Below are 72,089 nucleotides of genomic sequence, written 5' to 3' on the forward strand. Positions count from 1 at the left end.
GAAAATTTTGTCATATATATGAATTTGAAATACATGAATATATACAAACCTATATAGATTTTGTGTGTGTGATCTGAACCGAAATTATGTATGTAAGACCATCTCATTTGCTTCCATTCCCTGAGGGCACTACCTTGTTTTCCCCCATTTTTTAAAGTTTTATTGCAGTATAGTTGATTTACAATGCTATGATAATTTCTGCTGTACAAACAACAAAGTGATTCAGTTATACATGTACACACATCCATTCTATTTCAGATTATCTTCCCCCATAGATTATCACATTATATTGGGTAGAGTTCCCTGTGCTCTACAGCAGGTCCCTGTTGGCCAGTCATTCCAGGCACCACTTTTTGTATTTGAGATTTTCTGAATATCCTTTACTACAGACAAAATAGAATTAAAGAAAATACTCTAGACAAAATATTTAAGTGTTTTAGATGATTAATTATAATTTGGGCAATAAAGGATATTAAATAGATAACTAGAAATAATATTTAAAGTCTAATGGTATGTAATTATTATATGTACAATATTAATGAAATTCCTCATTAGATGAGAATATAGAGAAAAATACCATGTTATAGATCATTCTACATATGCAGTACAGAATGCAGCAGTAGAGCTATCAATGAATATATGAAATAGTGAAAGTTAAATATAATTTTCATAAAATGGTTTTGCATTTACTCTCCTTGAAATTGGTAGTAGATAGATAAGGTATAGATTCTACTTAACAGAGAATAATCAGTACCTCTCTCCATGTATTACATATGTGCATGCATGCGTGCGCGTGCGCGCGCGCACACACACACACACACACACACACACACACACTCAAGTTAACTATGGATATTTAGGACCAGACTCTATTTGGAAGATTTGGGAAATTCAAATTTTAGAGAAAAATTTGGCTACTGCTGTCAAATAATAACTCCAGGAGTTCCCGTCATGGCGCAGTGGAAATGAATCCGACTAGGAACCATGAGGTTTCAGGGTTGATCCCTGGCCTTGCTCCGTGGGTTAAGGATCCAGCGTGGCCGTGAGCTGTGGTGTAAGTTGCAGACGTGGCGAGGATCTGACATGGTGTATGTAAGCCGGCAGCAGCTCCTATTAGACCCCTAGCCTGGGAACCTCTATATGCCGCGAGTGCGGCCCTTAAAAAGCAAAACAAAACAAAAAACCCAAAACAATAACTGAATGCAGAGAATGCTAACTCAGTTATCAAATACTAACTCTAGGGAATGTATATAAATAAAGTTGGTGGAATGGCTGAAATTGTGGAAGAAAGTTAATTCACCCAAGGAATTTCTTTAGTAATGATAGATTGGCAAAGAGTCCATCTTCTCTTTTACTTTTCTCTTAAAGTTACCTGTCTCCCCATCGATAAATTTGAATTGATTAGAAAAGTGAAATTGGAAGGCAGATGTCTAGAATGTCAGTTCCTTGAGGAGAAATGCTACCTGATCGCAAACTATTTCACTTGAGTGATAAATACCTTGGTTGAAATAGGAAGCATAGGTAGTGTAAGGCCATTGTAGGTACAATCATTTGTTTGAAAATACTCCAGAAATTGCAAAATACTGTAGCTTTTATGATGAAATGAGAGGCAATTAAAAACAATGTATTTATATGTATTTATAGCTATTTCTGATAATATTTTAAAGTGAAAATGATTACTTAACTTTAAATATAAAACATTTTCTTTATGGTTTTAAAAGCTTTATTATATTAAATAATCTTTTAAAATTTGAGGTATAGTTGATTTACAATAGACTCATCTATTTAGGAAAATAATTAATGAAATATAAGGTACATTTATTTTATACATTATTTTATACATTTATTTTATACATTATAATCTTTTAAAGACTAATCTACAAAGTAACCTTCACTAATAAATGCTGATGTGTGAAAGAATGCATCGCCTTCAAAATCAATACATGTAAACTATGAGTTCTCATCTATCATATACACTGAGAATGACCTAGAAGCAAAGATAGAGCAATGCTAGTTCCTTTGCATGTCAGTCTTTCCTTAACTTATCAGTAAGCTGAAGGTAGAGAGAAGGTAGAATGTGCATGTGTTAAAGGCAAAATAAAAAGAGTTGAATTTTTGTGCAGCATTTTCATCTACTTAGTAAGAACCAAATATATATTTATATATAAGCTAGGAAATGTGAATCATATAATTTCAGTGATTCTGCATATGAGTTAAACCTCATATATTTGCATCTAATCTGGTATTGCACAATATAAAGATGAATGGGGGCATTTCCTGTCGGCCTAGTGGTTAAGGATCCAGCATTGCCACTGCTGTGGCATAAGTTCTATCCCTGGCCTGGGAATGTCTACATGTCATGGGGACAGCCAAAAAAAAAAAGAATGGTAAAATTCTTTTTAATAATTAAAAACAAATTTTTCTTTACTTAGGACAACATTACATAGAAAATAAAAAAAGACATGATAAGTCAAGGAAGAGACTGCAGAAGAAGGTAAAAGCTTTACAGTTCAGTACTGAAAATGGAACTTCTTCCTGTTTTTTGAAAAAGGGCCCCACATGTGCATTTTGCATTGTGTTCTGCAAATTATGGCGCTCTCTCTGCCAGATCACTGAGGCCCTGGAGAGGATACTGCAACTGCAGAAGGTCAGAGATTCCGTCTCCCAGCTGCTGCAGCAGACACTCTGACCATCCTTCCTGGCTCCACCATTGTGACGAGCCTCTACACAAAGATTCTCTATGCCAGCTTGCTGGAGCCAACTCACTTGGACTCACACCACTGCCCCGGTCTACCCTGTTTACTTGCTACGCCAACTATGGGGCCAGCACTTCTCAAAAGTTTTATTCACAGCATTGCCAAGACAATAGAACTCTTTCCCTTGCCTAAGGCTCCTGGGCTGAGCCACAAACAGACGGAGAATGTAATTCATCCCCTCAAAAGTCTGAAATATACTGAGAACCCACAGTACTAGCTCTACACCTGGCTTCTCCACAGACCCCATGATCTCATTGAACTTGCTGGCTACTTTTCAGGCTGTCACTTTGCCAGTGACTTTGCTGATGACTCTACCTGTCCTTTTTATTTCTGATCCATGCGGAGGCTCATTATAGAAGCCGTGAACTGAGATCTCTGGTGTTTGGAGCCTGGCAAAAAAGGTTGAGAAACTGCAATAGACTCTACTTTCTTACCCAGACTTTAACACTAAGTCTAATCCATCTGTATGTTGTCTCAAATGCATACCATCCCACTTTCTTTGTTTTTTTTTTTAGTGGAGTCTTTATTTTTTGTACTGATTTGTTGGTACTCTTTTACTGTTAAGGATATTAATCCATTGTAGATGATAGACTGTACATATTTTCTCCTTATATCTGTTTCATTTTTATTTTGTGGAATTTTTCATCATGTATATATTACCTATTAAAAGCTATATTGTTAAAAGTTTTATTTTGTTCTTATTTTAATTGGAATTCCTACAGTATTCAGCTGTTAAATATATATTTTTGTTGTTGACAGAAACCCATAATTATACAAACAAAGTTTCCTTCTATTCCTAACTTACTTAAAGTTTTTGGGTTGTTACTGTTTTATTAGAAAAATGGATGTTGAATTTTTATCAAATACCTTTTGAGCACATATAGAGATAATTATATATTTTCTGTTAATATAAAATAGTAAATTAGATGAGTAGGTTTCCTAATGTTGAATTATTCTTGTATTTGAAAATATCCCCCATTTGAACTTGTGGTGTTACTGCTAAATTGCTATTGTGGTATTATTGGTGGTACTGCTAGATATACAATGTTTACATTATTAGGCCTATATAAGTATATTTAACAGCTGATCATTTTAGCATATTATTTTTATTTTCCCTCCTTTTTTTTTTGGTTGCACCCACAGCATGTAGAAGTTCCCTGGAGAGGGATCAAACCTGAGCCATAGCAGTGACCTAAGCCACAGCAGTGACAATCAGTGACAATGCTGGATCCTTAACCACTAGGCAACCAGGGAACTCCTTTTTCTGTTTTTTTTTCTTGTGTGTGTGTGTGTGTGTGTGTGTGTGTGTATGTGTGTGTATATCTATTGCTGTTGTCAGCAGTTGCCTCTAAGTACAATTTTCAACAAGATCAGTCACATCAGGTAAACTTAGACATTTCAGTTATTTTCCTGAAGACAATCCTCCTGGAGACAGTCTTTTTCCTGTCTGAGCTGGTTGTACTCTGGGCTTAAAGCACAAAGTTCATTCTAGAGGCCCATTTTCCTTCTTACCAATTTTTCACCTTTTTTTCTGGCGTGGGTGGATCTATTGTTGATGGCTCCCATCTTCCTCTTACTTGACTGACTGCAGAGGTAGGGGGAGGAGAACCCTCAACACGTGACTCTCCTCCAATCTCAGTGGATTGTACTCTGTACCAGTGCCCATTTGTCATGCTAGGATCTCCCTTCAAGGCTGTCCTGATGATTTCTATGTCTGTACTTCCTCCTTTAATTTGATTTATTCTCTTGATTTTGAGGAGGACTTTCTTTAATAGCTTGCTAAGAAAAAAGTGTGCACAGGAGATAGAATTTTTTGAAACAGTTCATACCTCAACATGTTTTTATTTCATTCTCTATTTAATTGACATTTCAACAGGGCTTATAATTCTAGGTTGGAAACATTTTCTTTCAGAATTTTGGGGGTGTTTCTCTTTTGTTAAGAACATCAAAATCATTCTATTTTCTGACCATTTCCATATCCCTTCCCTTTCTATGGAACCTATAGGATTTTCTCTTTGTTCATTGTGTTCTGAAATTTCACAGTGATGTGTATTGGTGTGGGTCTGTTTTCATTCATTTGAATAGGAACATGGTAGAACCCTTCAGCCTGCATTTCTTTCCGTTTTAATTTTTAAATTATTTCATTTTTTATTTTTTCTTCTCTGTTTTCTGTTTTATTTTTCTGATATTTGGATGTTGGGCCTCTTGCACTAATCATTTAATATTATCTTTTTTTTTCTCTTCTTACAGCTATCTTTGTCTTTCTGCTCCACTTTCTGTGAGATTTTTCTTAATTTTATTTTCCAAAACTTCTTTCACTTATTCTATTATGTTTTAAAATCTGATCTCCTTTTTCTTCCTAAATGTTCCTTTATATAATAACTTGTTCTTTTTTTTTACAGATGTAATATCATATTTTAATATGAGGGGTTTTATAATTTTCTATTGAAATTTTTTCTCTCTGTATATTTTTTACATATAAATCATGTTTCTTCTGTTTTGTTTTCTCTTTCTATATTAAATATTTTCGTCGGGTGTTCGGTAATCTTTAGGTGTTCATTCTTATTTGAAATTGTGGGGACCAGAAATTTATTTAATCCCTCTGAGCACATGTTTGGGACTTTTTAGACTTTAAACTTCACTTGGAAGATTATTTTAAATAATATGTTTTGGGGAGATCTTTGGGCTGGTCAAATACACTTGAAAATATTCTTTCAATCTTCTATCTGGAGAGCAAAGGTAATGGTCCATTAGTAAGGGGTTGTAAGCATTCAGCATTCAGTATATGTCTGGACACTGACCCTCCTATTTTCAGCAAAGTATTATGTGGCCAAATTTCTGGGGGCAAAATCAACTAGTAGTACAGTTACAGTGAGCCCTGAGAAGTGTCCCACAGTTGATTTAATTGTCTACTATGGTCACCTTTAAATAAGGTGACTACAAATAAGTAATTTTGAATAATGGGCCCAACAAACTATGCAGCCAGTCTTGAGTATCCACACCTTCAAGTCTGCAGATCCGAGGCCAAAGACCCTCGTTTTTATCCTCGCCAGTTGTCTCTGAGGATGGAAGACGGGCATTTGCTGAGGGATTTACAATCCAAGTGGGAATCTAAGGATCTGACTGTTTCTAAACTGGACTTCACAGAATTCTCTGGTATTGCCTTTCAACTTCCTTCTCTCTCCCTCCAAAGGTATCTGTGCCCAAATCTAGCTTTCCGTGAGCACCAAGATCAGAGCCTGTTGGCAGCTGACTTTTCTCTGATACTCCTCTATGGGGCTAGCCACCCAAATCCAGATCACTTGTTGGCAAGCGATCTTTTATTCGTCCACCAAAAAAGTTGCTCTTTATCAACAGTTGAGGTAGGGTCCTCCCCTGGAACGGTAATCCTACCTTGTGTGTCCAGTAGAGCACCCTGGCCTTAGAATATCTCTGTGATAAGGGGAGGTACTGGAAGACCTGCACTTTTCTTTCTGCTGATCATACACTTTACACTTCACCAGTAAAACTGTTCCTTAACCCATTAGAGTGACTTGGTAGCAGCTTCAACAAAGCACAGCTCCAAATGCATTCATTCAGCACTGTGGGGGTGAAAAATTTGCCACCCCGAAAGTGTCTCTTTGGAATGAGGATGAATTGAAGCTGGTTATTTAAAAAAAGAAGAAGAAGAAGAAGACTCACAAGTCTTCCTTTTTACTTCCCCCTTAACTGCCTAACAGAATTTATATAAAGGGCCTGTTCCCAAAATAGAGCTATTGCTAGAGATATCTGCAAAGAATATGGGCTAGGTGTGCTGGGCAGACTCAGCAAGGCCTAGAGAGCAGAGTCCACTCTGTTTCCCATTGTATCTGTTTGACCCAGCAAACTTATCTACCAAACATTTGCTTTTCCAACTTTATGTCAATTGTCTTCTTCCTCTTTGAAGTCCCAAACTACTATTCCCAACATTCCTCTTTTGTCTTTAGCTGAAAATTGTACTAAAAGTGAAGGTTTTAGCCATTCTGGGCTAGTTACTTAGTTTTTCTGGGTCTCTCTTGTGTATATGTGGAGAGAGGTATTAAAATTTTATTTCAGTTTCTGTTAATCTAGTGCCAATTTAATTCTTAAACCAGCCAGAAAAACCTAGGAGGGTAGAGAAAATTTTTTTTCCCTTCGTGACAACACAAGACTATATAAAAAAAAAAAAGTTGTGAAATATATAATAATAATAGCAACAACAACAAACATTCACGTATTTTGTTTTATCATTAGCAATACTGCCAAGACTTTAATCTCACCTTTATAACATTGGCAGATAGGTATTGTTTCCCTATTTTACAGGAAAAGAGACGGAATCTTGGTGTTGTTAAACGATATTCTCAAATTTACAAAGGGATTAAGTGGTAGTGCTCAGTCTTAGAATCAGTGCTTCCAAATATCCTCTTAACCTGTGTGAACATGCAAGGCTACCTCTTCCACAGGCTGAGTTTCCTGTTTCTTTATATGGCATCCCCATTTTTGCTAATTTTTGTCACTGAGGAAAGCTAATCCTCCTACCTTTCCTTCTTGGTCAAGAGTTCCTTAACAAGTAATACTAAATTTATTAACTAAACACTTTCCTTAGCAACCATTAATCTGCCAGAATGACTACAAAGCTGCTTTGTAGCAGAACACAAATCAGGGTTATGATTTATTTATTTATTATGCCACATCTTCAAAAATATTTATAGACTACCTAACAGGTTGTAAAAAGTGAGATAAAGTATGTTTTCTCTGCAGCAGTTTAATGAAAAGAAATGAGGATGTACAAATAGCTACATATCCAGTTGTTGAGATAAACTAGTTTTATTTAGCTTGTCAATCTTATTTCTCAAAATTTTTAACAACACAGTTAAAAAATGTCATGGGAGATGATATATTGGCTCTACTTCGAGATAAAACTCTCTGCATAAAGTCAAATAGTTGGATAAAAATTGAGACTTTAAAATCATTTATAGTGGAAAATGTCCTGCACCATCCCCCCTCCTTTACCTCTCATTCCCACTGTAAGGTTGAAATCAAATTTTATAGATCAGGCTCTGACATTTTTATCTCTAAAATGTAACATGAACTGGATCTCTTGAGAATCAGACCAGGTATGAAATCTTTACTTCCATTTGGCTAAATAATCAGATTATTGGGCATATTCAGACTATTTAATTTTCTTTTCTCATTCATGTGTTTGGTAATCCCTGTTCCCCATAGTTTTAATTAGACATTGTCAATTCCTTTAGCTAGCTTGAAATATGAGAAACAGTCAGGAATATTAAATAAATTAGAAAAGAATAAAGAATAAATTGAATATTAAATAAATAACAAATGAATAATCCATTTAAATGAGTGGATACTTTACTGCTGCAGAAGCAGACACAAACTGAAATTCTAAAATTAAAGATGATTGGATATGACAGGAAGATGAGTCATAATTATTAAGTTTATAAATACATCAAAAATTCAAACAAAAAGAGAAAGCAAAACATAGTAGAAGAAATCATAGATATTTTTATATTGTTTTTAAAACATTGAAGGATTTTCTAGGTATGACAAAGGTAGAAGCCATTTTTTTTTTTTTTTTTTTTAGAAAGACTGGTTAATCTGACTACATAATACATAGTTTTTGGTGATAATGTCACAAGGCAAAAGGCATACTGGGAAAAGTTTTCACCGAAAATGAAACAGACAGTGAGAAGTTACCCAGGTAAGTTTGGTTTATCCTGACGCCTCTTTTCCTGATCTGTAGGCAGCTGCCTTCTCTCTGTGTCCCCAACAGGGCCTTTTCTCTGTGCGCACATCCTTGGTATCTATTTCTCTTCTCATAAAAATGTCACAATGGATTATGTCTAAGATTAATCATAGTGGATTCTGAGTCCACCCATAAGATCCCATTTAACCTTCATTACCCATTTAAAGGCCAATACTGGGGGCTTAGAACTTCAACATTTGAATTCAGTCCACAATACTATGTTCTGGCAAAGGCATCCTCTTCCCTCCTTATCAACTAACCCCCAGTACCAAGTGATAACAGGGTATCAGGACTTGGTCTTTGACTCTTCATCTTTATGTTAGGATGTCCAAAGTCACCTCAGTCACAGTGCTGAGTGAGTCCCATGGCAGAAGGTCTGTATACCTTTAAGCCATTTCTAAACCAGGAGGCTAGCAATAACTTACCAAAGGAACTGTAAGATGCAAAACTGTATTACAACAAATCTCTAATAAATGTATCCTTAACTCAACTTCCTCTTAGCAGGTTCCCCAGTCAGCCTACCATCTAACACATGGGAAAGTGTGATGCAAGAGAAGTTGCAGTAGAAATAAATGGTCATACTAAGTAGTCTCAGTTAAAATAGCTCACTTTAGCAAACTTTACAAATTAAAAAAAAATGGAAAAGACCATATTACTAGCTTTGTCCCAGGCAAGACTTGCCTCTTCTGGGGTTGGATGGGGTGTCTGCATCTGATATGAGTATAAGGTATATTAAGTTGAAGGAGTATCGGCTTTTGTTTCAAAGAATAAGTATGAAGAAAGATTGCCTGTCATTAGTGGATAGGACTGGGGTGGAATATTGACATATTCAGGACTTATATTTTGAAAACCCTTCTATATTTGGGGAAATGTTCACATTATGAATCCTCCCTCCCAAGCATTGAGGCCAAAACTCAAATACTAGCTCTTTTGCAGCTAGCATTCAGGCATGTGCCCTAGCCTTTGACACAGCCAGGAGAGTGAGACTGACTGAGAGATGAGCAGGACAGCGCTCCCATTTGGCTGGTGTAGGCAGCAGCAGGAATTGCAAGAACAAGTTTCTAATGCCCAGACAGCACCAGTGATGGAGCAGAAGTGGATGTGGGGCACTAAGTCTCTGGCATTTCATGTCTGATGGGAGAGGCACCAGTGGTATCTATATCAGACCAGTATACTGCATGGTTTTTGGTGTTCCCAGAAGTTTATCCTTGAGTCCGTTTCTTCAACAATCCCAAGCAGTTCCTAATAAACTTTAAGAGATTATTCTTTCCAGTTAAACCAGTCAGACTAGATTTTGTTTGCAATATCTGTACATCACATTTTAACACATAAAAAACACACATCTGGACTTATAACAAAAGAAGTACAAATTAATTAAATTGTAAATGTATGTAGTTTTTCAACTGTTAGATTGGCAAAGATCAAAGATCTGATTTGCTGGCCTTAATATAGGGAAACAGGCCTTTTCTTTGTTGGCAAGAATGTAAACTAACATAATTTTGAAGGAAAAGAATGGTACAATATCTATCAAAGTTTAAAACACAAATACCTTTTAATAAAAAATATTATTTCCATGATTGTATTCTACATATATACCCTTGTATGAACCACTAAAAATATACAATGATATTAATTTTTTAGCTGCTTGTAAACTGAGGTATTAAAAACAATACAAATGTAGTCAAGTGAGACTTGGTAAATATATGATTGAACATGCATGGAACAGAATAATATCAAGCTGCTTAAAGGAGAAAGCTCTATAAGGAGAAATAGATATATTGCTTAGGTGGAAAAGCAATATTTGGGACAGTGGGCACAGAATGCCACCATCTATGTGAAAAGGCCTAAGCACACAGAAACATTGTGCATAGATTTAGAATATCCCTGGAGAATGTGGCACAGATAACTATCATTTCAGGGAGGGAATCTGGGTGAGGGACATGACAAGAGATGGTTACTTTTCAGAGAATACCCGTTGATTATGAGGTTTTTTTTACGGCAAAACTATTCCAAACATTAAAAAATAAAATACAAGAAAATTAATCAGATAAAGTTAGCAAGGCACATAAAATAGTCAGCTTCATGGGAAGTCTAAGTATTTCAGTATAGGTATAGTTTGGGTGGGGGGAGATGTTGAAAGATAAGTTAAAGAGTTATTTAAGGCCCTTAGATATTGGATAGTAACCTGACAGAAAAGGTAAGTAATTAAAGATAGGAGGTGGAAGTAGAATCCTGTTTGGAGACAGAATGAGAGTTCCAAGCACAGTGCAAGGCTTCTAATTTAAACCTACGAAGTCCTGGAACAGATAGGAATGCATTCAGCTGTTATGAATCCCAAATCAAAATAACAGTGCTGTAACCAACAGTTATCATTTGATACAGGTCTGGAGGGGGGCATCTCAGGGCTGGTGCAGTAGCTCAGAGATGTCACCAAGGACCCAAGTTTCTTTTTTCTTTCCTCTTTGCCATTCTTGGAAAAGTTGGCTAGTCATCACATCATTGCAAAGTGGCCACCACTGATGCTGGCATTATGGTTCTATTCAAGGGGGGTAAAGGTATGGGGCAAAAAGCCTTCTCCATTTAAGGCTTTCTCTCTTTGATGAGGGAAGCTATTCACAGCAGATGTGCTTTTGGATTTAATTAGCTAAGATCCCTTTAGACACAATATTATTAAGGGGAATGAGATTTTACTCATTGTTTTGGACCAATTATGATTTATCTCCTGGGGTGTAGTAGAGAACTTCTATCCCTGAGATCAAAGAATCTCCACATACTGCTTAAATAATTTAGCAATTTGTGTGTGTGTGTGTATACATACATGTACATATATACACATGTTTGTGTTATATATATATATATATATATACAGTGTATATATATCTGCATGTCTATATGTGTAATGCACATATGTAAATATACATACATACTAATGCATATATATATATTTATTTTTTCCCTCCAGAGGAGAGCAAATGACTGTTAGACAGTCATAGTTCCCAACTTAGAAATGATATAAACCTCTGAGTAGCTTTGGAACTTTTTCATCTATCCTTCTTAATATTCAGAGATAACTAGAGTGGTTTTCTTTCCTTCCACATCCACTCCTGAACTTTTTAAAGCATAGACTCATTTTTTATTACAGTGTAACTAGAATCATATCTGATGGGCTGCCTTGTATTAGTTTATTACAATCAAGTTAGTGACTTAACCCAAATTTATGATCTCACAATTTCCACAGGTCAGAAGAGACAGGCACAGTTAACTGTATCCTCTGTTCAGGGTCTCACCTGGCTGAAGTGCTGACTAGGGCTATGATCTCATCTGAGGCTTGGGACTTCTTCCAAGCTCACTGGTTGTTGGGAGAATTCAATTCCTTGGGGTTGCAGGACAGAGATGCTCAGCTCCTGGAGGATGCTGCTCCTCTGCCTCATGAGGAATGTCTCCCTCCAGCCTGCTAACACAGAGTCTTATCAAATGTAACCTAATCAATATAGTGAGCACCGTCATATTCACAAACCTGCCCACATCCCAGGGTCACCTCGTGTGACCAAGAGTCAAGAATCTTGGGGGTCACTGCAGAATTTTGCCTATCATACCTCATGACTTGCAATTGTACATGAGTTGTGAGACTTATCTTCTACTAATTGGCAGTAGAAAATATCCACCTTTATTTTTAGTACTTTACATTTTACTATCTGATATAATATTTTTCTCCAGTAAAATTTCTTAAATATTATTTTCAATAACAGGAACCCACTACACATTCCCACTCTCATTTTCACACTTTTCACTCAACCTTGGCTTAAGGAAAAACATATTTTTTTTGGTATTATTTTACTATATTAAAAGGGAAAACAGAGTTTTAGGGAAAACAGAAAAAATGTTTTTCCTATAGTGAGCCTTCAGTAAGAAAAAAACAGAGCACACTAAAATAACTATTTTTTTAAAGACACTGAAGGAAATACAAAGACATGTAGAACTATTTCCAGGTATTGAAAAGAGTTGTAACATAGTTGGGAAAGAAGGTATAATCATGTAACAAGTTGAATATCAATATAATTTTTAAATGGAGATTGAAATCAACAATGAAGATCAAATCACAGGGCTGTAAATTATTGTCAAATTAATCCTACAGACAGTATGAGTCCAGAAGAGAATGTTTAGATAATTTATTGGGGTGATACAAGCTACCCTTAACTTTGGTGGCTTAAAACAATAGTGTTCTTATACTTCACAATTGTGTGGGCCAGGAGTTCAGGTAGGGCTTGGCTGGGCATTTCTTCTGCTTCAAGCAGCATCATGTGTTACTCAGCTAGACTTGTCTGAGGCTCCAAGAAGGGTCACTCACAAAATCAAGCACCCTAGTACCTTTTGACCCATCTTTCTACATGGCATCTCATCCTTTCAGACCCTCTATGTAGTTTGGGCTTCTCACAGCATGGTAATCTCAAGGTAGTCATACTTCTTTCCTGGCAACTGTCTTGTAAGAACAAGGAGGAAGGAAGTGGATGCTGTTGTGGTCTGGATCCGGAAACTCACACAGTGTTACTTCAGCAATATTCAAAATGTCAACAAGAGTCACAGAGACCACCCTGCTCAAGGGGAGGAAAAAAAGGACCCTCTTTCTTCCTCCACACACCTCATAATAAGGACAGTGTCAAAGCAGATATGGCCAAATTTAATCCACCATGGAGGGAAAGTCTGAGCTGGACCAGAAAGATCAGAAAAAGCTGTACATGGAAAGTAGCATATAAACTGGTTTTAAAGGATATGGACTATTTGAAAAAATGGGGGAGTTCCCATTATGGCTCAGTAGAAATGAATCTGGTATCCATGAGGACAAAGGTTCGATCCCTGGTCTCGCTCAGTGGGTTAAGATCCGGTGTGGCCGTGAGCTGTGGTATAGGTTGCAGATGCTGCTCAGATCTAACGTTGCTATGGCTATGGTATAGGTCAGTGGCTACATCTCCGATTCAGTCCCTAGCCTGGGAACCTCCATATGCCATGGTACGGTCCTAAAAAAGACCAAAAAAAAAAAAAAGAAAGAAAAGAAAAGAAAATGGGCTAGGGATAAGGCTAAAAAATATTAAATACATAAATATAAAAAAGTAGTAATGGGTAAAAGCCTTTCCAAATGTTTAGCAAAACAGGAATTATATTTCTTCCTCAATTAATTTTTTCTAACAACAAAACCAAAATGGGAATTAGCCTCAATATGGCAAGTGATTTTTTTTTCCTGTTCATAAACATGTTGATTTACTGGAGAAGATGATTTTTCTTTAAAAGAGGTCAATTTATTTGGCGAGGTGAATTTGAGCTTAAGGACTTTGTAGGACTAATTGGGGAAGGCCAGAGTTCACCTTGTTTTGAGAAGTGCTTACTGTTAAAACTCTCCTAAGGTATAGAGAAATGTTTGTAGTTAGTCTTGAGAAGGGATGCAGGACAGCAAGAGGGGAGCGAGATTTAGCAACCAGTGATCAGGCAGTTTAGGTTTAGTGAGTCTGCTCAAGGTCCTAAGAGGGTCATGATGTAAAATGTTTAGTATTTCAGCGTCTCTCATAAGGCTTTGACCATAAAGCTTTAATCATTATTGCCATAATTATCTGACTGGGAGGTTTTCCTTAGACTTGTAGTTCATAGATAAATAGCTCTCTAGGGGGTGTGTATGCGTATGTGTGTACGTTTGTGCACATATATGTGTGCTCCTTGCAGTACTTGCATTGAACACAGTGCCTGGCACTTGGTAGATACTAAATATTGCTTAATGAATTGTATTACTCATGTTCTTTCAATACAAATTTAAATAATCTACATTTTCCCTCAAGTTTTGCCTATGTAACATTAAACTAGAAACAGGAATATTTTTATAATACATAATTAAAATTAATCATTCCTTTCTGAGGTGATCATAGCTCTTGTTTAACACTTCAGTTTTCAAAATTTGTATCTAACATTTTCTTTCAATCTTTTTGAACACTGATATATTTTGAATTTATGACTATCAAACCTGACATAGGACAAAGGAAGTGGGAACAAAGATCATGAGAAATGTTTACTCTAAAAGTAGCTATTGGAGTTCCCACCTAGCTCAGTGGTTAAAAAAATCCGACTAGGAACCATGAGGTTGCAGGTTCCATCCCTGACCTTGCTCAGTGGGTTAAGGATCTAGTGTTGCAGTGAGCTGTGGTGTAGGTGGCAGATGCGGCTGGGATCCCCTGTTGCTGTGGCTCTGGTGTAGGCCGGCGGCTATAGCTCCGATTAGACCCCTAGCCTGGGAACCTCCATATGCTGCTGGTGCGGCCCTAGATAAAAAAGATAAAAAAATAAAAATATCTTTTAATGTGTTACTACATCCTGGAGACCATCACATCTTGCCACCCCTTTATGTTGTAATGTAGATTCTTACTCCCCTCTCTGATAAGGCAAGTAACTTTCAGTTTTATTTTATTTGGTCGGGAACATTGAAAATTTCAAGTTAAAGTAAGTAAGGGATAGCATCGTCTTAAACTGTCTTGGAATCTGACTAAGGTCAACAGGCTTGTGCATTTTATATAGTACCTACTTTTCCACAGTTTTGTTTTTCAAGGTCTAGGTGGTTTCTCAAACACTGCTAGGCTAAGCAAACAAAAGAAGAAAAACAACACTGTGGGGCCCTGGGATTCTGAAATCTTAATCTAGAAAGAACCAGTTGAGCCTTCAGAGACTTGAGCGGTTGTGTGTGCGCACGCAACAAGCGTGTGGAACTGCTAGGCAGAGCAAAGACAGATTAGTGGAGGATGCTGGGCAGCTAGCTGGGTAGTACCTTCTACCAGTGCAAATATAAGCCTCCTTATTTAACTAGGAATGGGCTGGCCTAGGGAAGCTGAAAAGTGTTCTCCATTCTCCCCTCTGTCCCACCAAAGTGAATAAGTGAATCTTACTTCTAATGAACTGTAAAGTGTAGCCTGCAGATATACCCTATAAATACGTACATAGTACCAGAGGAGATGGGCTAGGCGTCACCTGTCCAGCGTCTTTAGCAATCTCCCTCCCAATCTCCTTTAGCAACCCCGGGGGGCGGAGGGGACGGAGGTGGGCGAGGACGCGGCAGGGTGCTGCCTGCTGCACATCCGGGCTTGCCTGCTGCGGGCTGCGCGCTGCATAATTGATGGAGGGCTGGGCGCAGTTCTGGGTCGGTCACCGGCGCTGCGAGTGTCTTGGGGTAGGAGGGCAAGAAGGTCGGCCCCTCCCACTCCGCCTTTTCTCAAGTGTCCTGCTCCGACTCCTGGCAGCCGGCTAGTGTGCAGAGCGACTCCAGGCACCGACGGCGGTGCGCGAGGACCGCGCAGACCCGCGGGCGCCATGCGCTCTCTCCCTGGCCTGCGAGGGCCCCAGGCACCTTCCCTGCCGCTGCTCCTCCTGGGCCTCCTGGCCGCTGTGCGTCGGAGCTTGGAGGACGGCCATCCGTCAGGTGTGATGGTTGGAGGGCCAAGGAGTGGGCGGAGAACGCTGGAGAGGGGCGCGCGGGGATCGGGAAGCCGAGGAGCCGGTTTGCTGGCGACCGCGGGTGGGGAACGGTGGCTGCCTTTGCCCATTGGCCACGCTTGGGTTATCTAAACTGGACGGGAAACTGGTGCAGCTTGGAGCTCCTCCTCTCCAGGCCGTGCCTCTGGAATGAACAGCGCCCCGAGAAAACGGGGGCGTGGGTAGTGGGGCATTGTCTGGGTCTTCCTAGGAACAGGGCGCGAGAGTGGGGGCGGGAACTAAGCAGCGACTTGGCCTCTGCTTAAGTGGCAGGATTTCTGAAGGCCCCATTTCCCAAGGCCGGCTCCCTTCGTTTGAATCGATAGTGAGGATTAAATTTCACCTCCTTTCCTGGCAAGCTTTGAGGATGTTTTTTAGAGCTGACTTGAAATAACAAGACAATAACCAAACAAACAAAGCCCTGAGACTCCAGGCTAATGTGTATATATGTATCTTCCTTTAACCATGGTCTCTGAAAACAAAGAACATGTTTTGTTTTGGTTTCGATGGTAGTTTTGTTTAAGACGCTCTGAACTAAGAGGGATTTATGGGCAAAACATTACCAAACCAACATCAGAATTGCCATTTTAGGTCCACTTCCTTATAATTACTTTTTATGATGAAAGTATTCTGTCTAATCTACTTACTAATTCAAGTTCCTGTGTTATAAATGTCCTAGTATCAGTGGCCAATTAGGATGATAGACTACCTCCCAAGGTGACAGATATTGCCCATCAGTAACTAAGAATGTTATCCTACACAAATTTTTAACTTTTCATAAGGATTAATTTTTAACCTTTCATAAGGATTAATTTTTATGAGTTTATACCATATAGATTCTTTTTTTTTGTCTTTTGTCTTTTTTGTTGTTGTTGTTGTTGTTGTTGTTGCTATTTCTTGGGCCGCTCCCACGGCATATGGAGGTTCCCAGGCTAGGGGTTGAATCGGAGCTGTAGCCACCGGCCTACGCCAGAGCCACAGCAACGCGGGATCCGAGCCGCGTCTGCAACCTACACCACAGCTCACGGCAATGCCGGATTGTTAACTCACTGAGCAAGGGCAGGGATCGAACCCGCAACCTCATGGTTCCTAGTCGGACTCGTCAACCACTGCGCCACAACGGGAACTCCATATAGCATATAGATTCTTATAAGATACTTTAAAGATGGAAAGATAGTCAAATAATAAGAATATTCATTTTTTAAACAAATGTTCTTTTAAAGGCTTAGCTGTTAACAACCTGAACAAAACATTTTGGTTCGCCTCAGTTTCTAAATTTCCTTTTCTCACCTTCTAGGCACCTTTCTCTTTTTCATTCATATCAATTATAAAGAATGGTCAAGGGCATTTTCTTCACCCTGAGGGTATCCCTGATTCAACTATGTTTCACATGACGATAGTGAAATTCTGATAACAGTGCATTCTAGGTGTGTCCTAGAACTCTGGTTCCCCACCTGGCTGTTGGAATTACTAGTGAGCATTAAAATTACTGATACCTGGATACTCTAGTCAAAAACTGATTCACTTGGCCTGGGATTCAGCCTGGACATGAGGAGTTTTATTAAAAGCTCCCATGTAATTTTAATCATGTGATCCTAAGTAGGTTGAAAATCACTGCTTTAAAATGATACAGCCTAGAGAGTGCACTGTTGGGTAGGTATTTATTCTGTTGGTATCACAGAGTCAGATTTAAATTGACACTTAGAGCGGGCTTCTCAAGGGGAAAAAAACGTAGGAAACAAATGAAAGTGGAATGAATTAACAAAGTTGTACTTAAATAGAATGATGTATGTATGGAGTGTAAGTCCTGTCCTTTTAGCTCCACGTAAGCTAAATTTATGGAATAATGTGACATATTAAAAGCATGACGTTAGCATCTCATTTTACTGCAGGATTAAAACTTGTGAGGCAATCTCATCTCATTTTATAGATGCTGTATTGATCTATGAATGTTCTTTTTTTTTTTTTGTCTTTTTAGTGCCACACCTGTGGCATATGGAGGTTCCCAGGCTAGAGATTGAATCCAAGCTACAGCCACAGCAACTCCAGATCTGAGCCGTGTCTGCAACCTACACTACAGCTCACGGCAATGCTGGATCCTTAACCCACTGAGTGAGGCCAGGGAACGAGCCTGCATCCTCATGGCTACTAGTCGGATTTGTTTCTGCTGGGCCACCACGGGAACTCCATGATCTATGAAGATTCATTTTCCTCTTTGCTAAAGACCATTGTGAAGTGTACTGGCTATTTTTTCACTTGGTGCTTTTCAACTACTTGGAGATATGTGTTCTATAAGTATTTGGGCCAAATTTTAATAATAAAAATGGTTATCCTATTTTATTGTAAATTTATCATATTTACCGTGTAAAAACTGTGTGCCAGGCATTGCACTATGTAGTTTATAGCCCTACGGTTAACTTTTATTATTCCTGACTTTCATATGAGGAAATTGGAATTTAGGGAGGCTAAATAATCTGTCAAGTACACATGATTAATTAAGCAGTGGAGCAGGAAATTTAGCATTTTTCAGTCTGGCCCCAGATCTGACCCAATACTCATTTGTCTCTCAGAGATACTTGGGAATGTGTATGAAAGTTTGGAATCATGACAGAGAACAGAGTGAGTGGATACAAATGCTTAATTTGGGCTAAAGTGCACACTGGCTCAGTCTCAGTTCTGGAATGAAGTTAGGCACAAGGACTCACCTTAACTCTTTTAGGCTGTTTTAATTAAATAAGATATGTAAAATATCTTTATGAATGAGAAATATTACATAAATAGGAATAAACACCATTATTATTACTCTGAAGGGGGAACAAATTGAAGGAATGGGTCATGCTTATCACTTGAAAAATGTCCACAGTGGAGCCATTTGAATGATCATTTTTAACTTTTAGAGGATATTGCTTATATGTTCCCTTCATCAATCCCCTATTTTTTTAAAGACTCCCCCCAACCCACATAGTAACTGCCCACTAATAAATATTTGTTGGAACAAATATTATTGGAGTACCCACATGTGTCTGACATTGCTAATCTCTAAGTAGAAAACTTCAGCAGTTTTTAAAGAAACAGATTAAATATAAGCCTATCTTTAATAGGGTTGTATCTGATGCATCAAAATTTTGACCCTAAATTATAACATTTAAAATTACATTATATACACATTTGTTAAGAATTGTCTCTTCCTGGTCTTCATCCCTACCTCTAACCCGTCTCCCCCTTCCTTCTGGGAATGGGTTCTATAGCATTAGGTGGGGAAATGCAGAGGCATCCCCCAGCCCCACCCCAATGAAGGGACCCAAAGGGCTCAGATCAGGAATTAGAAAGTGAGCCCAGTCAGGATGGCATCCAGGTAGGAGGGCAGCCCTGTGTAGAGTGTTACAGCCTAAGCATAAGAGGTGGGCCTTCTCGCAGAAGGGTGCCTTGGCACCAGGCCTCAGAGCTTCCCAGGGGGCTAAGAGCTTCTCTGCAGCAGTGACATGCAGTGTCTGATCCTGAGCACAGGATGAAGGTAAAGCATGCAGGAGACAGTGCAGGATGTTAGAACCTGAGTAGGTCAGGAAGACATCTCTTTGGGGCCAAGAGTGGCAGCTGCATTGGGAGATGAGTAATATGAGGGGGGATTGATCAAATAAACTAGTAAGGATAATAGAACCTAGGTTTTTCTCTAGAGAAGGGAACAGAGGAACAGGGCAAACTAAAATGAACCTAATGGTGTTGGACTGAAATTGGTAGTATTAATGTAAATTCATGACTTTAAATATTTGCCTATCTATCTTATGTCTGTATATATATCTATATAAGTAGATACATAGATATAAACATGTATATGTGTGAATATCTGTTATATATATATGTCATATATATTTATAAGTGCCCCTTGAACAACACAAGAGTTAATTTATGTATAATTTATAGTCAGCCCTCTTAGTGTGGTCCCTTTGTAGCCAAGGATTTAACCCACTCTGTACTGTGTAATAATGTAGTATTTACTATTGAAAAAAATCCACAAACAAGTGGACCTTTGAAGTTCAAACTCCCATTTTTCAAGAGCCTACTGTATATATGTATGTATATTATACCCATATATATGTATATGTTGCATATGTGTGTATGAATATGCATGCATATATTCTTAGATCTGTCCACTGAGATGGAGCAATCATTTCCCAATAGTGATGGGCATACTTAGAACCCAAATCTTGATTCTAAATATATTTTTTACTAATAATTAAGACTTGTAGAAATGGCTGATTTCAGGACTGGAGCAGCAAAAGGATAAGATAAGCCTGGAACACCTTGTACCAGAAAACAATGAAGTAGTCAAAGAATGTTGGGTGATGTCAAAGGGATATAGAAGCCAGAGTGAAGGGGCTCCCACTGGAAAAATACGGGATAAATTGGGTATCAAAGTGAATAATAATATGAATGGACTAGTATCCATATCCACTGCATACTGTCCATTGAATTATATAGGTATTCATGAATACGTACTGAACTAAATTAATTAAATGAATTTAAAGTTTGATGAGGCACAAAATATCATGTACTTTCAAAGTAACTTCCCACATAATTGGCACTGATGAAAAGGGAAAAAAGAGTAAGTTTAAGTGGAGAAGCCTAGCAAGCACCACTTTAATCAAAAGATCAAAGTGAAAATCATCAGTAAAGAGAGAAATAAAAATTGTGTGTTATCTGACAGGATGCAGTGAGAAGAATACAACATCATTTCTGTAATACTCCTGCCAAAGATGTCTACTCTGAATCTAATCGTTATACAACATATATCCTGAAACTGTCATAAATGTCAAGGACAAAAGCAGTTCAGAGTGAAGGAGAGTAGAGGGACATGGCAGCTCCTGGAAGCATGTGATCCTGAGCTGAAACCTCTGGATAAAAAGTACACTATACAGACTTTTGTTGAACTTAGATAAAGTGTAGGATGGTAGTGCATAAATGCTAATTTCCTGATTTTAACAGCAGTTGTGGGGGTGATGTGGGGTATGTCCTTTGTAGGAAATATACTGTAATGTTTCCAAGGTTGAACAGTCATTAAGTCAGCAGCTTATTTTCCAGTGGTTCAGGGAAAATACTCTTTATTTTGTACTTGAGACTTTTCTGTTAGTTTGAGATTGCTTGAAAAGCAAAAAAGAATTTCAACTGTGAGAAAGCTTGCGTTAACACAGACAAACCACAGGGATAGTTGAGAAATGATCATCAGTTTGTTAGGTACTATTTTCCAAAGGGTATTTGTCTTCAAACAGAGACAGGTTATAAGTGTCGAAGCTGTTTGTCCTAGATTATAATCTTTGCAAGTTACTTTTAAAGAGCTGGCCTCACATATTTCACAATATTAGGTGAGCCTTAGAAATAATCAACTTAGGACACACACATTGACGTAGAAGAAAAAAACCTCACAATGTTTTATTAAAAATAGACTTGCTACTCCTAGTAAAACATAATCACTATTCATGAATAAACATCCCAAATAATATATTGTTAGTATAGAAATAATAGATGTTATTTTTAAAAAGTGTTTCCTTTTTAATTGAAAATAACACTTTTCTGACATTTAAAAAGTTGTGGTTATATCATTACTAATGTATCCCTACTCCTAAGGTAGAATCCTTTTTACCATAGCCATATAACTACATAGTTCTGAGATCCTGAAAGGGAATTTAAATGTTTCATCTGATTGATTTTGAAGCCCAGAGTGCTTCTGTGATTTAGCCAAGAGCCTGGGGCTAGCTAATAGCTGTAACTGGTTTCCTGGTTTGCATTTTAAAACTCCGCCCACCCTACTTGATGCCTCTTCCAAAAAGATCCTCAAAATAGGCCCCAGGCAGGAGGGTGTGGCTGACAAAGAAGGGCTGCAAGAAACGTTCATGCTCTTAAATATCTGCACTTAAGCTATACGAAACAGGACCTCAGGGCCGCAGGGACATTTGAAGATTTTTGAAAAACATCCTGTACAGGGTTGAAGATGTACCTGTTTTGAAATCAGGGTTTCTCAACCTTGGCATTACTGACATTTGGGGCTGGATAACTCTCTGTTATGGGGGGATATCCTGTAGAATGATTAGCAGCATTGCTGGCCTCTACCTTTGTAGTGGGTGAGTTGTGTCCCCCCCAAAAATATGTTCAAGTCCTGACCCTTTGTACCTTTGAAATTGACCATATTTGAGAGTTGGGTCTTTGCAGAGGTACTCAAGGTAAAACGAGGTCATACTAGATTAGGTCAGACCCTTAATCCAGTGATTGTGGTCTTTATGAGAGAAGGAAGAGGGAGGTTTGGATATAGAGACCCAGATACACAGAGGGAAGATGGCCACTTAAAGATGGAGCCAGAGGTTAGAGTGATAAAGCTGCAAGCCAGGGCATGCCAAGGATTGCTGGCAACCTCCAGAAGCTAGGAAGAGGCAAGGAAGAATTCTTACCTAGCATCTTTAGCGGGAGCAAGGCCCTCCAGCTTGATTTCAGGCTTCCAGCCTCTAGAACTATGAGAGAATAAACTTCACTTGTTTTAAACCAGTATATTTGTGGTAATTTGATAGAGCAACCCTTGGAAACTAATATACTCTACTAGACAGAAGTAGTAACCTCCAAGATGTGACAACCTGAATGTCTCCAGACATTGCTAAATGTCCCCTGGTGGTGGTGATGGCGTGGGGGTAAAACTACCCCTAGTTAAGAGCCACTGAACAAAATACAAGTCTTATCAAAGAGTAATACAGTGGATGAAACATTTAAAAAAAAAAAAAATCCAGTCTCTAGAAAGAGCAGAAATCCTAGTCAAACCTTTGGGTTTTTATATTTTTAAGAGTTTTATTTGGTATAAGTTTCAATGTTAAAATATTTTAATGACCCATGTAGAGGTAGTCTGAAACACGTGTTTCCCCAATGTCCCTCAAAATATATTTTCTTGTGAAAATCATATTTTGAAGGAAAGTTCAATTTGTATCTCTATATGACTAAGTTTTAAAAATAGTTTTACAAGGCTGTGTACAAATGCACGTTGTTTTTGTCATTAGGTTTTTTAATTGTTCTTTTCTTTTTTTTTTTTTAACTAGTCTAAAAATGGCCTTTTTGTCCAGCAGTTCCCATACTATGTAAAAAAAAAAAAAAATACATATATATATGTGAGTTCTCTATCTGGACTGCTGCCTGTCCCTGACATAGAAAGTCTGACTTATAAATGTTCCCATCAGGAACTTATTTTCTTGCCAAAACTCCTCTCCTCTTTTCTTTTCTTGACAAATTCTCTCTGGGGTTTAGGAATCAAGGTGGCCTTATTCCCCAGCTCTTTGTTTTACTCCTGCAGTTATGAACAGGGGATAGGACTACTATATTTCTAGAACCCAGAAGTAGAACTCTAAATGGACCAAGCAGAACCCTGCAGGCAACTATAATGGTCAGCAAGGAGATGCTACAGACCCATGTTGACATCTTCTACTTTAAGAAGATGATGTCCTGTGTCAGTGTGGGGAAGTTACAGAAGACTAACCTTTTCCATAGTTCCATAGAAATGGAATGATGTTCTGACAAGGAGGGATTTGTTAGCAGCTTTTGGCTACAAAGAGCTCTTTGAAAGAAAGAGATCTCTGCAGGAGGCACCCTTTTGTCTGCCATTAACCTCAAACCAGGTACCCTCATGCTCATCTCGGCCCTAGCACACCTTTCAAATCTTTTGATGTCTGGCCCTAGCACACCTTTCAAATCTTTTGATCGCAAAATACCTTGCCTAACCTGTTGGTTCTTTCCATAGATCAAAGAAGTAGAAATGAAGAATAAGTAATTAGCAGATGACCAGATCTTTTCCCTAACTTCCCCTTCAGTAATTTCGCAAACTGTGTGAACGAGATAGCATCTCAAGAAAGGTCATGAGGAGTTGACAAGCCTGCATATGAGCCTGCACACAGTGAGGGATGGCCACAACTCTGACCACCCCCCACCTCAATGATTAACTAAGATGATGTCCCTCTTTCCCTTTAAAACACTTTCATGGCTCAGCAGAATCTTTGGGACGCTGTTTTTGGGGAACACTAAATCCACCAAATCCCCAGACTGCCAAAATTCTGATTAAAAGCAACTTTCTACCAACTTTTATTTTTTATTTTATTTTATTATTTTTTTTGTCTTTTTGCCATTTTCTTGGGCCGCTCTCGCAGCATATGGAGGTTCCCAGGCTAGGAGTCAAATCGGAGCTATAGCCACCAGCCTACGCCAGAGCCACAGCACGCTGGATCCGAGCCGCGTCTGCAACCTACACCACAGCTCACGGCAACGCCGGATCATTAACCCACTGATCAAGGCCAGGGATCGAACCCGCAACCTCCTGGTTCCTAGTTGGGTTCGTTAACCACTGCGCCACGACGGGAACTCCCCCCCTTTTTTTTTTTGTCTTTCTGCCAACTTTTATGAGTAGAGATTTTCAAGGAGTGATTTGGTAACATAAATGCATTATTTATAAGCAATATTGGTAATCAGATATTTTAATGCTGTAGTTCAACTATATCATGGCTTAAGTGGCTTTCGCAATTTGGCATGGGATCTCATGATTATATATAGTACCGCTTCCATGGGGAAATGTATTTTGACTTCCAGAACTCTATTTTATAAATAATATACATTATCCATTCTCAGGTTATTGTGTTTCTGTAACTGGGTTACACATAATGCTACATATCAGAACACTAAAATTAAGACATTAAAATAATTTTAATTATACAAGTTGATAGCAATCAATACATTGGATGAGAGAGAAAGACAGGGAATGGTATTCACCCTATTAATAGCTTTTTCTTACACCTTTCTCTAAATGATGTCCATATCCTTCCAAGAATTTAAAATATAATAAGAGATTTTTGGGGAGGTTTAGAGAAAATGCTTATTCTTAAACAGAGGTAGAGTTGAACTTATTTTCTGACATAAGTAAAAGCAAATCTTAAAACCCAGTGCAGTTTTCTCATGTTGCTTATCCTCTTTTTTTCTTCCCATTTACTTCAGTTAAATAGGGTCCTACCTTAATATTAAGTTGAGGAGTTCCCCTTGTGGCTCAGTGACTAGTATCCATGAGGATGCAGGTTCAATCCCTGGCCTCGCTCAGTGGCTTAAGGACCCACTTGCAAGGGTTGCCATGAGCTGTGGTGTAGGTCTCAGACATGGCTTGGATCCTGTGTTGCTATGGCCGTGGCATAGGTCGGCAGTTGCCGTTCTGATTCAACCCCTAGCCTGGGAACTTCCATATGCTGCAGGTATAGCCCTAAAAAACTAACAAACAAATAAACAAAAAATTGAGGCAAAATTTTAGCATGTTTATTTCATTTAAAATGTTAATAACATAAATTATAAACCTTTCTAGCAATGTCTACTTGAAAATGTAATTGGTGAAAGATACCTAAATAGAGACCATTTTGATATTTCACGTGAAAAAATAATAGGTGAAAATCAGAATGTTACTCAGTTATTTGATGCAGCACCCTCATGCCCAATCTCCCAGTGAAGGGAGAAAAATCTTTGAATCTCTGGCACAAGTATTAGAAGCTACAGTTTTATGTTGGCGTTGTGGCCACTGTCTGTAAAGGAACGCCGAGTGGAACATCTCTAGCAGTGATTAAGAGAGGAGTGAGTATGATAACTAGAGGAAGGCATATTATGATCTTGGCACCATCACTCAGTATTACCCAGCCTCCTGATCCCCGCTTCTTTTTCTATTAAATGAAACTCCAAGTCACGAGTCAGGGGCAGAACTTGGATCAGGATACAGATTCCTGCCTCTCCATTTTGTACTTCTTTTTGTGACTCAACTTAATCCTTTCAGGGAAGTATCCAAACCACATCTTGCCTGAGTCTCCTGCCAATTTCCTTTAAACACCAACATCAGCTGAGTCAGCCTCCTGCCAGCTGTCCTCCTACTGAATGCAATAAGGTTTACATTCTCACTTTTTTGATTAAAAAATATCTTGGCTAAACAAAGATATATACTATTCTAACACCTCCTGCAGAATGCCCTGCTCTTGAGGCTTGGTTTTTCCTTTTCCTCCTATTCTTTCAACTTTCATAAGCTTAGATTTTGCCAAAGTTAAGGCTCATCCCTTTTCTCTCCTTGTTCTAATGTAGGTCCCAGGTGGGCCCACCATACACATCCTGATGATGCAAAATGAGAAAATAACCCCATCCTTAGAGCTCATCTCCTTGGCATTATCTCCATCTCTATTCCACCTTCAGAGTCCCCCAGAAGATGTAGCTCATACTCTGTAGCTCACATGCCAACTTGTATACAATACACAGGCTAGTTATAGTCAATACTATGAATGGGTGCTACTCTGAAATTTTAATTATTCTCAGTCACAAATTGTGGGCCTAAACCGATATTATTATGATCTATATAGCTCTCCAGCTACATAGTTTACTTAGATTCATCTTCCTTTTCAGCATCCTTATTTAAGTAAAATAAGCACAAGAATGATGGCATTTTTTCCAGCTTATGTCACATGTACTACCATGGATACTGTACATAATAATAATAAAAACGATAATAACAATAACAATAATAAAAATGTGAGACCATTTCAAAAGGGTTATGGGCCTGTTTCAGGAATAAAGAGTGTGGTGAATTTTGACAGAATTTTGCTTTGCAGTAGGCTAGGCCAAGAAAAAGGTCTCCCTAGCAAAGGAAGCAAAGATATCAAAGTTTATGTTTGCAGCCTTCACAGACCAGGTTATATTGTAGAACAGTTCCTTGTTTCCCATCTGCACCTTCCGGCTTTCCGTCCAGAAGTGAACAGCATCTGCCTTGATCTTCCCGAGGTATTTTCTCTTTAATACAACCTCTAAGTGAGCTATGCCCAATAATTTAAAAAAAAAAGAAAAGATTTCATGCTGACAGGAAACTTTTTGGCAGTGGGGTGTGTGTGTGTGTGTGTGTGTGTGTGTGTGTGTGTGTGTGTGTTTGAGAGAGAGAGAATATGAATGAATGGAATGAATGAATGAATATCAGGTGTAGGTAAAGGAGAAGTTTTGTATTCCCGAAAGCCCAGTGAGAAACTCAGGGCATATTTTCCTAAATAATCATTGTCAGAGGTAATGTGATTTAGGTATGTTACTCTTTAAAGGATTATTTTATGGGAAAATACATCCTGCTTTCCACAGTGGAATTAGAAGGGATCAAAACTTTGAAACATGGCTTACTGGAGAGCTAGGTTCTGTGAGGTAGATTGTTTATTAGGCAATATTGTGAGGTGAATATAACAACCACTACACTATGGAAACACCTAATGAGGCAATATTGTAAGAGCTGTGTACAAGCTGAAGCAACAAAAGTGATCGCTTGCTTTGATAACATTTTTCACACATATAAGGAAAGAACTAGAAATCTAACCTTACACTAAGAATAACTTTCTGAGCAGAGTACTAAAAATCTGAAATAAAAACAGGCCCAGGTTTAACTTAAATTCAAAGAAAAGTTTTAAGAATGCAGCCAAAGTTTACAATAACGAACCTTCCTCCTTCTCTGACTTGATTAGGGTAGTATTCATGGCAGGTAAAGGCTGTGCCCAAAAGTCAAAGAAAGAGTAGCTAGTATGGGAAAAAAAAAAAGAAAGAAAAAAAAGAATCTTTGAGGAGAGTAGGACAGGTGGAAATGGAAACCGTGTTTCTTTGATCAAAGTTTTCAAAAGAAGAGGTAAGTGACAGAGGAAAACCCTAAGTCAGTTTGGTATGGGGCCTACTAGACTGTCACCATAGCTGGAAGGCAAAGAGCAGCACAGACTCTCACTGTATCCATTTCATCCTTTCTGTCCTCTAGTGCCTGGCACTTGCTCTCTCTCTTCATCCTTTTTTATGCCCTTTGTTATGGTCTCTCTGTCCCTTTTGTCTTCTCATCTTCTCTCAGACGCGCTATGTCTTTTTTTTTTTTTTTTTGGTCTGGCACTCTTACCTGCTTTCTCAGTGTCTTCATGTATGTTTTATAAAGAAACGACAAATTGTAGGGTACAAAAAGGAAAGGTGGAGTTCCCGTCATGGCGCAGTGGTTAACGAATCCGAATCCGACTAGGAACCATGAGGTTGCGGGTTCGGTCCCTGCCCTTGCTCAGTGGGTTAATGATCCGGCGTTGCCATGAGCTGTGGTGTAGGTTGCAGACGTGGCTCGGATTCAGCGTTGCTGTGGCTCTGGCCTAGGCCGGTGGCTACAGCTCCGATTCAACCCCTAGCCTGGTAACCTCCATATGCTGCGGGAGCGGCCCAAGAAATAGCAAAAAAAAAAGACAAAAAAAAAAAGGAAAGGTGTTTTTTTGGAGTTCCCCTTGTGGCTCAGGGGTAACAAACCCAAATAATATCCTAGAGGATGCGGGTTCCGTCCCTGGCTTTGCTTGGTGGGTTAAGGACCCAGCATTGCTCTGGCTGTGGTGTAGGTCAGCAGCTGCAGCTCTGATTCAATCCCTGTCTAGCCTGGGAACTTCCATATGCTGCAGATACAGCCCTAAAAAGACCAAAAAAAAAAAAAAGTAAAGTTGTTTTTGTTTTTTTTTTTACGCCACTTGATGTAAATCAGTGGGGGTTTTTCAGTAAAAAAAGAACACAAAAGAATTGGAAATTTTGTTGTATTTAAGAGCCCTGTATATTTCTGCATGTCTGTGGAACATGAAAGACTTAGTTGATCAGAGCTTCCTGAAGACATTGTTTTTCATGAATAGTTTATTAATACCATTTTGGCTGCTGTGAACTAGTTTTTAGACAGTCATTTGATAATAACTGGTAATCACATGTTCTTTTTCTTATAGCTTCACCTTTTACAAGTCCACCTATTCAGGAAGAAATGATGACAAAATACTCGAACCTTTCCCTGGAGAGTCATAACATATCTCTGACTGGTAAATGTATCATGTTTCAAATAATATAATGTCCAAATAATTTTTTATTTTTAATTAAGCCATTGTATTTTGCCTCATAAAGTACGAATCCTTGATCAGAGTCTGGTGGGAGAAACACACCAGTATCTCATGCAGTTATAGTACGGTGTGACGGGAGTCTAATGTGATGAGGACAATGTGCTCTGTGTGCAGGGAAGAGGCAGCTGGTCCAGGCATGGGAGGGTTAAGAAAGGCTCTCCAGAAGGACACCTGGGAAGAAGGGAGGGTTCATCTCGATTTGCAGATACTCTTTTTAAGTTTTCATCACATCTTACTGGCACATCCATTCAAATCATTCTGCACTGAGAGGAGATTTCATGTACCTACTGGAAGACCTTTCAGGAAAGAAATTAAAGATGCTATCTGTGACACTGACAGTGACAGTGCTATGGCAAACCTTGTAAAGAAACCTGAAGTAAAACTCAGTTCTGCTTTCTCTTTTCAGTTTTGTAGTCCAGTGTTTTAAAAGCAATCTCAGAGTTCCTTAGTGAGTGTGAGTTTTAGTAACAATATTGAAGTATAGAATTTTAAGCCCGTTTATTGAGTCAATAGGTTTTATCCTATTATATGTCCAGTCTTTAACTGCCCTCTAGTCTTAAGAACTGTTTCTCTTTCTGTTTCATATGAATAAAAGGTGTCGCCCTCCCCCCTTTCCGATACCAGTGGAATGTTGGCAGTGAGTTTTCTAATAAAAGATTATGTTTATGACTTTGTGTAACCCTTGTTTGTCCCCAAATGTCTTCATGCCAGTATTCGGAGGTTGTTCCTACTTGTAAAAAGTAATTACAACACTCCTGTGTTTCTACTTGTTCTTTTACCTATTGTGTGTTCTAGTTATTGGTTTCCTTTGTTCAGATGGAATGTTTCTTTGAGAGAGCTTTATGTGAGAACAGAATTTTGCAAATCCTTTCACTACCTTGATTATGCTGGCAGCAGCATACCCCTCACTTATCCAGTATAACTGGAGCCTGAGGAAAAAAGGATCAGGTGTCAAAAGAGAGAGAAAAAGTGGATTTTGTAGTAGATGTCAGGCTGGTTATTTACTTACCTGTTTGGTATTTACTTAGCCTGTTTGGAGGGTCACTCCTAACCACTCCTTTATTCTGATCCTGCTATTAAAACCAGTATTCCTATAATGTTCATGAGAGCAGGCATTCACCATTGTCCATTACTCACCTTCTGCCTTGGCCTGATCAAACTGTAGTCAGGCTATTCTCTTCCTCCAGACCCCTTAATTTCGACTGGCTCCAAGTCTGAGAAAGCGGTAAATGCATGACCACAACCCAAGTGTGCTGTCTGCTTCCACTCACTGGACTGCCTCATTTTTTTCTCAAAATGTCCTGCTAGCCCACTTACTCCTCCCTATAAAGGAAAAGGTTTTTTTTTTTTTCTTGTCTTTTGTTCTTTTAGGGCCACAACCGCAGCATATGGAGGTTCCCAGGCTAGGGGTCTAATTCGAGCTGTAGCCGCTGGCCTACACCAGAGTCACAGCAACACCAGATATGAGCTGCATCTGCCACCTACAGCACAGCTCATGGCAATGCCAGATCCTTAACCCACTGAACAAGGCCAAGGATTGAACCCGCAACCTCATGGTTCCTAGTTGGATACATTTCTGCTGCACCACAACGGGAATTCCAGTAAAGGTTTTTTTTTTTTTTTTTTTTTTTCTGTTTGATTCTGAAATACTTGTAGAGCCAAAGCTTGGAGCATTTTTCCTATAGACTTTTGGAATAAAGCCTCTCCTTAAGTCTGGATTTGTTTTTATTTGACAAAAGAAAAGATCTGACATTAATTTTGAAACACAGGATTTCTGAGGTGTGACCTAGATGTGACCCTTCTCATGTAGGTTATTGTTCTGGTTGTCTTGCCATCAGAAAGTTTGGTTTTAGGAACTGCGTTTATTGAAAAATAGAATTTAAATCTGAAGATGCATGTACGCTTAATAGGAACCACAGGCTTTCTTCTTTCTTCTATCACTAGGATTTTTAATCTACTTCATAAATAGAATGTTTTCACATTTTGTCATATTGTTTACTTGAATTGTACTTAGCATTTGTGTTGTTACTTATTATTTTCTCTTTCCCTCTGGCCATTTTACAAGATGATCTGTTAGGATAAAATGTTTCTTATAGAGAGATCCAAATGTAGTACATTAGCTGCAGATTTGGGACCAACATGACAACATCTGGCCAAGTTCTTAGCACACTTACTCAAAGATGCATGAAACTGGGAAACAGATCACTTGCCTGGGAGAGTGGGGAAAAACATGACCTTTGATTCATGAAAGCCTAATTGTTTATTTGCTTTATGTTTTTAAAATGTTACTAATCATTTACTTAACAGACACATGGTATTGACTATGTACCAGGAATGTATTTCTAAATATAACCTAGTTTAAACCTTATAAGAACCCTAAGCAATGGGTGCTATTACTATTTGTAATTTGCTGCTAAGGAAAAAGAGGCACAAGGAGGATTAAGTGACTGACCATGGTCACAGGTGGTAAGTTGGGAGTTTGATTTTGAACCCAGACAGTCTGGCACCATTATACTGTGCAGCCTTTCTTAATGCCCAATTACTCATTTCTTTCAGCAATGTTATTAACACAATTTTTAGCAAACTTAAATTAGTTTTGAAACCATGTAAAAAGTTTCAAAAACAATGAAAACAAAGCTATTTTCATCACCCTTTGCTAAATTGGTTTGTCTTAGAATGTGCATCTGCTGAAATAATGAGTATATTTGTAAAAGTATAATTGACTAAGAATAAAGTGTTTTTTTCCAGTTGTCTGATAATACTGGGTTTCAAAAATTGATCTTTTAATAATGGGCTATTTTTATATCACTGTGTGAGGTTTTCCAATGTCAATATTTGGAGTTCATTATTTTATTTATTTTTTCTTTCTTTGTGCATATTACAGTGTTTGGTGTCCCCATAAGTATGTTATAGTTTAACCAAACAGGTTAAAAATCAAAACAGCAGCTGGCAGTTTACTTGACCACCCTGGTAATGTTGGCTTAGGCTCTCCCCAGCAGCACAATTAATTTACCATTTTGAGAGATGAGCCGCTGTCCTGGCAAAGACCTGGTAAGACAAGGAGGTAGACAAAGCTGGCCTTGGAGCTACAGATCTGTACATTAAGGTACAGAGTAAATTTGGAAAGATTAAGGAAGATCAGGAAAGGTGGCCATGTTGCTTAGACCATCTAGGCAAGAATTCTGGGTTAGGACCACTCAGATTTCAGGTTCAAGTATCTGGTCAATGAGATTGAGAAAAAGAAAAGAAGCAAGAGTCCCTTATATTTGGCTACTCAGACCTTTTGTTGCAGAGAAGATCCTAGAATGACTCCAGTGAGGTGCAAATGTTTATGATATTTCTCAGAAGCAGACTCATCAAATCTTATGTAGACTCTTGATGTACAGAGGGAAAAATGTGAAAACTAATACATGCAGAGAGTGAAAGAAAAGGTGGAAGAGGGATCTACCATAGTGATGCCATTGGTGGTAGCTATAAGCAACTTTTGTTTCACACTAGGGTTTCTCAGCATAAATACTGACATTTTGGGTTGGATATCTTTAGCGTTGGGGGGAGTACATTTGGGACATTATAGGATGTGGAGCAGATCTCTGGCCTCTACCCACTAGATTTAAGTAGCATCCACCAAGCAGTGACAACTGAAAATGTCTCCAGATATTGCCACATCTCCCATGGGGGCAGAAATATCCTCAGTTGAAAATCCCTGCTCTACACGTAAAAAAAGAATAGCTGTATAACTCTTCCCTGTCCCTTCAACATAGGAAGACAGATGATTTGATAATCACATGATGATAACATTTAATAAGCAAATCTCACCTAAAAGTTAGATGATTGTGCTGAGTAATAGGCATGGAACCTCCTCACATAAGTGGGACAAGGAACCTGATCAGTTATAATTGCGTGTTTTCCCTTCCCTTTTGTGGATGTTCAAATCCTACCAGTCTTTGAGAATCAAGTCAAAGCTTTCCTCTTCAAACAAGCACAAATAGAGAAGTACTGTTTCTGTTTCTCTGATAAGTATCCACCATTTTAAAATTATTTTTAAATAATTAAAAAAGAATGTATACATGTATGTGTAACTGGGTCACCTTGCTGTACAGTAGAAAATTGATATAACACTGTAACCCAGCTATAATAGAAAAAATAAAAATCATCATAAAAAAATAAATTCATTTTAAGAAATATTAAAATGTTATTTCCAGCAACACAGTAAATTAGGGAATCTGAAAATTCTCTTGCCACACAAAGGAAATCTAAAATATAGCAAACTTTATTTTAAATATGTAGCTAAGTACTGTTAACAGATATAATTAACAAATCAATCTATAATAGGAATGGAAAAGAGTTTTACTTCAGCCAAATGGAGGATTATAGTCCAGGAGACAGATTCAAACAGCTCTTCCCATAATAGGGAAGGCTTATAAAGGCAAAAACCACAAAATTAACATAAGTTGGTTGTCAAGAATTCTAACTGGAGCTGGCATGAAGTAAGGGTGCTTGTTAAAGATTGGTTGGGGTGTGAAATGGCTGCATAATTAACAGTGGAGACCTTTGAGACTCTAAGGCCTCAGCTGGCAGCTGCTAGGCATTTTGAGAACTGCTGGTGGTATCCTTTTAATCTGATACAGTTCAGAAAAGGTAAGTTCTCAGCGATGCAGGAACCATTTGCAACCATATGCATGATAGCCTCCCAGCTGCATTTTCTTTCTTTCTTTTCTTTTTTCTTTTTCTTTCTTTCTCCTTCTTTTTTTTTTTTTCTTTTTGGTCTTTTTAGGGCTGCACCCATGACATATGGAAGTTTCCAGATTAGGGGTCGAATCAGAGCTGTAGCTGCTGGCCTAAACCATGGCCACAGCAACATGGGATCCAAAGCACATCTGCGACCTATGCCATAGCTCAGGGCAATGCCAGATCCTTAACCCAATGAGCGAGGCCAGAGATCAAACCCGAAACCCCGTGGTTCCTAGTCGGATTCGTTAACCACTGAGTCACAGCGGGAACGCCAAAAGAAGAAATATTTGAAACATGAAAAACTTGAGTAAAAATATGATGGTATTTAGAAAAAAAAAAACACTTTTGGGGGGAGTATCTTCAAGGTACACTGTGAACTTACTCAGTGGTATATGTCAAGTATATCTCAATAAAACTAAAAGAAAGGGGGGAGAAAAGAGAAATCATGTTTGAGATACAGCCAAATAGAGCTTCTGGGGATAAAGACAAAACTTGTTGGACTTGACTACTTAACTGCTTCTCTCAGTTTGCTCTCTTTTGCAGTGGTAACCTCTGCTCTGTGTGTGTGTATGTATGTAACCAGAGAAATTATATATAGTATTGTTTTGTGTTCTTTTTTTAAATTTTATTTTATTATTTTTTATCTTTTTAGGGCCATAACCAGTGGCATACGGAGGTTCCCGGGCTAGGGGTTGAATCAGAGCTGCTGCCTATAACACAGCCACAACAACCACGGATCTGAGCCTTGTCTGTGACCTACACCACAGCTCCTCGCATCATCATGGATACTAGTCAGGTTTTTAACACGCTGAGCTACATGGGAAATCCGTTTTATATTCTTCAATATGGATGTAAACCCATATGTATCATTCTGAAAACTGCTTTTTTGTCATCCTTCAACATTAGTTCCTGGCATTCTTGCCATATGACCTATGGATCTAGCTTGTTTCCTTACTGTGTGCACAGTATAGATATACCAGCTTCCTTGGATATTTTTCTGTTAATGTTTAGTTTACTCATTTTTTTTCTCATAAAATTGTAAACCATGTAGCAGTGAACATTTCTACATGTCTTTTTGGACATGGTTGTATGTGTTCCTCTAGAACAAATACCACAAGTAGAACTGCTGAATTAGAAACTATGCACATTTTTAATAGATACTTGAAAATTGCCCTCCAGAGTATCTTGACAATTGGCCCCTTCCCCTACCTGCATATCTGAGTATAATTTTCCCTAGATCCTGACCAACCTTGATAGCGTTAAACTCTTTGCTATCCTGAGTGTGAAAAGCTGTACCACTGTTGTTTTCATTTGCATTCCAGAGTTAGAAATATTTATATATGTGTGTACTTACTTGTTAGTATTCTTTATTCATTTTCCTATTGGGCTTATATATGGTTCAGTTTATTTAAATGAGACAGCTCTAAATTTTTAGTACCAATCTGCGCTTTGTATAAAAGTCGTAAATATTTTCACTTGTATTTAAATTTTCACATTTTTTTGTGTACAAATCTCATTTATATATTTTCTATTATTTTCATAAGAATTTTTTATAGGAATTTTTGAACCTTTAGTTTTTTAAAACCATTTAAAACATAGTTTTATGTATTCTGTATGATAGAGCACTAACTTATTATTTTATATAAATCCCAGTGTCCTTTATTGAATAGTTCTTTTTCCAACTGCTTTGAAATACCACCCTAATCATCTTCCAAATTCCCATATGCTATTTTTTTTTGTCTTTCTTTTAGGGCCGCACCTGCAGCATATGGAGATTCCCAGGCGAGGGGTCTAATCGGAGCTGTAGCTGCTGGCCTACACCACAGCTCATGGCAATGCCAGATCCCTAACCCACTGAGCAAGGCAGGGATCGAACCCGCAATCTCATGGTTCCTAATCGGATTTGCTTCCGCTGTGCCACGACGGAAGCTCCCCCATGTGCTATTTTACTTTTCTACTGCTTAAATGTTTTTCAGACTTTTTGTAGTGCTACCAAAGTAAGGAATAAACTTACCTCATCAACTGATACAAACCATGCATGTACACACGTCAAGCAGCATCTACATCTAAGAGATGTGCTGTACTTTGATAATTTCTTACAATCCATTAAAAAACAAATCTAATGGTAGCTATTAAATTGATTTCTTAATCCACTAACAGTTTCCAACTTGCAATAGGAAAAAATTCTGCTTATTTTATTCCATTAATTTTATTGGTGTTTTCCAGCATCATTAATTTTTGAAACATCACATCTTTGTTCTTTAAAAAAATAGCTTTTCCTATTTCCTAGAGTTTTACTCTTTCATATGGATTTCTTTTTGGAATCAAGTTCCATACAGGTATTTTCTGGATTTTGACTGATGTTTTCACTCAATCTGTATATTAACTTGGGGGAGAATTAGTATTGTTATGATACTGTATTGTCACCTGTGATTTAGATCTCATTTGCCTTAGGATATCTATTACAGTTAAAATTTCCTTTTTTTAAAAATAAAAATTGCACATAATTAAGATGTACAACATGATTATATATAAATGTGTTACTACTATAGTCAGGCGAATTAACATATCATCTTTTCACATAGCTGTTTTCTTGTGTGAAGAATGCACCCAAAATCTCTTAGCATATTTCTTGTGTTCAATACAGTATTATTAAGTATAGTCTTCATGCCTGTACAGTAGCCCCAGTCTTATTCACTCTACACAACTGCAACTTTGTACCCTTTGATCAATATCTCCTTATCCCTGCCCCTCCTCAGTCCCTGGTAACACCAGCATTCTCCTGCCTGCTTCTGTGAATTCAACTTTTTTTTTTTTTTTTTTAGATTTTGCATATAAGTAAAATTACATGGTATTTGTATTTGTCTTATTTTACTTAACATAATGTACATAATGTCAGGGTCCATCCATTTTATCATAAAAGTCAATTTCCTTCTTTCTCAAGGCAGAATAATGCTCCTGTATGAGTGTATGCATGCCACATCTTCTTTAAGATTTCTTCTATCTGACATCTGGGTTGTTTTTATATCTTGGCTATTGTGAATAATACTGCTATGAATATGGGGGTACAAATCTTTCTTCCAGATCTTGATTTCATTTCCTTTTATTATATACCCAGAAATGGGATTGTTGGATCATATGGCAGTTCTTTTTTTTTGGCTGTACCCCTGACATATAGAAGTTCCCAGGCCAGAGGTTGAACCTGTGCCACAGAAGGGACCTGAGCCACACAGTGGCACTGGATCCTTAACCCGCTGAGCCATCAGGGAACTCCTGGCAGTTCTATTTTAATTTTTTGAGGAACTTCCCTACTGTTTTCCATAATAGCTTTATCAACTTATATTTATACCAACAATGTACAGTAGTACTCCGTTTTCCACATCCTAACCAATGCTTATCTTGTGACTTTTTGATAACAGCCATATTAACAGGTATGAAGTGATAACTCATTGTGGTTTTGAATTGTATTTTTTCTGATGATTAGTGATGCTGAGCACCTTTTCATACATCTGTTGGCCATTTTTATGTCTTTTTTTGAGAAATATCTATTCAGTTCCTTTGCCCATATTTTAATTGAGTTTTTTGTTTTCTTGCTATTAAGTTGTTTGAGTTCCTTATATATTTTGATTAGTACCTTTTCAGATCATGGTTTGCAAATATTTTCTCCCTTCTGTACAGTGTTTTAATTTCCTTTGCTGTGTAGAAGCTTTCTAGTTTGATGTGGCCCCATGTGTTTATTTTTGCTTTTATTGCCTGTGCTTTTGGGATCATATCCAAAAAAATCATTTCCCAGACCAATGTCAAGAAGCTTCTTCCTCTGTGTTTTCTTCTAATAGTTTTATGGTTAGGATGTAAATAGAGTTCTGGAATATGCCAGGAACTTAAAGAGGACAAATACGAAGAAACCCTGAAATAGTCTGGTTAAGATATTACTGCTAGCACTGGACTTTCAATGTCTCTAGAATAAAGGTACATGGTAGATTTGGGAAAAAATCATTGAATAAATGTAAGGCACATAGGTGTTCAATAAATAAGCACTGAATGAATGTGTAAATGAACAAATGATGTCTATCACTGCTATAAATCTACTGTTGCTATTGTGATTAATTTTTCAATTCCGCCTAGGTCCTGAAGTCACCTTCTCTAACTTAAAAGTCCTAGGTAGGAGACTTGATTAGGCAAGTGTCACTCACAGGGGTAAGGAAAAGGAATATCTGGCTTTTCGGCTCCCATAGTGAGTAAGTGAGGGGGTTTTGCCTCTCACCAAAACTTGGAAAAGGTGTTCAGATTTTGGTTATCCAGATATAATAGTCCACTGCTATAGTGTTGGATTAACTCTGTGTTAATTATGTGGAAATATTACTAACCTATATGATTACTAAAACAGTTTAACTATTTGCTGTAGTTTCTCTATAACTAATATAAACAGTAGTTGCAGTACTGTTTGTTCTATTTCTTTTGCTGAGAAAAATGTATTTGATTATTGGATTATGAATAAATGCTATATCCTCAAATTAAATATTATATTGTTGAAACAAAAAGAAATAGACCTTTCTAGAATTTGAATGGAACCATAAATCTTTTTTCATTTTTCTTTAAAATGATCTTAGAAATTAGTTTAGAAAGTATAGAAATAACCATTATAACTGCTATGAATTGAAGTAGAAGAAAATAATGACTGACCAGTAGAACTTCTTTCGGCCAGCATCTCTTCTTGAGTAATTTAAGTACATCTTCCAGAATATTGATAAATGTTTGATGAATTATGTTTGGTTAACCTGTCTTCATTTGTGTAGAAATTGTCCCTTTTTCTAGTATTTCTCTCTTTATTTTGAGAATACCTGTATAAAATTCCCAAAGGTTTCACATAAGCTATGTTCATATAACACCATAGTTCATAAGTCTTCAGGAATTTCAGGGGGAGGACTTGGAGATTTTATATACTTTATATATGTACATATATGTGTACACATGATTTTATTATATATTTTTATAATTTTTATACTCAAGTTGAACTTATATCCTTTTGGGTTTCTCTGTACACATTGGTGATTTTACTTTTTAAGCACATGGAATTCGGAAGCCACATGTTTTTTAGATTGTATCTCAGTATCACACTGGTCAGATGACATAAATCACCTGTTGAAGAACTAAATTTAAAAAGATGATTATAATTCTTTATTTGAATATGAGATTTAATTTGGGAGAGCAATATTCTTATGTTATTTTACAAATCTGAATATGCAGTGTAAGATATATTTTATTGTTATACAGAGGAATTATTTTATAAAATCAACTCCATATGGTAGGAAGCATGACATTAATGGAGCAACAGCATGTTAAAAATAGGACTGATTGCCCCATTTTTATATAGGGGTGTTAGACTCATGTTAGAGTGGCTTTCTGGCTGTTTCTGTAAGGATTCTGCATTTTCTATCTATGTTTTAGGATGTAGAACTGATTTTTCTAGGGACCTTGTTGACTTGTACGGCAATATGAAGGAGAGCCACATTTATCATGTCTCTCTTCACTTCAATCAGAGTCGCCCCAGCTTACCAGTGCTATGTGTTGTAGTGTAGTTAACTCTTTTTAATAAGAGTTCCTACTTTTATAGCATTTGGGAAACACTGTCCTATGTACAAAATTTTAATTGACTTTTTCCAGTTTTTTTTTATTTTTTATATAAGAACACAGTAGATTTTTATTTCAAGTGATATGACTCCTAAATGGACCAATTACGATCTAACTATTGTCATTTCTCTGAAGATAACAAATGACTTAAATAAAAGTCCATATACTTTTTTTCCCTTCTAGTTTTATTGCGGTATTACCGGCAGTTACATCATTATCTAAGTTTAAGGTGTACAGCATAATGATTTAACCTACATATCATGAAATTATTACCACAATAACTTTAGTGAATATCCATCATCTCATATGGATACAAAATTAAAGAAAAAGAAAAAAACTGTCCCTTGTGATGAGAACTCAGAACAACTTTCATATGTAACATACAGCAGTGTTAATTATATTTATCATGTTATACATTACATCTCTGGTACTTATTTATCTTATAACTGGAATTCAGTACCTTTTGGCCATCATCCAGTTTCCTTTCCCCCAACTCCTCTCCTCTGGAAACCACAAATCTGACCTCCTGAGGCCCCTCTTTTCTCTATAGGTTGTTTTCCTTTCAAACGCCAAGCATGGGGGTACACCAATCCAGTTCAGTCTTCTCCATGCAGTACCAACAAAGGCTGTAAGTTCTATGAGCACAGACTGCAGAATGCAGACCTCTCTATATGTGTGGAATCACAGAGGGAGGACTTGGAGATTTTATATATTTTATAAAGTATGCCTTATTTCACTGGGCATGGGGGTTCATCCATGTTGTTACATAATGCCAAAGGAATTTCTTTCTTTTTTAAGGCTGAGTGATGTTCGATTGTTTGTACATACCACATTGTTTCTGTCTGTTCATTCACTGATAGTTGATAAGGTTGTTTCCACATCTTAAACAACAACATCTTGGCTATTGTGATATAAGAGGTATCCAGAATAGTCAAATTCACAGAAGCAGAGAATAGAGTGGTAGTTGCCTGGAGCTGAAGAGAGTGGGAAATGGGGACATATTAGTCAAATGTATAAGTTTCAGTTACGCAAGATGAATAAGTTCTAGAGATCTACTGCATAACATTGTGCCTACGCATAAGAGTGTAGGTCTCCTGTTAAGCGTCACTACCACAAATTTTTTTAAGTATTGTCATTATTATTTTTTTTTTTGCAAATGAAAGGTATCTAATAAGAGCAGATAAATGATCTGAATTTTACTTTTTATTTATTTATTTATTTATTTTTTGTCTTTTTAGGGCTGTACCGGTGGCATATGGAAGTTCCCAGGCTAGGGATTGAATCAGAGCTGTAGCCGCTAGTCTGCACCACAGCCACAGCAACTCAGGATCCAAGCCATGTCTGTGACCTACACCACAGCTCATAGCAACACCGGATCCTTAACTTGCTGAGCGAGGTCAGGGTTCGAACCCTCATCCTCATGGATGCTAGTCAGATTCGTTTCCACTGAGCCATCTCAGGAACTCCTGAGTTTTACTTTAGAAGGACAACTTACATGTTGTTACAGAAAACATGGAGAGGAAGAGAAACTTGTAGAGAAGAGAAGTTGGGAGGTCATTTGTCTGGTCCTAGTGAAAGATAATGAAGGTGTAGGGGAGGAAAAAGTTTTCTTTGACCCTCTTCGAGTCCCTGACTTAGATCTAAAAATTAAACTAACAAAGATAAATCAACAGGAGAAAAGCATACAAATTGGTGTGTTTTACATGCCACAGCATCCTTCATAAGGAAATGAACACCCAAGGAAACAGTTAAATTTGAGTATTTTTATGCTATGCTTGATGAAGAGTGGATAGTTGTGGGGGAATATGATAGATCAAAGAGTATGTGGTAAGTGTAATAAACTGGGGGAAATTTAGCAAACCCTATTTATAGAATTCTTCTATGTGTCCCTTTGTCTTTAGAGCTAAGGATGCTCCTTTCCCCCAGTTATAGGGAGGGCACCTCTCCCACGAGGGTTTTATGACCTGTTTCAGAGGAGAAGGGCTGGGGGAATGTCAGAGGGAGCTTCCTTCTTCTGCTTTTACAAAGTACCTCAGTTGAAAATATTCAGTAATACCAGGGTATGGCATTTTGGGGGTAGTGTGTCCTCAATCCCACTGAAGTGCTATAGGGTGGAGACAACTGGGCAAACCTGATTGACATTTAAGAGATAAGAATCAACTGGATTCTAAAGATGTGAATTCTTAGGGATCAGGGTAGGAGAAGGCTAATGCATCTCCCTAGGATATTCTGAGTTTGAAGAACCTTTGGGATATCTAGGTTTAGATGCTCAACAGACAACTGGAGATGTGGGGGGTCAAGAAGTTTTGAATGGAGCCAAAAAAAAAAGGTTTTACAAATAAAGGATATTAGAAATAATATTCGAATCCAACAGGGAGTGAGTAAAGCCCCAAGGGAGATAGACATTCATAGGGTAGTTGGAAGAACTGGTGTGGCTATTAAAATGTTAGGATCATGAAATAGGAGCGGAGTAAAGGGAATTTCAAGGAGTCAGTAGTCTCCATCAACAGTAAAACACGAGCTTTGCAAAGAGATCATCAGGTTAAACAGGTCTTTTTTAACCTAGGAGAAAGCACTTTCTAGGTTTAAATATATGCTATATATAAATGAGAATGCTATATTTAAATGAGAGTGTGGGTGAGAACTGAAACTGTGTAGAAAACTCTTTTAAGAAATTTGCTAACAAAGTTTCTTTGACAGACAGGACCAAATTTTAAAGCTATCCTAACAGCTAAAGGTGAAGTGAGAAAAAAAACTACAGAAAACAGAAAGCTCAGGACTAAATACAGTAGACTTTGAATCATTTTCTCCTGTTCCTAGTACCTCAAATAATTTCCGCACGTACATATGCTGAACCATATAAATTCCTTCAGTTTTACTGAGTTTTTCCTCTTTATAAATGAATCTTGTTTAGGTCTTTCTACACCTACGGTTTTTGTTTTGTTTTGTTTTTTGGGCATAAAATTCAATTCAGCAATTTTGGAATTACAGGAGGAGTTATTTCAAGCAAGTGCTCACAAAGCACTTCACACTATCTGAACTTCACTGTTTGCAAACTTTGCACCTGATCATTGCTTAAGGAATCATTTTTGTAAAGTTTTTTAAAATGTAATTAAAAGTGATGTTATGCTATTTTAAGTTATATTTTTTACTTTCTATATGTTGGTTCTCCATTCTATCCATTTTACATCTTCTTCTTCCTTTTTTTTTTTTTTTGGCTGTGCCCATGGCATGTGGAAGTTCGCTGGCCAGGGATCCAGCCCTTGCCTCAGTGACAATACCAGATGCCCAAGCCATTGCACCACAAGTGAATTCCCTGTACTCACCTTTTAATAATACTATATTATTAAGCATGATATTTAATAATACTATATTATTAAGCATGTAATGCACTGCCATCTCCTAAACACAACCCTTTTCTTCCCATTAAAAGTAACCATCACTATTCTGATTTTTGTAGTGACATTTCCTTGCTTTTTAAAATTGGAGTTCCCGGGAGTTCCCGTCGTGGCGCAGTGGTTAACGAATACAACTAGGAACCATGAGGTTGCAGGTTCGATCCCTGCCCTTGCTCAGTGGGTTGGCGATCCGGCATTGCCGTGAGCTGTGGTGTAGGTCGCAGATGCAGCTCGGATCCCGCGTTGCTGTGGCTCTGGTGTAGGCTGGAGGCTATAGCTCCGTTTCTACCCCTAGCCTGGGAACCACCATATGCCACGGGAGTGGCCCAACAAATGGCAAAAAGACAAAAAAAATAAAATAAAATAAAATAAAATAAAATAAAATAAAATTGGAGTTCCTGTCATGGCTCAGTGGTTAACAAACCTGACTAGTATTCATGAGGACACGGGTTTGATCCCTAGACTTGCTCAGTGGGTTAAAGATCCGGCTTTGCCATGAGCTATGGTATAGGCTGCAGACGTGGCTCAGATCCCGAGTTGCTGTGGATGTGGCTGTGGCTGGCAGCTACAGCTCCAACTGGACCCCTAGCCTGGGAACTAACAAATGATGAGGGTGCGGCCCTAAAAAAAAAAGAAAAAAGAGACAAAAAAATTCTTTTATTACCTAGGTGTACATCCCTAAATATTCCAGTTTTTACTTTTTTTAAAAAAAATGCTTTTTTTTTAGTGTCTTATCATTTTTTATCTCTCTCCCTTTTCTAATTTACTGCTGAAAAATCCAGTTCATTTATCTTGTATACTTTTATCACAATCTGGATTTTGTTGTTTCTTTTATGTGGTATAGTATAACATGAAAAATTTATGCTCCTCTATTATTTGATTACCAGTGATACACTTAGTGTAGGAAAAGCAGTGTGCTTGATTATTTTTCCTTTATTTACCACTGTTCAAAAAAAAAAAAAAGTTAGCTCTATGTATTCTCCCTAAGTGGGATGTATATATCTATCTTAATACATTACCTTTGGTCTTGTACTGATATTTTAAATTCAGTGAAAATTCTGAATTGTAGGATGTTTATTTGAATTCTTCTGTTTCATAACTGTATCTTTATCCCATCTGTACAAGTTCTTAAGTATTAAGAAGGCTGGGAATGATAGAATTAGTAAATCAGACCCCATTATACACAAAATATTCTATATTCTTGAAGTGACTACCAATAATATGATTACTGAAAGGAGTTAAAACAGTCATTCCTTACTCTTCCCACTAGTTTTTGTTTGTTTTTACAATGCTACTGTTTCTACACTGTCAGAGGTATTTCTTTAAACATTACTCTATCCCCTAAATCTTTGCCAGCTAGAGATTTTAAGCAGATTAAGATCACAGCCTTAGGCTTTTGTGATCCCATTATTGTAACAAAACTTTTCTTCAGCTGTGCCTAAGAAAGAAAATAATAAAAGGACCCAAATCTATGTTGACATAAGAATAATTCTTCAAAGGAATGTTTCATTAGGAAACTGTTGATAGAACACTATTATTGATGATTTAAATTATATATTGGATTTCCCCTAAATATTAACTTTTACATGTTTTTTGTTTGTTTTCTTTCTTGGCTAACAGAACATTCCAATAAGCCAGTAGAAAAAAATATCACTTTAGAAAGACCTTCTAATATAGAACTCACATGCCAATTCACAACATCTAGGGATCTGAATTCAGTAAATGTGACTTGGAAAAAAGATGATGAACTACTTAAGAATAATTATCTCATCAATGTAACAGGAAGGCTCCTGTATACCCAATACATGTGAGTATACAAAATTTTAACCTGTATGGCTAGATAAAATTAGTTAAATTCTAAATATTTTTGCTAACTGAGCATTCTTTGCTTTCGTTTGAATGTTATGCTAATATTCTAATTTGCATATTTACATAATTGTTTCTATTTTTAAATTTTGATTAATGGTTAAGTCTTTTCTTTCATTAAGAAGTGCTTTGAGAACTAAACCTATAGTAATAACTTAAATTATCTTTAGGTTCACCATTGTTAACAGCAAGCAAATGGGAAGTTACTCTTGTTTCTTTGAAGAGAAAAAGGAACAAAGGGGCACATTTAATTTCAAAGGTCAGTACTAATAATTTATAGAATGACTTCAGCATTATATTCTTACAATTCTAAATCCTCAAATTTTAAAATTGTAATTATAATACTAAGCATAATACAGCCGAAAGAAAATCATCATATACTTCCCATTGAATCAGAAGTGGTGACCTTGAAAATGGAGATTCTCAATTTCTTCCCAGTGCTGCCTCCTCCAGATTAAAAGTACAGGTTTGAGTTTGAAAGATCAGGCTGCAAGGTTATTTCTGAGACTCTTGCATCTGTCTATTGAATTTATTTATTTGTTCAGCTCTCTAAAGTCAGAGCTTCTATAATATTCCTCTTGGTGTCTGGCTTATTATATTCCTAGACTGTGAGAATATACTTTAGTGTTCTGTATCAGTGGCTTCAGGACTTGGGATTTTAGATACCCATGAAATTTAGAAATAATAGGGAGATGCACAAAGGTTGCCTGCTTTTGATTTCGTCAAGTAAGGATAAACCTGAGAATCTAATCCACAGCTCTCTCCTGTGGGAAAAAAAAAAAAAAACAACTCAAAGTATTTTACCTATATCATCCTTAAACCAAAACTTTAAAGGTCTCAGTTTCATAATAAAGACTAGTTGTTCAAGTAGGGCAATTGTCTTCACAAAAATCCCACATTCTGTGATGGATTAGTGAATGTCACTGTCCCTGCTGGTATTGGGAAATGCAGTCTGTTGCCATATTAACTATTTTGGGCTTTGCTCCACATTAATTTCCCAGGGTACATGAGAAATTATTTTCTACTTTCCCTAAAAATTGTGAACTCTGTTTAGCTGCTCTAACAAAATATGGATACTGTCCCCAAGGTCCCATCAACAGCAGAATGGCCTGCTCTATCACTGCCATGATTTAAGATGGTTCCCTCCTTATTCCCTCCCCATATTCCCTCTCCACTCAGATTCATTTCCTTCATGTGGCTTTGTAAATGTTCCTACAGGATAAATATAATAACTCCTTCTATTTATGCGCTTTGGTCTCTGCAAAGGCAGAAACTATCATCTTTTGATTATTTTGATCATGTACATTCTCTTTTAACCTTCTTTCCTCTATTTGCCAAATTTAATCTAGTGAAGGACATATATCATATACATTTCATTCCCTTCTTTCTTTTTTTTTTTTTTTGTCTTTTCTAGGGCCGCGCCAGTGGCATATGGAGGTTCCCCGGGCTAGGAGTCTAATCAGAGCAGTAGCTGCCGGCCTACACCACAGCCACAGCAACGCCAGATCTGAGCCAAGTCTGTGACTCCACCACAGCTCATGGCAACGCTGGATCCCTAACTCACCGAGAAAGGCCGTGGATTGAAACCGCAACCTCATGGTTCCCAGTCGGATTCATTAACCACTGAGCCACAATGGGAATGCCCCTTTATTTCGTTTCATCACTTCCCTTTTTCTTTTTCTTTCTTTCTCCAGTCTTTTTTTCTCCCCATGCCACCCTAATGAGCTAACTTATGCTAAACACATGAGGACACACATGCCCACACACAAACATATAATCCTAGTAAACATTTTATTGAGGCTCTTTTAAATGTGTAAAGAAGGTCTTGAAGAAATACTTATCAAATCTTGAGGCTCAAAATGCTTCCAGGATATTCAACTTTAAAACTGCTTTTTCCCTTCTAAATAGCACTGTTTTCTAGAAGTATGTACTAGTCATGCCTGTTCAAATTATAAATATTGAATATATTACATTTTTTTGTTAGTAGTCTTATAACTAATTACTTAAATTATTATTTGTAAGTGATCATTCTGTCCTCTAATGTGAAGATTAGTGGAAGCATTTTAGTTTTCAACATACCAATACATTTAATGCCAAGAAGCCTTAAAGAAGGCCTCTTGATTCGTACCTATTTTGAGTAACTAGGTTGATGCTGGCTGGCGTCAGAAGTACTTATACAAGATCTAGGTTTGAAATCAAATGCTTGAGGAATTTAAAGAGCCACTGTATATTTACGTATTTGCTTTTCATAGTTTTCTCAAAGCAGTTTGGTTCAGTTTATTAGTTTTAGATGCCCACTTAACAATGTCACTTTTACATTGTTACACTGTTTTAAAGATTTTCCATACAATTAATAAGTTGAACCCTTCTAGATTTTATTTGGTAAAACAATAATTCTCTTTGAGTATTGCTTGGTGGAATCATTTCATTTAAATATAATTTAAAGGCATCTGAGAAAATTCATAGTTATTATTTAATTACATATTATAAGGCTTTCTGAATGGTATATGTTTTTATAAATATCCTATTTTACTCTTTTTACACATGGATTGATTATAGCTTTTGCTAAGAAGGATTATCTTACCAATTGAGTGTGGATGAAAAGCCTATTTTATCCTCTATTTAAAATTGAGCTCCCCCCACCCCCCACCAAAAAAAAAAAAAGTCCTACTGTTGACCACAGAGTCAACTAAAGTGCATGAGACTGAGTCCTTAGAGCCATTTATCAGCAAAGTCCTTCCTTCTGCCTTAGGGAAACAGGTTGATTTATTACTACAAGATTGTAAAAGGGCTTCAACATCACTGATTAGTAAGGTGCAAAAAATCTGCTGACTTTGGCTCTGGATGACAGTGTAGGAAAGACAGCAGAAGTCACACTGCTTGCAACTACTAATACGGTAGAGACTATCTTTCACCAAGAAAGATGAGTGATGATGTACAAAGTTTTTCAGTAGTGGGTCAAATATTCTGACGTAGATGCTGAAAATTTCTATAATAATCATCAATGTTAAAGATCTCTTAGTAAAAAGATGCAGAAATTTACTTGGTAGAGGAAAAGTAATACGACATAAAACTTCTTAGAAGACATGATGAGATTTGATAGTACCATGTTCTATGAAACCTGCATTGGCTCCACCCTCTCTGCTCTTTGGGAAGCATCCAAGGAGTCAAAGTTTGGCAGAGTAGAGTAATAGAATCAGTTGGAACTTCAACCTCAAACTCCAGTGGTCAAGCCTAGTTAGCTGTCTTTGACCTATATGGAAGAATCTTTTTCATAATTTCATGACACCTAAAACCTCTGAGCCAAAAATGACATAGGCTGATATTTTCTAGTCCACAAATCTGCAAATATAAATCTCTAACCTTACAGCTTCACAGGGCTTCTACTTTTCACTGAGTGGATCCTAGACCTCATCTTGCTAGACACTAGTATGAATCAGCAATTTCACCATCTTCAAACCTGGATTCTTTCAACCCCAAGGTTCTCTGTGTCCTACACTAACCAGAGTTCCAAAAGGTCAATAGGACATATTACAATGCTCTATCACTGTCCTCCTATTCACCAATATTTCTAAACATAGGCAGAAGCCCAGAAACAACCATTACCTGTAGAGTAGTTTGAACAAATTAATGTTCCCTGAGCACAGTGCATTTTGTAATTTAGATCCTTACTGCTGTTATCAGCTATATAAAGCATAATAGAGCACTGGTTAATGTCACTTGGACATTAATTTAGGGGATAGTCAAGAAAACAGAAGAGATGAAAAGAAAGTGGATTTGGGGTTTTGCTTCCCTGTGGTATATCTCAGTCACTATCAGTTATTTGTAGTCTGTACCCCAACCTTAACACTTAATTGGGATGGTTTAATAGTGTACCCATGTGTTCCTCACTCTAAACCTCATAAAATACCCAAGATTTTTTTGAAAGTGTCCTTCAGCTACCAGTTACAGGTCCCAAGCCTCTGCCGCTTAGAGGCTTACAGCAGAGGAGTGTATTTTCTGCCAGGTTTCCCCCCCCTTAAAGGTTACTTTTCTTCCACTTTTGATTCTTAGCCTGTGGGTGAATTTCAATATTTTGATCATATTTTAACACATTTTCCTGCTGAAACATGATCTGATTAATTTCTAGGAAGAAACATGCTGAAATTGAGAAACAGGATAGGTATCTGGGAGATCAACAAGCTGGGAAAGCAGAAACTGTGCTCTTACCTAGTGTTCAGTGGGACCAGTTTCACAGTCTGCCTTCAAGGCAGTGTTTGTTTTAAGGTGAGCTCAGCATAGCTCTAGAAGTAATTGCATCAGAGCCACACTATTAAAAAGCAGTGCCAAATATGTACATAGTATATCTTTCCACATGGAACTCAAGACGGGTGGCTTGGCTCCATCTGAGGTTTGGAAGGAAACTTGTGGCTTCAGAAAATAAGCCCTCCTTTAGCCAAGCTCAAATCTCTACTTAATCTGCAGGTTTTTATTTACGGCCTCTCCTAAAGTAGGGTTGATCTTTCCAAGTGGGACTTTATCCCTCAAGTCCTTCTCTATTGTCATATTTCACTTAGTAATAAAACACCACCAGATGTTGAGGATATTGGAAAGAAGTATAATTAGAAACTGGTATTGAATTGATAGTGTTTTGTCAGGAGCCCTAAGGATAACTCCATTCTCACCTGGTCCAATCATTCCTCTTCACAATGAAATTTCAAATATGGAAATATACACAATAAAGAGACACTGAAGAAAAGAAACATCTGTTATTTATTGGCCAGCTGTGGCCACAAACCTTGCTGAAATCCTTGAGTGGCTTCGTTTTCCTCAGTCAGGTCTTACTAGCCTTAAACCAAAGCAGAGTCACTTATTCTTTTACAGTTTAAGCTCAATTTGGTACTTACCACTCTAAGTAGGAGTATATATCCTCCTGAGCCACAGAAAAGATGCTGAGCATGAGGGCGAGTTATTCGTAACTCCACATTCCCAGCCCAAGAAAACAGGGCCCAAACAGTGCTCTGGAATTGACCCATCCAGTACAATCTTCCCCTCTAGGACTGGAAAACTGGGGGGTTGATGAGAGGAGGGAATTTAATACCGAGGTCACCAGGGACTTCAGGCCAGACCACTGACCAGCATTCTGCTGCCTTTGCCTTCACTGTCTAGTAAGGAAAGAGGCTCTATCATAAGGAAGAATGAAACAAAATATGACGTTCCATGGTTCAACCTAATGTAGGCCTTTAACATTGTGACATTTAAATGTATTGTCTCCTTTCTTAGAAACTTAAAATATAGTTATGTTAATATCAGTACATGTGGTCAGCCTTTTCTCTTGGATCCTAGAGCTGCTTCCAGTTTTCTTATATTGGTTATTTTCCTCCATGAGACTGATGTCTGGTCTACGAATGGCCCTGAAGGGGTAGCCACAGACTAACAAAAGTAGCTTGATCTAATAGGGCAGAACACTTATGCGAAAGACCCTCTTTTCTTTTAAAAAATGTATTATATAAAAATGTATTATTTAAAAATGTGTATTATTTAAGAATTTAGCTCATGATGTGGCATAGTATTAGTTGTTTTATTCTGCCTTTTCTTATTAAATCTAGTAAGTGGCGAATGGACCATTTCCTTTTTATTCTTAGGTTTATAATAATACATAAAGTTATTATTCTGTGTATCCTTTCTGCTCCATTTACCACACTGGAAACAATAATTTCTTTCTAACTTTTAACCACTTTCACTTCTTGTTATGGTAGGGAGCAGTAATTAGGGGGGTGTTGAATTCAAATGAATTTCCAGTTCTTTTATTCTAAGTCTCATTTCTTCTCTATTCCACATCGAGAGCTGGCCATTTTTACACATGACAATAACCCATGCTATTAAGCTGGTTAACGTAGAAAGGCTATGGGCATTACAAGTTGTAAAAAAGCTCACTTAAGAAAAGGAGTACCTACATGATCACAACAGAAGTTTAAATTTTGTGGTGTTTACAGCAAAATAATTTAGGTATTATGTTCTTGTACTTAATTCTTTACAGTAAAATTGTAAGGGAGGATATGACCTCCCTATGTCCTCAACACTAGGAACATTGAAGCTATTAGGCTAATTCAGATATTTCCTGGCCCCAAATCTTTGTCACATCATTGTCATATTGTGCGGACTACTTCAATCACTCATGATCTGACCTTTGAAATGGACATGAATTAATCACATTTCCCTTATGCTTCCTCAGCCTAATGGTGACTAACAGGGAGTATGGGACACTAGTAGCCCCTCAAAAGGAGTCCTTAGAATATCTTCCGATAAGGTCAACTCACCAATTTTTTCTGGCTGGGACAGCTTCAATCACACCAGTCACATGCGGTCACTTCTCCCACACCTTAGGAAACCCTAGTAGTACTTTGCTAGTGCTCTTAAACTATTAAGTAGCATGGTTATAAATTCTGATTAGTAGTTCACGTCTTTGGTTAATGTAAAGTTGTAGATCATTCAATTTTATCAAAACACATTTCTTTGATTATGAAAAGTATAAGAGCCATTGACTTACAGATTGCTCTGTCATCTTTCTTATGAATACTTGAACATTTACACTTTCACTGGTGATATGCCATCCTCATTTGCATCTCTTTATAATTAGCAGTGCCTCATTCAGCACTGCTGGTCAGATATTACTGATGAAGGAGAGGGTGATATGTGCAATTGTATTTAGGTCCATTTTAAACAACAAGGAAAACTGAAGACTTCTCATAGTCATTATTGCAATCTCCTAAAGATTGAACCTCTAAAGAAATCCAACCCTATCCCCCCCATACAAGTGGTTGTAGAAGTGAGAAATTCTCTAGTTATTACCAATTATTTCCCCCTTCCTCATCTTTACAATTCACACATCCAGGAAATGCCTAATTAGCTTTGGGTTGTAGAAAGTCAAGAACATTTAGAAAATGTATTTAATCTAGAAACCTAAATTTGCAATTAAAATTGATCTTTCTATTTTCCATCCTGATCCTCCCCAAAATAAAATTCAAAAATAGGATACCAAGCGACTATCAAACAATATCTATAAAATTCTTCAACATGTATTAAAAATTTAGACATAATTTCACACATTCTTTTTCTGTTGGCTAACCAAACAAAAAAGAAAAACAAAGTATGAAACCTGCTAAAATTAGTAAAAGAAAAAAAATTAGCAAAAGTCATCTTTGTTGATAAGTCTCCATCTCCAATGTGAATGTACATGTATAATACATCCTGTGAGGTCGATCAGAAAGAACTGATTCCACCATGGAGACTACTGGTTGGCTTTTTATTACTTTGCTTATGTTCTTATGTTTTAATTTTCTTTCCCAGGTTACTCATAGCCTTAAAACATTTTTTTTTCCTAAATTTAGTGGTTATTTTTATTTTTTTACTGATGGCATTTATCAGTAAGAATATCACAATGAATAAAAAATTTATCACAATGATTGTTTTTTGTTTTTACAAAACCACATGAAGGTGTTTTTTTAATCTCACTTTCTTTCCTACTCTGTAATCTTTCTCTTACATTTCCTTTGTCCCTTTCTCAACTTCCCAGATTTTCCAGCTCTTCATAAATCCATGTCAACTAATGATTTTAACTCCTGAATATTTTGTCTCCTTACTCAAGTGCCATCAAAGGGTAAACTATGAAAACAAATGTGCAAAAGTAACTTAGTAGGTGGAAGGAACAGGCTTGAAAGCATGAAGTTTCTGATCTGAAGCATGTAATAGTTTATTATAAAACTTTTCTTACTAGGCTTATTAATAGAAGACCTTTCTTCTATTTCTACATTACTGATAATTATATTGCACTATATACCCTACTACAACTATACATCCTAATTACTGTAAATTAGTTCATTTGTAGAAATAATATTACAGAAAGAAAATCTTATTAGTGGGAAAATGAAAGGAGAAAATGTCTCCAAATTGAATACATCCCTTCTATTCAAACTCAGTAACTTACATTTCTCTACATTTTCCTTAGTTCCTCAACTTAATGGAAAAAACAAACCATTGATCACATATGTCGGGGATTCAGTTGTCTTAATGTGTAAATGTAAAGACTGTTTGCCTTTAAACTGGACCTGGTACAGCAGTAATGGGAGTGTACAGGTAATACCATATTTTTTGACTTGAATAAAACAAAATAAAACTTTTGCTAAATAATAAAATTATAATATACTCAGAGTTCTTAGGACTATTTATATTTCTGTTATCTTGTTCTTTAGTATATGGTCATGAACAGTGAATGGGAGTTGTCATTTGATGTTTTTAGCATGTTACATTACATATCTGAAAATACTCTTAATGTTTCATTAGCTATTACTTTGTTTTTAGATTTAGCAATTTATTTAAATTCTATACAAGGTAGTTACATTTCATTTTTGGTTGACAAGTTTAGACATAACCCCAACCAAAATGATTTCTTTTTCTTATCATTCCATGAAAGTAATTAGAAAAAAAAAGAGTTTTCTCTTCCTGTTTCTGCCTCTGGAAACATTTATGATAGAATGCAATACAATGTTAGCATTGGAGACAAGAATGAAAATTTGGTAAAGTAATCTTAGGTTCTGGGTTCTTTAGTAAGTGTCATTGACCTCTTTTGGGCTTACAGAGACCTTAGGGAAAACCAAATACTTTAAATTCCTATTAAAGAATTAATGGCTTTTCAAAGAGCTGCTATTAAGAACAACATGAGTATTAAGAAATCACTTCTGGCTCTCTTTCTGCCTTCCAAATAGTCTCTAATAGCAGTGAAAATTAGGATATTGCCCTTTAGGGGACACCCTTCTATTGCTCTGGGGCCAGTGAACAATGAAATTAAAGTCCTATAAAGGCAATTCTAGAAGGAACAGTATGAGACACTGTAGATCTTACAGTGAAATATTAAATTCCTTATTAGACAATATTGATGCTATCATAGGTTTTTTGACAACAGAGGAAGGACTTTAAAAGGGATTCAGTGATAACACTGGTTTGAGTTTTCAAAGAAATAGCTCTAAGTCACTTAGGAATAAACTTAAAGCATTAATATTTGTACTATCTTCTTATTGATGATTAGGATAATTAATCATTCTGTGTATGTAGATATATTTTAAAAGCACGTAAACTTATAAAAACAGCCATATTTTTTGAAATGCATAGCCTAATTTATTTATACATATGTGATATTAGGCAAAAAATAGATTTAATCTAATTATGTTAAACTTTTAGAATGTAGTCTCCATTTGCTATACTAAGTTTCTCTCAATTTGGCCCTAAGCACGGGTCATATGAGAAAAGCACAAAGAAGATGGTTCAAGTCAAAACTTTAGATCGAGTTCCTTTTTTCAAAATGTAGATGAACCATTTGCATCGGACACACCTGGGGTGCTTATTAAACATGGAGTACTTTGATTTATTAGCTCTGAGTTAGAGAGAGTACATTTTTAGCAAGTGTCACAGACAATGCTGGGCACAGAGAGCCAGGTTGCTAAAATATTTTGGCAAATAATAAACTCACAGAAAGTTCTTCATCAGATAACCTCTAAGAATATTTGAATGCAGATTAGCATTATTGATCAGTGCAGTTGAGTGATAGAGCAACAAAGACATCAAATGGCCTGAGAATAAAATAAAATTATTTAAATGGATTAAATAAATTAGTGCCAAAATAACTTAGTACAGATGTTAAAAGACTAAGGAAAACCCAAGGAATCTCAGAAACCAACTTGTCTGAGAGAGAAATTCAGCTATGAAGAGACAGAAGGTTTGCAGACCACATAAAACAGGCTCATGGGGATGTCTACCATTCCTTTACATCGGCTTGAAAAGGCCTGAAGATGTCATTCTCAGTTCCAGTCTGAGGAACTCCCAATACCAGGAGCCAGTGATCTTCCTTTACAGGATTATCAGATTTAATAGTTTCATTAATAAATAGTTGATTTAATGAATGTATGCCTGCACTTGTGGAGGAGGAAGTATTTTGAACAACTATTCGGGGATTAGAATGTGAAACCTTAATAGCTGGAATTTTTCTTTATTTCTAATTGCCAGAGAATATTTATGCACAGTGACTTGCACACTGTAGTTTCAAACACTCAGTGCTAAGTACTTAAAGCAGAGCATACTTTTCTTTTGTTGGCTACCTCAGAGATTAAACTCTGATAAGACTTGAGCTCTGTTATGTATAACTTCTCACAAATTTTAATATGTCTTTTCTAGTAAGCATTTTTTTTTTGGCAATATCTTATAGCTTTCACTCAAAACTAGATCATTCAGGACATGTATCTTTATGTAATATGATAGGGATGGATTTTAATGTCTCCTTATACTAGGTTCCTGTTGGTGTTCAAACAAACGATAAGTATGTGATCAATGGAAAAAACGCTAATGAAACAAGGCTCAAGATAATGCAACTTTCAGAGGAAGATCAGGGATCCTACTGGTGCCATGCAATATTCCAATTAGGCGAGAGTGAAGAACACATTGAACTTGTCGTGCTGAGTTATTTGGTACCCCTCAAAGCATTTCTTGCAATAGCTGCTGAGGTTGTTCTTTTAGTGGCTATTATTCTACTTTGTGAAATGTATACCCAAAAGAGAAAGAAGCCATCAGGTAGGATTTCTTTTTTTGGATAACATTCTCATGTTATGATTTAATACATTACAGTGACTCTAGAGTTTTTGGGAAAAGTCTAACTTTTGTTATTTGTGGTGGTATTTATGTTAATATCAATGGTTACAGTGAGCTACGAGTTTATATTGATCTTCCTGTTTCAACTTCTTAAAAATTTTTAGTGTTAAAATATACCCTTTTTTTCCCCTTTGATGTTACTGGTACCAACACATCAATTAAGTAATATGTACTTCGGTACTGGAATGTTAGGAAATTCTGTAGAAGTTTATATAAAAGATCTCAAAAACAATTATTCTTTCACTTAACTCATTTTTTTAACTCATTTTTAAAAGTTTTATCAAATATTCTGGAGTTATATTCAGAATATCAAATATTCTGTCAGTTTTTTGTTTTCATAGCCTGTGCCTGATGGATTACAGGCTGAGAAACCAATCGTCCCCTAAGAAAATTCATCCTACATTCTTTTTTCCCTGATTTTATACTAAATTGTTAATAACCTAAATAATTACAAATCAGTTGATCCTGTTTTGGCAAACCCAGGCACAACACTATGCTTGTTCAAAACTCCAGATAGTTTTGCCGTCGGGCGAGCAGGGAAGGAGGTAGACATGCTGGAGGTGCAGCCGTCTAAAGGAGCACGCCTCTCTCTGTCTCTTTCTCTCATTTCAGAGCAGGAAAACAGCACAGGCATTTGGGGGTGTTGAATTCAGGGGAAAGCTGATTTGAACATTTATGCTCCATTAAGAATAATAAACCAATCTTACTGGTTCAATTTTTCTTTTGTTACACAGATGATGGGAAAGAATTTGAACAAATTGAACAGCTGTAAGTATTATTTTTTTACAGTTTAATTTTCACTTAAGTAAAATACAGTTAAATATGAAATTAAATAAAATGTCTGCAGTTAGAGAAAAAAGAGTACAAAGTATGTGTGTTATCTTCTGTATATGTCCATGCTGTGGTAAAGAGTGGCATCTGGCATTCATCTGCTTTCAGTAGAATCCCCCTCCACCACTTACTTTCACTTGTCCATGCTTCACTTTCCTCCTCAAAAAATGGGTTTAATAATGTTACTTACCACATAAGTTTTTTGGATTAAATGACTTTCTGTATGTAAAAATGCTTAGCACAGGCTTGGATGCACAGAAGGCACTCAGTAAGCAAAAGAAAGTATTATTTGAGCAAAGTAATGATTCTCAACCCATCTATATTTTTGATTTTAAGGATGCTCTTTAAAAATACAGTTACTCAGGGAGTTCCCATTGTGGTTCAACGGGTTATGAACCTGACTAGTATCCACGAGAATGTGGTTTGGATACCTGGCCTCGCCCAGTGGGTTAAGGATCCAGTGGGTTAAGGATCCATTGCCATGAGCTGTGGTGTGGGTCGCAGATGTGGCTCCGATTCAAGTCTGGTGTTGCTATGGCTGTGGTGTAGGCTAGCAGCTGTAGCTCCGATTCAAGTCCTAGCCTGGGAACTTCTATATGCTACAGGTGCAGCCGTGAAGAGCTAAAACAAAAACAAAAACAAAAAAACAGTTACTCAGATCTAACTAGATCTCTCAGATCAAAATGTCTGGAATTGGTGCCTGGTCATCTGTATTTCAGTGTCTATCACTGATTCTGATTCTCTATCATACTGAAAATTACTGAGATAGAATTCTATTATTATTTTTGAAAGAACATACACCGTGCCACTATTTCTCTTATGGTATCCTTTGTTTAGAGTTGAACTGAACATGAAAAAAACTGGGAAGAAAATTATTAGGGATATCGTTTGGTTTGGTGAAGGTGGGAGTTGTTGGTTCTACCAAGCCAGAGAATTGAAAGTAGAGCCCACTGCAGGAGGTGCCCCCAAATGGGCTTAAAGTCCAAGTAACAGAACCAAGGGCTGTGGGCCAGAACATGAGATGATATTAAAGTATCCAAAAGAAACCTGGGAAATAGGTGGTCTGAACAACTCTTACCAACCCATGACACTTGAAGTTTATCTTCATTAGTCAACAGGGGCTTGCTCTGAGGTGTGAGTGCTATAGCCACAGTTCACGAGCCAGAGGGAGGCAGACAGTTGTCATGTAGATATTCATAAACATTAAATAGTTACTCATGGCAGGCAAAATATACCAACAGGATATGAGCTTCTAAATTAAGGATATAAAATAATTGTATCAAGAGTTCCGTAACTCAAGAAAGGAAAAAAGTATTGTTTCAGAATCAGAGATTCTCATTATTGTAGGGGATTTGAACCTCTTTATGGAGAACGTGGACATCTTGTTTATATTGATTTGAATGTTTTATCTTTCTGGTTCCCATGTATTGATTACCTTTCCTGTTCTTGGTTTCCTATAAAAAACATGACAGTCATTCAGATATTTGAAACAGTTACAACACCGCCTGGATTCTTTTGTTCTCCCAGCTCAGTCTCCCCAGTGCTTCCATCCATTCCCCTGCAGTCACATTTCTCATCTTTAGGTTATTTCAGTGTCTTCAGATTTAACACAAGAATCAAGGGTAACTACACTCATTTAGAGCAACCTTTTACCAATGCTTTTTCAGAATTTTTAGCTAGAGGATAAATTTTTCTTTACAGGGAATATTATTTATCAATACATTTTATACATGATGTTTATATATGTTTTTATATACCAGAGATTCATGGAGTTTCTTGGTGAAAAATGACTTTTAAAAATAATTCTAAGTGTATTACATCAAGACAAGCTAGTCATTTTCAACAGTTCAATGAGGAGCTCACTCATTTATCTGAACCACCCAGATATTTAACCCACACAATCTCACCTACTCACCCCCTCCCCCAGATTTTGAGATAATTGATTAGGTGGCTGAATTTATTATCTGGGTACTAACTTAATGAGCTCCAGCCTGCTCATAAGGTCTAGAAGGATATTAATTATGTATCCTTGTAACTTAGTTTAGTCTTTCTTGTCTTAAGAATCGAGAACGCATTGTGGCCTTACTCTGGTGCATACTGGATAGATAAAGAACCACATTTAACCTCTAATTCAGTGTAACGAGCATGTTCAATTACAGAACCTCTATCTCACATATTGGATGAGCTCCTGATTGGCTATTATCATTCATGTGTCAAAGCAACATATAAATTATGGCCACATACTCATGATTGGGGAGAAGTAGTTCTCTCTCTGCATAAAATAAACAAGGCTTTATCACTGTGATCTGTGGCAACAGTTGCTCTCCAAGCAATGGCATGCAAACAAAGTCAGCATTATGAGTAAAATATTTTTCAGAAGAATGAATTCTGTCTTCATTGACCTTTTACATTTTACCTGATCGGTCATGTGATAGGTGGTGTACTGACTTAATTGTATGCAATGTAATCATACAGTAATTGTCTTTTTTGTTTTCCATACAGGAAATCCGATGATAGCAATGGTATAGAAAATAATGCCACCAGGCACAGAAAGAATGTAAGCTGCTTCCAAATGATATTCCAAATAAAAGCTAAAATTCAATATGCATAAGCTATCTATTAATTCATCTACCATTTTTAGTTTCACAAAAGACCTAGTCATTCACTATGTGCTTGGATATGTTTTTCTTACATTATAGGGGAATATACAGTTATATACAAATAAATGGCATATTTTTTCTATCATAGAACATGTAACAACCAACCTAAAAGTAAATCTACTGCACTGCAGATATATATATATATATATATTTTGTCACCACAGGCTAGTTTCTTTTACAACTTTTATACAGTCTTATTATTATCCTATATTATTCTCATAGATTCCCATATACTTGGTGCTGTGAATGAACTGGTATTAGTTTACTTTCTTTCCTGATTAGAATCAAAATTTTCATAGTTCATCAACTGTTTTTTCCCCTGAGTATTCAGAATAAGAACTCTTGGGTTTGGCAGTAGTTTGTATCACCTCTTCCCAGAAATTTTTGCTTTGCTAAAGTGGGACAATGAATTATTACAGAATAATCAGGATATGCTAATTATGCTTCATTATGTTTTATGTAACTCAGGAATCTGTGAGCCAGTGAATGCGAAACATCATGTCAAGAGCCATGGAGCCATGGGAAGATGTACAAAGAGTCTGGATTTCAGCTTTGTTTATGCTTCCTGTTAAGAACACCCAGAATTTTTTTTTTTAAAAGATAATAAGTTTATGCAAAATGCTCAGCAGTAGCTTTGTAAATAATAATATGCTATTTCAGATCTAAAGATGTATTTTCATTCTGTAATTATTTTACATTAAAGCAAGGTAAATTGTATTAAATATGTTCTATGAGCTGTAACCCAGGATAACTAATTTTATTCTGGTTCTCAAGGGACACAAAGAACAGACACCAGCAAAACTAAATAGTACACAGAACTACTGTCACTTAAGACCTGTTAATAACCAAAGAATTCATTAAAGACTAAGCTTTTGCCATTTGTCTTAAAAAGTTTTTTCTCAATCATGTTTACTATGTATAGAAGTATTTGTTATACTTTTCATGTAAAGTTCATCCTTCAGTCATATTGAAAAAAAAAATGTCCTCAATGGGAAATGAGTACTTTCTGCCTTTGTTAGTGATGGTTACTCTACAATCTCCACAAGAAAAAATACTTTCCCCCCAAAATACTGGTTTAAAGCAAGGAAATAAAAAACCATACTCTTGCCCAAATCTCCATCACCACAAAAGCAGATTTCTCAATCTTATCTCACTCATCGCCACTGCTTTTCCCACACCAGGTTAAAGTGATTGTTAGTCTTTATGAAGAGCTTTTTTTTTTTTTTTGCTTTTTAGGGCCGCACCTGTGACATATGGAAGTTCCCAGGCTCGGAGCTGCAGCTGCCAGCCTACGCTGAGCCACAGCAATGCCATATCGAGCCGTGTCTGCAACTGACACCACAGCTCATGACAATGCTGGATCCCTGACCCATTGAGTGAGGCCAGGAATCAAACCCACAATCTCATGGATACTAGTCATATTTGTTTCCACTGCACCACAATGGGAACTCTCTGGAGAGCATTTTTTTAAAGCCATGGGTTTGGGATTACTTAAGTTATAACTGGTGTTGATGTTGTAGGGTGTGGGTCCATACAGTCACAATATAGCACTGCTATAGGCATGCTTCTGTGCTTCATGGTTTCCTAGTGTCCATGACTGTCTAAATTCCTAAAAATGTGTTATCAGTGTTTTATGATACTAATGACTTTATATGAAGTCCAGAAGTACCAAAGTACCTCCATACTGTTGCAAATGTCTTAGACTTTTCTTAAAAAATAGAATACTTCACTTCTATTGCATATATAACTGAACTATTTTACAAAAATCACTGTAACCAAATCCAAAGACATCTGTTAGACATGAAAAGTCATCAGTGGCTTTGTATGGAATATTAATATCATATGGCAGGACTGGGTTAGGTTGAAGAAGATGATGTGAAACTTGCTGGGGGTCCTTGGTGCTGGTGAGTCCATTGTCCACCTGCTCACAGTACAGCAAGGTTCAGAACAATCATAGGCAGAGGGAAGAGTGTAGGATGGCAAAGAACCCATAATCTTGGTGACTAGAGGGTTAAAGCTTGGAAAAGAGGAGTTCCATTATTTGAAAAAAATACTTCACAGAAATTTACACAATGCTCTGGCTGAGAAAATTCTAATTAAATTCTTGTAGTTAAAATTATACTGTATATGACATCTTAACTAATATTAAAAATATTACTAGTATGAATAAGACACATAAAGTGTGACCTGGAGTTTACTCATTATTTTGTTGCAGTGATGTTCTCTGTAAAGCATGTTAACTATACATACAGGTTTTGTTGAAGAGATATATCCTTTAAGTAATGGCAGATTTCATCTTATTCTTCTTTTTTGTCTTTTGACCTTTTTTAGGGCTACACCCATGGCATATGGAGGTTCCCAGGCTAGGGGTCTAATTGGAGCTGTTCCTGCCAGCCTATGCCAGAGCCACAGCAATGCCAGATCTGAGCCACATCTGTGACCTACACCACAGCTCACAGCAATGCTGGATCCTTAATCTACTGAGCGAGGCCAGGGATCGAACCCATAACTTTATGGTTCCTAGCAGGATTGTTTCCGCTGTGCCCCAACGGGTGCTCTCACCTTATTCTTTTCTTTGAGCCATAAGCCATGGTTTAAGAATTTGATTAGATGATCTTGGCTGGTATATGTATGATGACAGAAAACCAATCAGTTGACTTAATAATCTAAATAATTTGAATTCAGTGAAAAATTAATTCAGATCTGCTAAGTTCAATTCAAAACAGTATATTTATGACTGGATACATACAAAACAAAAACAATTTGTATTTCATATGCAATATGCATTCTCTTTTGCCACCACTATTTAGGCTAAAATAGTTTTCAAGCAAGAAAAATTGCTGCCCCAAAGTAAAAATAATCTGACATATTTTTAGAGTAAGTTGGATTTTTAAGTGTAAATTCTTGCTATTTTTCCTGGCAAAGACAATTAGTTCACTTCAGTACCTTTAAGCAGAAAAGGTACTCAGAAAATTGAAGTTGAATTTTGGCTTTTCAGAGTCTCTTTAGAGGACTTCCAGAAAATCACTCGACCACTGTTAGGTTAAAAACAGAATGCTTCTATTAATTAATCTCACATAGATGAATGGATTAAGTAAAAATCACCGATTGTAAACTGACTGAAAATACAAAGCAAGCAGAAAAGCTGTAAGTAGGACCACAACTCCATGTTTATATCTCAGACATCTTGGGAAAGTCTTTAAATCTTTCCAGCTAACAGGGTTTTGCCACATATTAAGTAGATTTAATGATGTCCTAAAATTCCGATATTTTCATATTCAGTCCATGCTCTGATGTAAATCTTCTCTTTATAGTCTTTTTCCTCGGCATCTAGTTACCTAGGCCCAAACCTGGAACTCATTGTTTGGTTTTCTTCTCCTTTATTAACTAACCCTTATTGGTAATGAATCTCTGTTATTTTGGCCTTTTTAATAGAGCATTAATCCACCCAATGCTCAACAGCTACAACAGCTAAGGTCTTGATTTTCCTACCACAGTCTCATCTTTGGTTAATTTTTTTTTTTTTTTTGCACTGCTGCTGGGCCATATTATAAAACACAAATCTCATTATGTAACTCAATGTGGCAACTTCCATGCCAAACTTTTGTAGTCTCACCTCTGCCATATCTTAATATTGCCGTTTTCCATACTGATAATCTTTCTCCACTGTCTTGACTTAGCCTTGACATAGAGTCTGTGCAGAATGCTGCCCCTGTGCTCCTCCTTTTAATGAACTCAAGTTTAGCTTTCAGGACTTTAATCTGATATTACAACCTGGCCAATCCATCATACCCAGTTAAGTGTGTACCATCTTACATGCTCAAATAACCCCACATTTCTTTGTGTTTATTACCATCTACTATAAATATGCATTTATATGTCTCCTTCCTGGACTCTTTTACTTTTTTGTTTCAGACCTACCGCAGAGAGAGTACCTTGTAGGTGTGATGAAGTGTGTGGGGAATGGATAAATATATAGGTAAAATCAAATTTCATAAATTTAGATTTATTTTTAGAACAATTAAATTGTGACATCAGAATTAAAATATTTTAACAGAGATAAGTAAGCCTTTATAACTTTAGTGTTTGCCTCTCCTTCTTTGAAAAACAAATAGTAATAGAATAAAAAGTCATGCCATGAGAAAAGGAGTTTTGATTCCTAAACCAGTATACAGAGTATGTTGCTTTCAAATTATCTAAATTCTATTGTCCATTATTTTTCACGAGTATTTCAAATATTAATCTTATTTTTACCTTTATCCTTTATTTTAATAAGATAATGTATTGACTTTATAAAGAATCCTAGCACTTGTAGTTTTTTGCATGTTACTGTAGTGAGTGTTGGTATCAGTGTCTACTTACTTTCTCAATGTCTTCCTGCAAATACCTCATAGTACCTTAGAATATCTAGCCTAGGCACAACAGTAACATCTGTAAATCTGAATAATAAACAGATTTACTTTCAGGGAAAAAACTATCTCTTTAGCAAATGCCAGAAGCATCTCACTATGGAAATGTGTCTATAATGAGACAATTTAGTAAGCTTAAAAATTTATTACTTTCCTAAATTCATGTGATGAAAAAATGTATGAGCATTCAAAAATATGATTCAAAAGTTATAAGAGAAGCCGGGAAAGAAAGTCCTGTTTTTGATGGCCGGTGAGATGAACTGGACAATTCTTTGGACTTGCTTACCTTCATGATTAACTGTGTGTTAATGATAATATATATGTGTATCTCAATGAATCAGTAATGTCTAGCCTTTACAATGAAATTTACTTATGAAATCAGTGAAGATCACTCATAACTGATATTGTCAAAATTACTTTTCATTATATGATTAACCTGTAACATCTATATTTTTTCCATTTTCATTTCCTAAATGGAGGAATGCTAGGGAAACATGTTTAGGGGATTGGCTAAAATCTGTATATTATTTTGGTGTGTTATCTATTATGTTTAAGAACTTTTGTTCATAAAAATTGATTTTGCTGTTCAATTTGTAATTTACTTCAGAAAATAACATATATTCTTATTTTTCTAAAGTTTATTTGATAAACAAATGAAATTTAAATTTATTACATATGTAATAACTATAATGCTATGTAATGCTATAAAAAAAATCACAAAATATGATTATATGAACTGCATTTGTGTCTCTTTAAGACAGAAATTTGACCATAAACTTAACTTTAAAAAAAAAATCAAGGACCATAGATTCATTATGACATATTTCCTAATAAATGTAATGTTTTCTTTTTTTAGCATGTGTCTAAATTTTCATTAATATCTTTCTGTATTATGTAAATAGCACAGAAAGTGTTTATTAGAATATTTAAATTTTTTTGTTGCATTGACTAAAAAGATATGCCTAATGTGTAATTAAATCCAATAAAATATACTTGGGGTTAAAAATTTAAGTAAGTATTAAAAATATATTATCAAAAATTTTTAGTAATCATTTAAATGTGAATTTACAAGTAACATAATAGAAAACACTGATATTTTTAATTTGCTCCTACACACAGGAAAGTCAAGTTTCATAAAACAATTCATGCTTCTTGAGTCCAACAAAAAAGTGTGCTTAGAGCTGGAATTCTGTATTTTGACATATTAAATAAACAGGAAGTAGAAAGGAACTTTTGAAACATACCAAGATATATTTGGAAAATTTATAAAACAACTATAGCCTTGACATAAATGGACATTTAAAATGAAGTTAATGTATTGAATATATTTGCTTGTTGTCCTGGGTAATTTGTTTCAACACTGCAATGTCGTTTTCAGTTCATTTAGAAAAAATGGTTATAAAATATATCAAAATTTGTGTTCTATAAAAATGTATACTACTACAAAAGAGAATCACTATTCCAAATAGAGCATTTTAATGATCCTAACAGTGAAGGAAAAAAGAAAAACATACGAGGGAGGATAATAGCATATTTCATTATGTTTTGACTCATATTAATTGAAATAATTAAATATGTGTGTATATATATATGAAGGAAATTTATAATATTTAATATATACAATGTGTGTAAATGTATAATTTATATGAAGTGTTTGTGTTGAAAGCATGTGAGGCCAATTTAAAGGGAGTAAGTAATTATATTTGGGCAGTGACTTAATTAAAAATACAACGGTTGGAGAGATCCACTTCTGGAAAACTGGAGTAGACATAGTTCCTCCTTTTCCTCCCCCTAAGTATTGCTAACAACCTTGGGCCTTATTAAACAAACAGTAGATAATTCTGAAAAGTTAAAAGTAGAATGCAGACCTACTAGGAACTTTGAGACACAAGGTATGATACACCAATGAAGTTCCTATTTCTTTCTGCTTCATATATCCTAGACTAGGTGCTAGAGAAACCAATGGCCTGGAGATACCAATGGGTTCAGATACAGAAAGCTCCCCTCTCTTTAGCCAAAGAATCAGGCAAGGACCAATCTAGCAGGGCAGAAAAACATTTAGATAATAACTTCTATACCAGTCCCACCACTACAACCAGCAGAAAAGGTTGGGTGAGGGAGACTTTTATCCTACCTGGTACCCCTCCCATTCCTAGTGGAAGCCTAAATGCACACTTCCATCCTGGAGGAACAAGATACTCCTCCTCCCCTGGATGTCAATGGAGGTAAAATAAAGAACCTGTAATTCCAACTCTACCTGTTAGTAACCAGGTGAAGTACATATACCCTTTCCCATCAAAGTGTCCCATAATACATAAAATATCTAGTTTCCAATAAAAACTTCTTATACCATAAATCATGAAAATTTCTACTTGAATAAGAAAAAACAATCAGCAGATGCCAATATTAAGGTGAAAACAATTACCTGATGATGATTTTAAAGCAGCCAGCATCAAAATGCTTCAGTGAGCATTTATGAACAAATGAAGTAATAAAAAGCAAATAAAAAGTATCAGAAAATAAATAGAAGACATAGGAAGACCCAAATAGAAATTTTAGAGCTGAAAACTGTAACGACTGAAATAAAAAAATGAAACTCAATGGATAAGCTCAGCAGAGGATGGAAGTGATAGAAAGAACAAATTAGTAGACAGATTGAAGACAGAACAAAAGAAACTGCCCAATCTACAACATAGATAATCTAGACTAAAAACATGGACAGAACCTCAGGGGCCTGAGGGATAACAAAAAAAGATAAACATTAGTGCCATTGGAGTCCCAGAAGAAGAGAAACAGTAGGACTGAAGTACTCCAAGAAATAATGGTTGTAACTTTTTCCAAATTTGGCAGATGCCATAAAGCTACAGATTCAAGAAGCTGCACAAATTACAAACCATAAATCCAAAGAAATCTATGCCAAGACACATTGTAATCAACGCTGTGAAAATGAAAAGTAAAGAAATAATCTTGAAAGCAGCAATACCGAAACACTTATCTACTGGGAGAAAAAAAATCCAATGACAGTGGATTTGTCAAAAATCATAAAGGACAGAAGTGTCAGAGTGTTTTGCAAATGCTCAAAGTACTGTAAATCCAGAGTTCTATATATGGTGAAATGATCCTTTAATAATGAACTGGAAATCAAGACATTTTCAATGAGGGACTAAGAAACTAAGGAACTTTGTCACCAGCAGATCTACCCTTAAAAATTGGCTAAAGAAAGTTCTTTAAAGACAAAAGCAATGATAAAAGAAGAAATTGTGGAACATCACAAATACAGAAAATAACAATGGAAAGAGTAAAAGTATAGATCAATGCACATACTTTGTTCTCTTGATTTTTCTCTATTATTTTTTAGTGTTAAAGCAAACATTACAACATTGTCTCATTTGGTTATCAGTGTAATAGAAAGGAGACATTTAATATAATTATGTTATGAATGGGGAGTAAAGGGACATAAAAGTAGATAAGGTTTCTACATTTTGCTTAAACTGGTAAAATATTGACCTCAGTAAACTGACTACTTCTGAGCCTCCCTCATGAAGGAGCAATCTCAGGGTTGTGCCTCTTCTCCCAATTCTGCAAAGTCAGCACGGCTGATCTTCCATTTTGTGGTCCTCTGGGGAGCTAGAATTTCTCAGCTGGACTCCAGAACTCTCACAAAGGAGCAGATACAGATTCAGGGGTGAACTGGCCCTCAGTGGTGGTGTGGTACACCAGCCCCTCACTCACAGAGAGATTGGGTGTCCCCATCAACCAGCCCTTCACCAAGCTCTGGTGTGGAGATCTGCAACAATAAGACCAGCATTTAGCCTGGCCCAGAGATATCAGAGTCCTGCCTGGCCATCCTTACTGCTGTTTCTGCCCACTTGACCTTCTCCCATATCAGACCCATACCTGTATCTGTACGGATATCCACCCAAGAAGAAAGAGATATTCCTAGAGGGCTTTGAATAAAGCTTAGGCAGAATGTGCTTCTGTAGCTCTCCATATCCTCAAGGAGCCAGCTTTGACCTGGACTTTGGACATGACTGGCCCACTAGGCTTCTGACCTGTCATCAGCCTTCTCTTGCTAGAGGCAAACCCACGGCTCCTAAACCCTCTCCGCCCATGCCTCCACACATACTGCGAGGGCACAGAGGGCTACCTAGCTGGGATCAGAGTGGTGGCCTGGCCTGGACTTGCCTATCCTTGGCCTTCCTTGTTACCTGTGGTTTCCTCCAGGTAAATGACCATAGGCATCTCAAGTGAGACCTGATCCAGCGCCTATAGCGTCGAAACTGGCTGTTCCTGCTGTCTTCCCCAAGGCTACACAACACATGTTCACTTGAGGGTCTCCAACAAAGTGAGATATAGGGAGCTTGTCTAGAATGTGGGTGCCTGGTTAGCCAGGTTGCAAGTCATGTTGGCCTTTCTTGCCAGGGAAGTGAAGTCACTTCCTGAGGTCTCCTTACCCAGGCTTCCTTCTTAGACAAAGCTGCTCAAGGACACCTCTGGGATGCTGACTGCTCAGCCCCCACCCCAGGCCAAGTGCAAGCACAGTGACACCCACACAGCCCACCCCCAAATCTCCTGGGAGGTCTGGGCCACCTTGGCCCCAACTCTGAGGATCCAGCTGGGTTCAGACCCAGCTTCTCCTCCTCACCAGCGATGTGACCCTGGTCAAGCCACATACCTCTCAGAATATTCCCATCCTCCATCTGCACAGTGGGGTCATTCTGGCCTCTACTTCCTGGGGAAGCCATTAGGTACATAGACCTTTAACAACTAACAGTGCCTATAAAACCAGTGGGCTGGTATCTCATGGCGTCCCTGCACAGGCGTAGCAAAGGCAAGATGCCATAAATGGCTGGTGTAATACAAAATACAACTGAGACAGGCCTAGGTCTGCTCTGGGATCTAGGGAAAGTCATTTCCCCTCCTGCTTGTTTCCTAGTCTCACCATGGAAGGGTTGAAATTTGATAAAATACAGAGATCACCCTCTGGCATACAACCAAAAAAATAAAAAAGAGGAAGTAATATTTCCTAATAGTTTTTACAAAATAAGTTATCTTTACACTAACATCAACAGAGGAGAATGGTGGTAACCAGGGGCTGGGGCAGAGAAGGAAAAAAGGAGTTATTATTTAGAGGGTAAGGAGTTTTAGTCCCGCAACATGAAAAAGTTCAAGAGGTCTGTTTAATAACATTGTGAATATACCTAATATTACTGAACTGTACACTTAAAAATGGTAAAGATGGTGAATTTTATGTACTTTTTTTTCAATCACAATTAAAAAAAAAAAGAAAGGATAAAAAAAGACCAATAAATCCTTTAGTAGAGAAGTAGTTCAAAATCTTTGAACCTAGGATTTGGTAAAGAGTACATAGGAATGACATCAAAAGAACAATCCATAAAAGGAAAAAAAATTAGTTAATTTTACTCCACCAAAATTTGATCTTTTACACTGCAAAGGATATTTATAAAAGGATGAAACGACAAACTATACACTGGGTGAAAATATCTGCAAATCACATATCTGACAAAGGACTAAGTTAGGAAATATAAAGAACCCTCAAAACTCGATGCTAACACAAAACAATCCAGCTAAAAAATGAGCAAAAAACATGAAGAAACATTTCGGCAAAGAGAGTATATAGAGGGCAAATAAGTATATACAAAACATTCAACATTACTAGTTATTATAAAAATACAAATTAAGATCACAGTGAGCTATCACTAAATACATATGAGAATAGCTTTCTTAAAAAAAGCAATATTAACAATACCTAACGCTAACAAGGATGCACAGAAATCAGATCTCTCATATATTGCTTGTGGGAGTGTACAGACATTTTGAAAGACGGTTTAGCAGTTTCTTTAAAATAATAAATATGACCAACCCAGCAATCACATTTCTAGGTATTTATCTCAGAGAAATGAAAACTTAGGTTTTTCACACACAAAAAAATATATAACTGTACATGATTGTACACAGCAGCTTTAATTGCAATAGACTCAAATTAGAAGCAACCAAACTGTTTTGATGGGTAATTATTTCAGCAAATTGTGCTACATCCATACCATGGAATATTGATCAGCAATAAAAGTGAACAAATTATTGATATGTGCAACAATTTAGATGGATTTCAAGGACATTATGCTGAGTGAAAAAACTCATCTCAAAAAAAAAGTATGATTCCAATTCCACGACATCTGTGAAATGGAAAGATTATAAAGACTGAGACCAAATTAGTGTTTACAAAGGAATAGGAATGCTAGGGGGTGGATGTGACTATAAAGAGGTAGTATTAAGAATATCTGTGGAGTTCCCTTCCCGGATCAGTGGAAACGAATCTGACTAGTATCCATAAGCAGGCAGGTTCGATCCCTGGCCCCACTCAGTGGGTTAAGGATCCGGTGTTACAGTGAGCTGTTGTGTAGGTCACAGATGTGGCTCAGATCTAGTGTTGGCTGTGGCTATGGTGTAGGCCAATGGCTACAGCTCCAATTCAATCCCTAGACTGGAGATCACCATATGCCATGGGTGTGGCCCTAAAAAGACAAAAAAAATTTTTTTTAAAAAAGAATATCATTGTGATGATACATTAGTTTTGTATCTTAGTGATTACATGCACCTGCACATATGATAAAAAAAAGCATAGTGCTATACATATATGATACACCAATCTTGATTTCCTTCTTCTGATATTGTGCTATAATTATTTAAACTGTAATCTGTGGGAGAAATGGGATCAAGGCTAAATGGGACCTCTCTGTACTATCTGTGCAATTCCCTATGAATCTAAAATTTTTTCAAAATAAAATGTTTAAAAATGTTTGAAACAACTGAGTAGCCTAAGCATTAAATTATTAGAATTAGAAAAGAACATGGTAGAGCACTTTTCCTTTTTTATTTTAAATTCACATAGAAAATCAGTCTAAAAGGTCCATTAAAACCATTGACAAAAATAAAGTATAGGGTTAGTTACAAGCCCAGGTGTTCACATTATATCATGCCAAAAAGAAGAGAAAATTATTTTTTATTCTTATTTGAACAACAAATGTTTATAAATTTCTTCCCATTACTGAATTATTGATAATATTTATGTGCCAACTTGAGAAAGATCATCTGAGGATAAGAATCTTTTCTGTGCTATTGGGCTGATAAAAAAAAAAAAAAATGTTGCCTGCCATTCCAGTAAACAAAGAATGTTGCTTGCCATCAAGCCCTCAGCCACAGCAGCTGCCCCTAAGGGTGCACTGAGGGGAGTTCAGGTTGGAGAAAAATAGGATATTGGACCTTGGTAGTTAAAAAGCACATCTAAGAACTAATTTCATTGAGCCCAGACTCTTGCATCTTCCCATACACAGAAAAGCACTACAATGTCTGATTTTAGTCATGAGAAGTAATCTTTTGATATTCTACCACGTTTGTTTTTCAGCAAAAATTCCTATATATCCTGGCTCCTCCTTTAACCTCTTTGAAACAGTTCCTCAGAACTATCTCAGAGCCTTCATCCAGGGCTATCATCCTCAATAATGTCCCTGAAAAAAACACAGCTCACAACTTTCAGGTTGTGCATTTTTCTTCAATTGGCAGTAGTTATGTAAGAGATAGAAATTGTATACAATCTTTTCACTGTTCCTAACCACAGCTACAAGAGTCACTTTAGTTTTATGCTAACAACAACAAAAAGCTGTTTTATTTTGGAAATGAATACATAATCAGGTTGAGTCAAAACCTTGCCCATTTATAAAAGCATATTTGCATACACAAAATACCAGAGTGTGTATATATATAATATTCATGTCACCACCCTATCCCAACTATATTTATTCACATATGTGTTTCTTCGAGTAGGGGTTCTGCAGCCATTAAAGCATTACTATGTGGAGCAGAAAATAAAGGTGATCAATCAGGGTTCACAGTGACTGAAGTGACAGGAGACAGTTTGTGGCCAAGACAGCACTGGGTCTTGCACGAGTTCACAAATGAGACAGATATCTGCTTCTGATGACACTGTTCTAGCTCAGGTAGCTCAGGAAGGATTGAACTCTATGCTCTAAGAAATATTCCATGTTTTTAAAACTTCTGAAATTCCAAAAATAATATCAAATGATATTCTAATTTTTCTCTCAGTGATGCCCTGAAGGTTCCTGAGTTGGTGCAAACAAAAAATTTTTAGTTAAATACAAAAAATGTTTAGTTTAAAACACTATACAAAATAAGTATATTTTATCTAAAGAGAAATCAAAGTTTTGTGCTTTTAAAAATGTTATTAAAGTGTGCAAAGAAGTGACAGAAACAATAAAAATTTCTATGGGGAAAAAAAACACAAGTAAGAAAATTAGTCCTCAGTCATAGAAATCATATTTCTGTTTTCACACCTACTAAGTGGTGCCTTGCTATTTTCTATGGTATTGCTTTGAGCTTAACAACTCATGGTTGAAAGTATAGTTTGAGTTGATGATGCAAAAACGTGTCCATTAAAATCAGTTGTAGAAAGAAATGATGATGATCCTTTGTGAAACGGCAGTAGATACTGCATCATTTTGGGCACTCAATCTGGTTTTAAACCATGTGAAAATAAATATATCTGTCATTCTTACCTGTTTTGTTTTGCTTTTTTTTTTTTCCGGTCTTTTTGTCTTTTCTAGGGCTGCGCTCATGACACATGGAGGTTCCCAGGCTAGGGGTCTAATCAGAGCTGTAGCTGCTGGCCTTCGCCAGAGCCACAGCAACGCAGGATCTGAGCCACGTCTATGACCTGCACCACTGGCAATGCTGGATCCTTAACCCACTGAGCGAGGTCAGGGATCGAACCCGCAACCTCATGGTTCCTAGTCAGATTCATTAATGACTGAGCCACAATGGGAACTCCTTACTTTTCTGTTTTAAGCATAGAAATTTGCCAAAGTACTAATCTTT

General features: G+C 36.9%; 1 protein-coding gene across 1 annotated transcript; it reads left to right on the forward strand.

Annotated features, from left to right (window-relative positions):
• Positions 1–15,640: 15,640 nt before the first annotated feature.
• EMB (embigin) lies at positions 15,641–59,641 on the forward strand. Its single transcript, XM_047763862.1, has 9 exons — positions 15,641–15,967; positions 28,806–28,895; positions 44,354–44,540; positions 44,770–44,858; positions 52,587–52,714; positions 54,919–55,198; positions 56,011–56,044; positions 58,610–58,664; positions 59,236–59,641. The coding sequence occupies exons 1-9, from the start codon at positions 15,859–15,861 to the stop codon at positions 59,251–59,253; spliced, it is 990 nt and encodes a 329-aa protein (XP_047619818.1). The 5' UTR covers positions 15,641–15,858; the 3' UTR covers positions 59,254–59,641.
• The last annotated feature ends 12,448 nt before the right edge of the window (positions 59,642–72,089 follow it).

The sequence above is a fragment of the Phacochoerus africanus genome, chromosome 1 (genome assembly GCF_016906955.1).
Source record: "Phacochoerus africanus isolate WHEZ1 chromosome 1, ROS_Pafr_v1, whole genome shotgun sequence".
In the NCBI taxonomy this organism is placed as follows: Eukaryota; Metazoa; Chordata; class Mammalia; order Artiodactyla; family Suidae; genus Phacochoerus; species Phacochoerus africanus.

What these genes read in the sequence shown, in the direction of transcription:
- EMB (XM_047763862.1), top strand. Translation starts at nt 15,859, where the DNA reads ATGCGCTCTCTCCCTGGCCTGCGAGGGCCCCAGGCACCTTCCCTGCCG. An exon ending in GGGCACATTTAATTTCAAAG is followed by an intron (nt 44,859 to 52,586) that starts GTCAGTACTAAT and finishes CATTTTCCTTAG; the next exon opens with TTCCTCAACTTAATGGAAAA. An exon ending in TTTGAACAAATTGAACAGCT is followed by an intron (nt 56,045 to 58,609) that starts GTAAGTATTATT and finishes TTTTCCATACAG; the next exon opens with GAAATCCGATGATAGCAATG.